Source organism: Meriones unguiculatus, assembly GCF_030254825.1.
Source record: "Meriones unguiculatus strain TT.TT164.6M chromosome Y unlocalized genomic scaffold, Bangor_MerUng_6.1 ChrY_unordered_Scaffold_23, whole genome shotgun sequence".
Classification (NCBI taxonomy): Eukaryota; Metazoa; Chordata; class Mammalia; order Rodentia; family Muridae; genus Meriones; species Meriones unguiculatus.
Genome location: NW_026843709.1, coordinates 19,467,931 through 19,540,019, shown reverse-complemented (window position 1 = coordinate 19,540,019; position 72,089 = coordinate 19,467,931).

Here is a 72,089-nt window from a genome sequence, read left to right as displayed (position 1 = left end):
AGAGCAACAGAACCATAAATTTTGAATACAGGTGTCTTTCCAGAGACTCATACTCCAACCGAGTACCACACTTGGAGATAACCTAGCGCCACTTCACAGAGGTAGCCCATGGCAGTTCAGTGTCCAAGTGGGTTACATGATAATATACTTTACACTGTTTTTCCCATTGCTACCAGGTTCAAATTCCTAACCATGTGTCACACTATTTTTTTTTCTTTTGAATACATAACTTCTAGTATGAGTTGTTCATATACTCATTGGAACATGATCAGAATCTCAGTGCCAAGTCCCTTAAAGAAAACTGAGTTCATCCTTGCTGCACCCTGACACCACCCCCGAGAAGAAGTTATCTGTCCTTAAGAACTTTATACTTCATTGCCTTGATCACAGTTTTCCTTATGTATTTATTTATTATGATTTTTTTCAGTTTTTATCCTCTCTGTTACCCCCTCCCTCTTTTCTTGGCAGTCCTACCCAAGCTCCTTCTTCTAGCCCTATGCCTTCCCTACTTCCCTTTTAAGTGCAGTTATCCTTCCCCTTCTATCTGACCACTATTAGGAGACCTCCTAATAAATGAATACATACCACATTTCTTTCTGCATTTTATTTACTTCACCCAGAAGGATTTTTCTTGATTCTGTCCATTTGCCTGAAAAATACCATGATATCATATTCTTATCTGCATAATAGTTTGTAATGGAAATATCCCACATTTTCCCCAAAGGAAGTTGTCAAGCCTGTTCTTTGGAACTTTGAAGTAATTGGGTCTTTAAACATTGTATCGAATGACAAACTATCAGGGTAACTATGTTATTTTAGTCTAGAATTCTCTCCATTTTCTTCTACTTCCTGGTGATTTGAATTGCAATGTCCCCTTGAAGCTCATCTATTTACATGTTTAGTCCCCAGTGAAGAAATGTCTGCGAAGGTTAGGAGGTATGGCCTTGTTAGATAATATAATTGCTTTAGAAGTGATAATACTGGAAGGTGTGCTTCGAGGTTGATATGCCAACGAGGGTGACTAAACACATGGAGTCTCTGTTTCTTGGTCTCTGTCTTTATATCGTTGTTTCTGTAGGTCTTGTTCTCTCTATTTCTCAATCTTTCTCACAGCACTAGAGATACCAAGACAGACAAAAACAAAGATACAAAGTGACAGAGTCCAAGAGAAAGAGACTCCATCTCTTTGGTCACTTTCATTGGCATATAAACCTCAAAGTATGCCCTCCAATAATATAACACCAAAAGGAATTATACTTTTTAATATTTTCATTTTAATTTTTATCATTTATGCTTTATTCACTTTGTATACCCCCATTTCCCCTCTCCCTTCCCAATGTAATCTTCCTCCTCCTTATCAATACATGCTCCTCCCCAAGTCCACTAATAGGGAAGGACTTCCCCTCTTTACTTCTCATCCTAGTTTTTCAGATCTCATTAGAAGTGACTGCACTGTCTTCCTCTGTAACCTGCTAAGGCTGGTCCCCATCACCGTGTGGTTTTCAAACAGCAGGCCAATCAGCTCATGTCAGAGGTAGTCCCTGTTCCCATTACTATGGAATCCATGTGGACACTGAATTGCCTTGTTCTACATCTGTGTATGGGGTGCTATCTCCATGAAAGATCCCTGTGCTGAGATTTCTTGGTTCTGTTGTTCTCCTTGTGGAGCTCCTGTTCTCCCCAAGTGTTACTATTTCCCACATCTTTCATTAGATTACATGCACTCTGCCCAATAGTTGGCCATAATTCTAAGCATCTGCTTTGATAGTCTGCAGACCTTTTACAGGCCCTCTGTGGGAGGCTCCTAACTTGTTCCCTGTTTTCTCCATTTTCTGGCATCTGTCCTCTTTGTCTTTTGTGATGTGGATTGAGCATTTTAGCCAGAGTCCTCCCTCTTGATTAGTTTCTTTAGGTGTACAGATTTTAGTAAGTTTATCTTATATCTTATGTCAGTTAGTGAATATATACAGTTCTAAAATTATAAATGTAAGAGATGTGCAGGATGAAACTAAGCTGTAAGCCAATTTAATCTATATCAATTATAAGTTAGCATAATACATTTTGAGGATATTATAGCCAAGGATTTATTGGCCAGGTATTGTTGAAGTTTTGGCTGGAGACACATTTTTATGTCTCAGTCAGTTTTAGAGTTGTTCCCATGTAAAGGGATTAGCAACATAAGTTACCATTGTTATTGAACATACAATCATTATTATCAAAACAAGGCTGCATAGATTAAAATATCTTTTCATACTCTTCCATGCCTGTGGTATTAGGCTAAGTTGCTACCTATTTCCCTAGAGAAACTTCCCATTAGAGAGACAAGATGGTTGAGTTAAGGAATAGAAAATGCATGTTTTAAGTAAACTTTATATAAACTCCTTTTTAATTTAGAATTAAGTATACCATAGGTATCTATGAATCTATGTATCTATCTATGTATCTATGCATCTATCTATGAATCTATCTATGTATCTATCTATGTATCTATGTATCTATGTATGTATGTATGTATGTATGTATCTATCTATCTATCTGTCTGTCTGTCTGTCTGTCTACCTATATGTGGAGAGAAAGAATGGGAAGTTATGCCTTTATAGCTAAACTTCTTTATATAAACTTCTTCCTTTAGCATTTAAGCATATCCTAGCCATCCTTTACCTGTGCTTTATATTGGTAGTGACTTTTTTTGGCTTGCCATTTTTTTTTTATACAGGATGGGCATTTATGCATTTATAGTCAAATTTTATATAAATTCTCTTAGCATTAGTATATAAATTCTTTTACACTTAGCATTTAAGTATATCCTAAGCATCTTACACCTGGATTTTTATAATGTCTTTGGCTATTCTTTGGCTTACCCCCTTTTTGATATGGGAAGGACAGTTTTGTTTTTTAAATATATGATCATATTTTTTTGAATTTTTTGGACTAAACTAGGTTGGCATGTACTTTGCCATCTTTAAGACTTTTATCTAGGCATGACAAACATTTTTCCCCTGTGAAAATGTCTTATGTTTAAAAGGGTAAGGCAGTTTTCAGAGCAGTGTGACATTATCTCTCTTTACATAAACCTAAAATATATGTGAATCCAACCTTTATATCAAAAGTACATAACATCTATTATTTAGAAAACAGAATTTACATGGTAACACTAAAGAAATTTTGTCATTTTGAATCTTATAGTATCTCTGCAAATGACTAAACACAAGAAGTTGCCATTCTGGGTTTTATTATGTAAATAAGCTTGATCCTGAACTTGGTGTGGGGAAGGAAGGCATGCGCCTTCACCAACTCGTTCAGATAAAGAGACAAGAATATTTTAAATTTGTGGTCAGTTGTGCCAATTTAAGCTCTAACAACCAAAGCTCAATTGGTTATTTTTTGGAAATTAGTTGATGTTTCAATAAATTGGCAGGCCCTTTCCAGAAAGAACTGACAAGTATTTTACAGCCAGAAAGCTTTGAATTTTAGCCATTATCAATCTAATTGTTAGGAAGAATGTGCCCTTTTTATTATCTGTAACTTAGAACTCCAATGCTTGGCTTTTTCCTATTATCTCCTTAAAATTTCTTGGAGAAGGAATGGAGAAGAACCAACACCATTGAGCATATTCCAACCTGATCCATGCTTATGACAGACAAAATGAAGCCAAAAGGGATTAAAACATCCTTCATGATGCTATTATGATATCTCAATGTTATTAAGATATTACAATGATATGAAACCACAATGCTATTACAATATCACAAAGGTATTATGATATCATAATACAATTATGACATCACAATGTTATGACATTGCAATGTTTTTTTAACTTTATAAACATTTATTTCAGCTTTATACATTTATTTCAACTTTATAAACATTTATGTCATAGTTTGCTTTCTAAGGAGATATGTACTGGGGTCATTTAAGTGTTCCCAGCCATGGCGCATTTATCTAGAATTTGGGGCAAAGGTCTCCAGAAGAACTGGTTTCTACTCTGTTGTTTTTATTTCCCCACACTCTTCATCTCAGAATGAAGATGGGTGCTGCTTGAAGTCATGATCTTTATCCCCTCTCTCTACTCCTAAGCTGCAACATACTTGAAGAGTTTTCTTTATCTCTTGCTTAAGAGGGACTTGTATATAGCAGGTGCTCATTAAATAATTGACTGACTGTTGGGTTAAAATTTATCCTCAAACAACTTATAGTATGTTTAGAGAGCTAGGCCTGACATTTAAGAAGATAAATAAAGAAAGTTGGACACGGAAAAACCAGATAAAAGGATTCTGATCATCAGTGCAGGATGGAAGTGTCCATGAACAGGAAGTTACTCAGATTGGGCACAGGGTGACAGGAGTGGGTGAAAACTGAAGGACTGGGGGAGGTGTCAGTGAGCAGAGGTTCAGTTCAACCGCAGACACAGACCCATTGCAATGGTTTTAGGATTTCATAATTTTGTTATCACATCACAATGCTTGATCATATCACAATGGTCTTACAACATGATTGTGTTATGATAACAAAATAGAATGATGACATTAAAATGCTATTATGACTTCACAACAGTATGACTTTACAATGATATTAAGACATAGCATGCTGGGGTTGGCTACCCAGAGGCTGTGGGCTGGCTTTCCCCAGGGTCAGAAGATTGTTCAAGGTTCCTGAATAAACTGCATTGAGAAGAACAAAACAAACAAACAAAAAAAAAGATCAGAAAGGAGAGGAGGACCTCCCCTATCAGTGGACTTGGGGAGAGACATGCATGCAGAAAGGGGGGGAGGTTGGGACCAGGAGTGTAGGAGCGAGGGGCTTATGGGGGGATACAAAAGGAATAAAGTGTAATTAATAAAAGTTAAATAAAAAATTAAAAAAGACATATCAATGCTATTATGACATTACAATGCTCTTCAAACATCACAATGTTATTATGGTGTCGCAATACTATTAGGATATTACAATGATAGGAAATCACAATGCTATTATGATATCACAAAGGTATTTTGAAATCACAATGATATTATGACATTAAAATATTATGACGTCCCAATGGGACTACGATTTTACAATGTTATTTAGACATCATAATGCTGTTAATACTTCACAAAGGTATTTCAACATGGGTGTGTTTTGACATCACAATGGAATTTTGAAATCAAAAAGCTATTATGACTTCACAACAGTAAGACTTCATAATGATATTAGGAAATCCAATGCTATCAGGACATCACAATGCTACATCACAATGTTATTTTGACATCACAATGGCATCATGACATCAAAATTCATCATGAAATCCCAATGCAATTATGATATCAATACAGTTCATTGCTGATTGGCTGAGAAGGGGAATGAAGTCATGAAATAGGTGAAATCCAGTAAGAGTTTCCAGAGCCAGTTATTAAAAGGGCCAAGTAGACAGCCTGCTTGAGAGAAAGGTTGAGCAGCCCTACATGCATCAATCTGGGCAGGTGAAAGCATAAAATTCAAAGATGACAGTTTTTGTGTCCGAGACTCTTAGTTCAGGAGAGGTGTCACATATTTTTTTCAAGTTGTCATTAATAAAGTCCCATGTCCTTGACATATAATTTTATATTATCACAGATTCCAATGTTATTTATTAAATGCACAGATATGTCCTCAGTCAGTGATTTCCTGGGAAATCGCTCCCTGACTAAGGCAACTTTTTGAGCAAAAAGCATTTAATTGGGACCTTGCTTATGTTTTTTTCCAGAGACATTCCATGATGTCACATCAGCAAGCATACAATTTGTTGTAGTCCTTCAGCAGAACTGAGGGCTTTTCATACTGAATCACAAGAAGCAGGCTCAGAGAAGGAGACTGAGAGACAGAGGTAGAAAGAGCTAGAGAGACAGATTCAAAAATAGAGAGATGAAGACCTACAGAAATAAAGATATAAATTGACCTAGATCAAAAGTCAGAGACTCCATTCTGTCTGGACACTTTCATTGGCATAGCAACCTCAAAGCACACCCTCCTAAAATATAACTCCAATAGGAATTATATTATCTAATAAGGCCATACCTTCTAACCCTCAGCAGACATTTCCTGACTGGGGACTCATCATATAAATAGATGAGCTTCAAGAAGACATTGCAATTCAAATCACTAGGATGTGGAAGAAGATGGAGCAACTACTATGCTAAAACAATACAGTTATCCTGATAGTTTGTCATTCAATGCAATGATTACAGTCCCAGCAACTTCCAAATTCCAAGCAGCAGCACTGACAATCTCCTTTTGGGAAAATGTAGAATATTTCCAGCAAGAGTATTATTCAGCAGTATTATTCAGATAAGAAAATGACATCATGATATTTTTAGGCAAATAGATGGAACCAGGAAAATCATCCTGGGTAAAGCAACTAAAATGTAGAAAGACAAATATGGTATGTATTCACTTATTAGGTGGTCTCCTAATAGTAGGGATAAAGATATAATGGGCCAACTAGTTGTGACAAAACCAGTCTTCTACAAGTGGGATTGGGTGGCAGCAACTTGAGCTCTTGGTCCAGGGCTTTCTACAGAAATTTTCAAGGAGCCAAAGCTGTTGCTATTAAAATATGCTGTTATCTGTCCTCAATTAACTGATCATGTTCTTGAATCCACAGAGATGCTTCCTTCTGCATCAAATCGGATTGCATACAAAGACCCACAGTCAGATATTATGCAGAGAGAGAGACCTCAAAACACCCAGCATTCAATGGGATTTCCCAATGAAATTCTACATTCCCTTAATTCTCTGCTAAGTTTGAAGAAGAGGAGGCAGAAAGAGTGTCATAAGTAGAGGAAATTGAGTACAAAAAGGGAACAATACCCTGAGAATCAGACTGGAGATGAAGATGATGCAGCCAGCCTTGATGAGACCTGATAAGCTTGGTTCAGATAGAAGGAAGAGAAAGACTTCACCAAAGAGGGAACTGGAGAAAGGTCATTAGGGTAGAAAAAGGAGGGTTGGTGGGACTGCAAGAAGAAGGGGAGGGGGCAGCAGAGGGGATACAAATTGAAAAATATGTAATAAATAAATATATAAGAAAACTGTGATCAAGGTGATGAACTATAGAGCTCTTCATGACTGATGGCTTTTTCTTGGGGGTTGAACCAGCGTGTAAGAAAGATGAACTCAGTTTTCTTTAATGGACTTGGCATTGAGACTCTGATCATGTTTCAATGAGTATATGAATAACGCATCAACTGATGTATTTTAAAGACAAAAAAATTTAGTCTGACACATAGGTAGGAATTTGAACCTGGGAGCAATGGAACAGGGGTGTAATGTATAGTGTATGAATTTCCCACATAATCAATAAAATGATATGTTGACAACTTTTACAATGAATTTTAACCTGGAGAAAAGATTCCACTAAAGGAGGGCAGATTTTGACTATGTAAGGCATGCTTTCCAGGAAATCATTATGTAGCAGAGAATCATAGCTTTGAACTGGTGGTTACACAGCTACAACAGACCTCATGAGCTCAGGAGACACCTCTGAACAAGCACTACTGGCATTAACACTATGTTTGGAGGGGTTTCCTGGAGACCACTGCAGGAAACAGTGCTGTTCTTGTGTCCTAGGCATATAACAGGACCCATTTCTTTGTCCTGAAGGATGAGATTAAACTGTAAACCAAGTCCATGAGAATTGCTAACTGACCACTGACTAGGACAAAGCTGCCAATCCAGCCAGGTGAGACAAGGCAATTCTGCTCATAGAGGTTTGACAACCATACTCTGAAACAGATCAGCTGCGTAGTCCTTCCATGCCCCTCAGATCTCCTTTTATACTCACAGAACTTTCTCTGTTTCAGCCAAACCGGTCCCAGGAATTACCTAGTTTCCTTCTCTTTTCCCTGCTCTAAAGACTCAATACCTCAGGGAACACTAGGCCTGGCATGCCTATTATATCAATAAGAATGTGAATGTACATTAGATGAGTATGCCAATAAATGCTCATTTCAAAGTCACAACCTAGAAAATTTCAGATCCAAGACCACAGTAGGAGAACACCTTGTCATTTGGTACATTAACCTTAATCCCACATCATTGTGAAGCTTCCCTACATAGGAAGTTTTCCAATTCAATAAACAGTAAACTTTCATTTCTTTCCTGACATTGTCACAGAGGTAAACAAAAGTAAGTGTGTGGGATCTGGATAAAAGGATGAGATAAAGTCTTGTTGGCTTTCACAAGAAAAAGTCACCTGTGTACAGGATAAGAGATACTGGACACTGAGGAAAGTTTGTTTATGCATCTCCATGGAAACCTCGAGATTCTCTCAGGTGCTAATTGGCTGAGAGAAACAATGATGCCATACAAAAGGTGAAAGCCAGTAAGGAGCCAGTTATTAAAAGAACCAAGTGGACAGCCTGCTCCACAAAAGGCTGTGCAGGCCTACATCCCTCAATCTGGGCAAACAAAAGCACACAACCCAGAGATGTCAGTTTCTGTGTCCAAGACTTTTAGTTCAGTAAAAGTGTCACATATTTCTTTCAAGTCTTTATTACTATGTTCATGTGTCCTTGACATGTGAATTTCCCATTATCATAGATTCCATTATTTTTTTTTAAATTCAGGGATATTTCCTTAGTCAGTGAATTACTTACTATGAAAATGTTCCTTGACCAAGGCAACTCTTTGTACAAAAAACATTTAATTGGGACCTTGCATATATTTTTACAGATCTAATCCAGGAAGTTACATCATCAAGCAGTCATCTTGTAGTCCTTCAGCAGAACTGAGAGCTTTTCATAGTGAACCACAAGCAGCAGCTCAGAGAAGGAGACAATGAGACTCAGAAAGAGAATGTGTTCAAGTAACAGTTTGAGAAATAGAGAGATCAGAACTACAGAAAACAAGTTATAAAGTGAGAGATAGAGACTCCATTCTATCTGGTCACTTTCATTGGCACATCAACCTCAGAGCACACCCTCCTATCATATAACTCCAATATGAAATATATTGGCCTTGAACAAGGCCATAACTCTTAACCCCTTCCTAGATATTTCCTCACTGGTGACTAAACATGTTAATAAATGAGCTTTAAAGAGGACATTTGCAATTCAAATCACAAACAAGTAGAAGAAGATGGAGAGAGTTCTAGGCTAAAAGAACATACTTATCCTGATAGTTTGTCATTCAATACAACGATTGAAGTCCCGGCAACTTCCAAGAACTGAAGAACAGAACTGACACTCTCCTTTGAGGAAAATGTAGAATATTTCCATAACAGAGCTTTATTCATCTAAGAAAAATGACATAAGGATATTTTCAGGCAAATGGATGGAACAAGGAAAAATCATCCTGGGAGAACTTAATAAAATGCAGAAAGACAAATATGGTACATATTCACTTATTAGGAATTCTATTAATAGTAGGGAATGAAGTTCCAACAGACCATCTGTTGTGACCAAACCAGTCTTCCACTAGGAGACTTGGTTGGCAGTTAATTGAGTTGTTGGACCAGGGCATCCTACAGAAATTTTCAAGAAAACCAGGCTGTTGTTACTAAAATAAGTTGTTCTCTGACCTCAATTGATAGATCAGTGCCATGTTCTTGGATCCACAGAGATGCTTCCTTTTGTATCAAATAATATTGTATGTAGTGACTAGCAGTCTGATATTATTCAGAGAGAGGCCTTAAACACCCAGATTTGAATGGGTATTCCATATGAAATTTTCTCTCCACTCAGTGCTCTGGTAAGCCTGAAAGGGTGGAGGCAAAAAGAGTGTCATATGTAGAGGGAATTAAGGTCACAAGGAGAACAATGACCTGAGAATCAGGCTGCAGAGGATGATGATGCTGATAGCCTAGATGATATCTAATAACCTAGGATCAGTTAGAGGTGGGAGGAGGACCTCCACTATCAGGAGAATTTTATAAATTTCAAAGGGGTATAAGGAGGCTTGGTTGGACTACAATGAGATGAGTGAGGGGGAAGCAGAGGTGAAAAGAAGGAAACAAATCATAATAAATAAATACATAAGGAAAACTGTGATAAAGGTGATGAAGTATAGAGTCTTCAGAACTGATGGCTTCTTCTTGGGGTTTTGACCAAGTTGCATAAGGATGAATTCTGTTTTCTTTAAGGGACTTGGCATTGAGACTCTGATCATGTTCCAGTGCATATATGAATACCACATACTTGAATTGGTGTATTTTGAAGAAAAAAAAAATTAGTGTGACACATGGGTAGGAGTTTGAACCTGGGAGTAATGGATATGTAGTGTAATGTATATTATATCATATTCCCACATAAGCAATAAAAATAATATGCTGACAACTTTTACAATGACTTTTAATATGGAAATATGATTCCTCTAAGGAAGGCAGATTTTGACTTTCCAAGACATGCTTTCTAGGAACTCAATTTGTAGGAGAGAATCCTAGCAAGGGACTATTGTTTAGCTAGCTACCTCAGACCACATGAGCTCAGGTCTATGAAAAACCAGTCCTGGCACTAACACTAAGTTTTGAGAGTTTGTCTGGAGGACCATAGCAAAAACCCAGCTGCTCTTTTATCCTAGGCATATAACAATGACCCATTTCTCTGTTTTGAAGGATCAGTTTTAATTGTAAACTACAGGACCAGAAGAGTTTTTCACTGATAAATGAATAGGACATAGCTGCTGATCTAGGAAGGTCAACCAAGGCAACTCTGGTCATAGAGGGTTTGCAAGCCTGTTGTGGAATAGCACCACCTGTAAAATTGTATCTTGCCCCTCAGTTTACCATTTACACTCACAGATCTTTCTCTGTTTCAGTCAAATCAGTCCCAGGAATTGTCTGGTTTCCTTCTCTTTTACCTTCTCTTAAAGACACAATGCACTAAGGAACCACAGACCCTGCCAGCCTACTATATCAATAAGAATGTGAAGGTGCATTTAATGAGTACACAAGCAATAGTTCAAAGTCACAGCCTAGGATATTTCAGATCCAAGAGCACAGTAGAAGACCACATTGTCATTCGGTACATTACCCCTTATTTATACATCACTTTGAAGCTTCCCTACTTAGGAAGCTGTCCAATTAAAAACACATTAAAGTTTCATTTTCTACCTATTATTGTCACAGAGGTAAACATGAGTCATGGTATGGGATCTGGAAAAAGTGATGAGATAAAGGCTTGTTGGGATTCAAAAGAAAAACTCATGTGTCCATAGGATGATTGATACTGGACTGTGAGGAATGTTTGTTTACTCGCCGCCATGGAAAACTCAAGGTTCTTTCAGGTGGTGATTGAGAGAGAGAAATAAGATCATGAAAGAAGTGAAAGGGCCAGTTAATAAAAGGGCCAAGTTAACAGCCTGCTTGAGATAGGTTGAGAAGCCCTACATGCCTCATTTGGGGCAGCTAAAAGCACACAACACAGAGATGTAAATTACTGTCCAAGACTCTTAGTTCAGGAAAACTGCCACATATTTCTTTCAAGTCTTCATTGATAATGTCACATGTTCTTGACAAGTGAGTTTCACATTATCACAGATTCCATTATTATTTGTTAAATGCACAGATATGTTCTCAGTCAATGACTTACTTACTGCAAGAATGGTCCCTGACCAAGGCAAATATTTGAATAAAAAGAGTTTTATTGGGACCTTGCTTATATTTTTATGGATACCCTCCAGGATGTCATGTCAGCAGACAGTCATCTTGTTGTGCTTCAGCAGAACTGAGAGCTTTTCATACTGAACCACAAGCAGCAGGCTGAGAGATGGAGACTGAGACAGACAGAGAGAGAAAGAGCTACAGAGAAGTAGATTCAGAAATAGAGAGAACAAGACCAACAGAAGCAAAGATATAAAGTTACCTAGACTTAGAGACAGAGACTCCATTCTGTCTGGTCACTTTCATTGGCATATCAACCTACAAGCAAAACCTCCTATATTATAACTCCAAAAAGAATTATTTTTAATATTTTTTCACTTTAATTTTATTATTTACACTTTATTCACTTTGTCTCTCCTCATTAACCCCTCATTTCTTCCCTCCCAATCCCACCTTCCTTCTCCCTTTTCCATGCATGCTCTTCCCCAAACCACTAATAGGGGAGGACTTCTCCTTACTTCTAATCCTACTCTATGAGAGCTCATCTGAAGTGGCTTCATTGTCTTCATCTGTGGCCTGGTAAGGCTGCTCCACCATCATGGTGAGGAGATCAAAGGGCAGGCCAATCACTTCATGTCAGAGGCTGTCCCTGTTCCCATTAATATGGAATCCACTTGGGCACTGAACTGCCATGGGCCACACCTGTGCAGGGTTTCTAAGTTATCTGCATGCATGGTACTTGGTTGGAGTATGAGTCTCAGGAAAGACCTCTGACCTCAGATTTTTTGGTTCTGTTGCTCTCCTTGTGGAACTCATGTCCTCTCCAGATCTTACTATTTCCCATTTCTTTCATTAGATTCCATGCACTTTGCTGAATAGTTGGCCATGAGTCTCAGCACCTACTTTGATAGTCGTCAGGACAGAGTCTTTCAGATGCCCTCTGTGGCAGGCTCTTAACTTGATCCCTGTTTTCTCCTTCTTCTGATGTCCATCTCTTTGACTTTCAGGGTGGGGATTGAACATTTTAGCCAGAATCATACCTCTTGGTTAGTTTCTTGAAGTGTACAGATTTTAGTAGGTTTATCCTGTATTATATGTCTATATGTCTATATACCATGTGTCTTTCTGCTTCTGGGAGAGCCTACTCATGGTGAGCATTTTTATTTCCAACCATTTACCTGCAAATTTCATGATTTTCTTTCTTTTTTTTTATTGCTGAGTAATATTCCGTTGTGTAGATGTGTCACAATTTCTGTATCCATTTTTCAGTTGGTGGTCATCTGTGTTGATTCCAGGTTTTGGCTATTACAAATAAAGCTGCTACAAACATGGTTATGCATATGTCCTTATTGTGTATTTGAGCCTCTTTTGGATGTATGCCTAGGAGTGGTATAGCTGAATCTCTAGGAAGTGCTATTCCTAGTTGTCCTAGAAAGCATCAGATTTATTAATAGAGTGGTTCTACAAGTTTATATTCTCACCAGCAATGGAGGAGGGTTCCTCTTTAATCATATCCTCTCCAGCATGTGTTGTCACTTGAGTTTTTTATTTTGCCCATTCTGATGGGTGTAAGGTAAAATCAGGCTTCTTTTGATTTGCATTTTTCTGATGGCTAAATGGCATTGAGATTTGAAGTGTAAGAATTCTCTGTTTAGTTCTGTTCACCATTTTTGAATTGGATTACTTGATTTCTTGATTTTTCAACTTCTTTAGTTCTTTATATATACTGGATATTAGCCCTCTGTGCCTTAGAGACTTGATGAAGATTCTTTCCCAATCTATATGCATTTGTTTTGTTTTGATGATAGTGTCCTATGCTTTACAAAAGCATTTCAGTTTCACGAGGACCCATTCATTGATTGTTGCTCTTAGAGCCTAAGCTGTTAATGTCCTGTTCAGGAAGTTTTCTCCTGTGCCAATGAGTTCAAGACTCTTCACCACTTTTTCTTCTAACTGATTTTATGAGTCTGGTTTTATGTTGATATCTTTGATCTACTTTCACTTTAGTTTTGTGCAGGGTGATTAAGTATGGATCTATTTGAATTTTTCTACATGTAGACATCCAGTTAGACCAGCACCATTTGTTGAAGGTGCTATCTTTTTTTTTTTCCCATTGTATCCTTTTGGCATCTTTGTCAAAACTCAGTTTTTCAGAAGTGGTTGGGTTTAATTCTGGGTCTTCTCTTTGGTTCCATAGATCCACCATTCTGACTAAATGCCAGGACACTACATATTTTTATTCCTGTTGGTCTAAAGCATAGCTTGAGATCAGGTATGGAGATATTTCCAGAAGATCTTTTATTGTGGAGGATTGTTTTAGCAATTCTGAGTTTCTTTTTTTTTTTACATATGAAGATTAAAATTTTTCTTTCTAATATCTGTAAAGAATTGTGTTGGTAATTTGATGGGAATTCCCTTGAATCTGTAGATTCTTTTGATAGGATGGCCATTTTTACAATGTTAAGCCTGCCAGGCTATGAGCATGGGAGAGCTTTCCATCTTCTGTTATCTTTTTCTTATTCTTATTTCAGAGACTTGAAATTTTAGTTAGCTTGCATATGGTCACAACAAGTTACTTAATGTTTTTGACCAAATACAAGAACACAACACAGATATTATCCACTATGACCAAGTAAGATTTATCCACGGTATGCAGGGTTGTTTGTTATACAGAAATCCATCAATGTATTGCACCATATTAACCAAGTGAAAGAAAGAAAAAAAATACATGATAATATCCTTAGATGCTTAAAAAGAATTTGATGAACTCCAACCTCCATTCATTTTTAAAGTATTGGAGAGATTATGGATACAAGGCATATATCTAAACATAGTATAGAGCAAGCCTATTACCAACCTCAAACTAAAAGGAGAGAAACTTAAAGCAATCCCACTGAAATCAGGAACAAAGCTAGTTTGCAAACTTTCTCCATATCTCTTCAACAGAATTCTTGAAGTCCTTGCTAGAGCTATAAGAACATTGATGGAGAAGAGGGGACTAGAAATCAGAAAAAAGGAAATCAAACTATTGATATTTGCAGATGATAGGATAATATAACTAAGTGACATAAAAAATTCTACCAGGGATATCCTATAGCTGATAAACAACTTCAGCTAAGTGGCTATATACAAAATTAATTAAAAAATATCAGTAGCCCTCTTGTATACAAAAGATAAAAGGGCTGAAAAAGAAATTAGGAAAACAAAAGGAATTATATTATCTAAAAATGCCTTGATTTCTAACCTTTCCCAGACATTTCCTCACTGTATTCCACATGTAAAGAGATGGGTTTAAAGGTGACATTGCAATTCAAATCACCAGGAAGTGGAAGAAGATGGAGAGACTTTTAGGCTAAAATACATAGTTATACAGATAGTTTGTCATTCAATAAAATGATTAAAAGCACAACAACTTCTAAAGACTAAAGAACAGGCCTCACAGTCTCCTTTGGAAAAAATGTGGAATATTTCCATAATGGAGTATTATTCAGCTATGGAAATGACATCATTATACTTTCAGGCAAATGGATGGAACCAGGAAAAAATCATCCTGGTTGAAGAAACTAAATTGCATATGGAAAATATTGTATGTATTCACTTATTAAGAGTACCATCTGTCAAATAGTTTATTCCCCATCAGCTCTCATTTTATACTCAACATTCTTTTTTTCTTTCAGACAAACCAGTCTCAGGAATTGTCTTGTCTCCTTCTCTTTTCCATGCTCCTAAAGACTCAATACTCCAGGAACCCTAGACTCTGCCAGCCTATTATATCAATAAGAATGTGAAGTTACATTTAGTGCATTCATGAGTAACTGCTCAGTTCAAAGTCACAACCTAGGAAATTTTAGATCCAAGACTACAGTAGGAGAACACATTGTCATTCAGTATTTCCCTTTATTTCCACATCACTTTGAAGGTTCCATACGTAGGAAGCTGTCTAATTAAACATTAAATTGTCATTTCCTACCTAACATTTTCATAGAGGTAAACAGGAGTAAAGGTACTGGATCTGGATAAAAGGATGAGATAAGGCTTGTTGGTTTGCACAAGAAAAAGTCACATGTGCACAGGATCAAAAATACTGAGGAATGTTTGTATATTCATCTCCATGGAAACCTCTAGATTCTCTCAAGTGCAGATTGGCTGAGAGGGAGAATGATGTCATGAAATAGGTGAAAGCCAGTAAGAGTTTCAGGAGCCAGTTATTAAAAAGGGCCAAGAGGACAGCCTTCTGCAGAGAAGTTGGTTGGTCAGCCCTACATTCCTTAATCTGGGCAGCTAAAGCACACAAGTCAGAGATGAAAGTTCCTTGTCCAAGACTCTTAGTTCAGGAAAAGTGTCACATATTTTTTTTTCAAGTTTTCATTAATAACTCACCTGTCCTTGACTTGTGAGTTTCACATTATCACAAATTCCATTATTATTTGTTAAATGCACAGATAGGTCCTTAGTGAAACACATACTGGGAAAACACTCCCTTTACACGGCAACACTTTGTACAAAAGCATTTAATTGGGACCTTGCTTATATTTTTACAGGGACCATTCATCTTGTTGTAATCCTACAAAAGAACTGAAAGCTTTTCATACTGAGAAAAAATGCTAGAGAGACAGAATCAGAAATAGAGAGATTGAGACCTACAGGAACAAAGATATAAATGACCTAGACCAAAAGACACAGAGTCCATTTTGTCTAGTCACTTTCATTAGTATTGACCAAATACAAGAACACAACAAAGATATTATCCACTATGACCAAGTAAGATTTATCCAAGGTATGCCGGGTTTGTTTGTTATACAGAAATCCATCAATGTATTGCACCATATTAACCAAGTGAAAGAAAGAAAAAAAAACATGATAATATCAAACTCTAAAGCACACCCTCCTACAATATAACTCCAAGAGGAATTATATTATCTAACAAGGTTATACATCTTAACCCTTCCCAGACATTTTTACACTGGTGACTGAATGTGTAAATAGATGAGCTTAAAGGGGACATTGCAATGCAAATCACCAAGAAGTGTAAAAAGATGGAGGACTTTCTAGGCTAAAATAGCATAGTTATCCTGAAAGTTAATTCAATACAATGATTAAACTCATAGCAACTTCCAAGAAATAAAGAACAGGACTCACAGTCTCCTTAAAGGAAAATGTGGAATATTCCTTAAATGGAGCATCATTCTGCTAAAAACAATCACAACATGATATTTTCAGGGAAATTAATGGAACCAAGAGAAATCATTCTGTGAGAAGTAACTGAAATACAGAAAGACAAATTTATTATTTATTCACTTATTAGAAGAAGGTCTTCTAACAGTGGGGGATTAAGTTCCAATGGGCCATTAATTGTTATGAAACCAGTGTTCCACTAGGATGGGGGTGTCAGTTAATTGACTTGTTGTGCCAGGGCCCACTAAGAAAATTTTTAATCAACCCAGGCTGCTGATAATAAAATATGTTGCTTCCTTCCCTCAACTGAAAGATCAGTGTCATATTATTGTATCTACAAAGGTGCCTCCATCTGCATCAAATGGGATTGCATAAAGATACCTACAGTCTGATATTATGCAGAGAGTGACCATAAAACACCCAGGTCTAAATGGTATTTCATTATGAAATTCTACTTTCCCTCAGAGCCTAGGTAAGCCTGTAGGAGAGGAGGCAGGAGGAGTCTCCTGATTGGAAGGAATTGAGGACACAAGTAGAAAAAGGCCCTGAGAATCAGGCTGGAGGAAAATGATGCAGCTAAACTTGATGTGACCTAATAAGCTAGGATAAGATAGAAGGTGGAAGAGGACCTCCCCTATCAGGGAACTAGAGAAAGGGCATAGGGGTAGAACTGAATGGGACTTGAAGGAGTAGAGGGAGGGGGAGGGGGCAACAGTGAGGATACAGGTGAACAAATGTTCATAAATACATAAGAAAGATATTGATCAAGGTAATGATGTATACAGCTCTTCAAGACTGATGGCTTCTTCTTGGTTGTGGTATCACAATGCTGCATTGATGACTTCAGTTTCTTTAAGGGACTTGGCACTGAGAATCTGATCATGTTACAATGAATATATGAACAACACATACTTGATCTGATGTATTAAAAAAATAACACATGGGTAAGAATTTGAACCTGGGAGAATTGACAAAAGAGGGTAATGTATATAATATGAAATTTACACATAAACAATAGAAATAATGGGTTGACAACTTTTACAGTGATTTTAACATGGAGAAAAGATTTCTTCTAAAGGAGGACCGAGTTTGACACTAAACAAGCAGTCCTGCACTAACACCACATTTAGAGTGTTTGTCTGGAAGAACATAGCAGGTAACACAGCTGTTCCTGTCCTAGTCATATAACACAGACCCGTTTCTTTGTTCTGAACATCTAGTTTTAAAAGGGTAAATCTCAGGACCAGTAGGGTTCCTTACTGACAATGGTGTAGGAGACACCTGCCAATCCAGCCATGTCAGCCAAGGAAAACCTGATCATGCAGAGTTGCCAAAACTAGTGTGGAAGAGCACCAGCTGTCAAATACTTTACTACCCTTCAGTTCTCCTTTTACGTACATCATTCTTTCTCTGTTTCAACCAAAACAGTGCCAGGAATTATCTAGTTTCCTTCTCTTTTCCCTGTTCTTAAAGACTCCATACTCCAGGGAATGCTAGGCCCTGCCCTGCTATTATATCAGTAAGAATATAATATATTTAGTGAGTACAAAAGTAACAGCTCAGATCAAAGTCACAAACTAGGAAATTTCATATCCAAGACCACAGTAGGAGAACGTCTTGTCATTCAGTACATTCCCCTTAATCCCACATCACTTTGAAGTTCCAGTTCAATAAACAGTTAAGTTTCATATCCTACCTGGTATTGTCACAGAGATAAATAGGATCAAAGCTGTGCGATCTGGATAAAGGGATGAGAGAAAGGCTTGTTGTGTTTCACAAGAAAATGTCACATGTGCACAGGATCAGAGATACTGGACACTGAGAAAAGTTTGTTTACTCATCTCTATGGAAGCCTCAAATTATCTCAGGTGCTAATTGGCTGGGAGGGAGAATGATTTCATGAAATAGGTAAAAGCCAATAAGAGTTTCAGGAGCCAGTTATTAAAAAGGGCCAAGAGGACAGCCTTCTGCAGAGAAAGGTTGGTCAGCCCTACATTCCTTAATCTGGGCAGCTAAAGCACACAAGTCAGAGATGAAAGATCCTTGTCCAAGACTCTTAGTTCAGGAAAAGTATATGTGAGTGACCCGAAAAACTCTACCAGGGAACTCCTACAGCTGATGAACACCTTCAGCAATGCGCCGGATACAAAATTAACTAAAAAAAATTAGTAGCCCTCCTGTATACAAAAGACAAAAGGGCTGAGAAAGAAATTAGGGAAACAACACCCTTCACAATAGCCACAAATGACATAAGGTACCTCGGAGTAACCCTAACCAAGGAATTCAAATACTTGTAGGAAAAAAAAATTCAAATCTCTAAAGAAAGAACTAGAAGAAGATATGAGAAGATGGAGAGATCTCCCATGCGCATGGCTTGGCAGGATTGACATAGTAAAAATGGCCATCTTACCAAAAGCAATCTACAGATTCAATGCAATGCCCATCAAATTACCAACACAATTCTTTACAGACCTGGAAAGAAAAATTCTCAACTTCATATGGAATAACAAGAAATTCAGAATTGCTGAAACAATCCTCTACAAGAAAAGATCTTCTGGAGGTATCTCCATCCCTGATCTTAAGTTGTACTGTAGAGCAAGAGTTGTAAAATCTGCATGGTACTGGCATAGAAACAGAATGGTGGATCAATGGAACGGAACAGAGGACCCAGAAATAAACCCACACACTTATGGACACCTGATCTTTGACAAAGACACCAAAACCATTCAATCGAAAAAAGATAGCATCTTCAACAAATGGTGCTGTTCCAACTGGATGTCTACATGTAGAAAAATGAAAATAGATTCATACTAATCACCATGCACAAAACTGAAGTCCAAGTGGATCAAAGACCTCAACATAAAACCAGACACATTAAATCGGCTTGGAAAAAAATTGGGGAATACCCTAGAACTCATTGGTACAGGGGAAAACTTCCTGAATAGAACACCAACAGCACAGGCTCTAAGAGCAACAATCAATAAATGGGACCTCATGAAACTGAAAAGCTTCTACAAAGCAAAGGACACCATCATCAAAACAAAGCGACCACCTACAGATTGGGAAAGAATCTTTACCAACCCTTTATCTGACAGAGGACTCATATAAAGTATATATAAAGAACTAAAGAAACTGAAAAGCAGCAAACCAAGTAACGCACTTAAAAAATGGGGAACAGAGCTAAAGAGAGATTCTCTGTAGAGGAATATCGAATGGCAGAGAAGCACTTAAAGAAATGCTCAACCTCACTACCCATTAGAGAAATGCAAATCAAAACAAACGTGAGATTTCACCTTAAACCCATGAGAATGGCCAAGATCAAAAACTCAAGTGACAACACATGCTGGAGAGGTTGTGGAGAAAGAGGAACACTTCTCCACTGCTGGTGGGAATGTAAACTTTTACAACCACTCTGGAAATCAATATGGTGTTTTCTCAGACAACTAGGAATAGTGCTTCCCCAAGATCCACCCATACCATTCCTAGGCATATATCCAAAAGAGGCTCAAGTACACAAAAAAGACATTTGCTCAACCATGTTTGTAGCAGCTTTATTTATAATAGCCAGAAGCTGGAAACAACCCAGATGCCCCTCAACTGAAGAATGGATGCAGAAAATGTGGTACATCCACACAATGGAATATTACTCAGCAATGAAAAATAAGGAAATCATGAAATTTGCAGGTAAATGGTGGGATCTGGAAAGGATCATTCTGAGTGAGTTGTCCCAGAAGCAAAAAGACACACATGGTATATACTCACTCATATAAACATACAACATAGGACAAACTCACTAAAACCTGTGCATCTAAAGAAACTAAGCAAGAGAGAGGACCCTAACTAAAATGTCCAATCCCCATCCGGAAAGGCAAAGAGGATGGACATCAGAAGAAGAAGAAAACAGGAAACAACCTAGGAACCTACCAGAGAGGGCCTCTGATGGTACAGACTATCAGGGTAGCCTCTTCCCTACAGACTATCAAAGCAGATGCTGAGCCTGATGGGCAACTGTTGGGCAGAGTGAATGGAATTTTATGTAAGAACTGGGAAATAGTAAGAGCTGGAGAGGACAGGGTTTCCACAAGAAGAGCAACAGAACAAGAAAATTTGAACACAGGGAGCTTCCCAGAGACTCATACTCCAACCAAGGACTATTCATGGAGATAACCCAGAACCCCTGCACAGATGTAGCCCAGGGCAGTTCAGAGTTCAATTGGGTTACATAGTAATGTGAAGAGGGACTGCCTCTGACATGAACTGCTCTTTAGTCACCTCCTCCTGAGGGGGAGCAGCCTTACCAGGCCATAGTAGAGGACAATGCAGCTGCAGCCACATTTGATGTGAACTGATGGACTAAGATCAGAAAGGAGAGGAGAACCTCCCCTATCTGTGGACTTGGGGAGTGGCATACATGCAGAGGCAGGAGGGAGGGTGGGATTGGGAGGGGAGGAGGGAGGAGCTTATGGGGGGATGCAGAATGAATAAAGTTATGAAAAATTTAAAAATTGGAAAAAATAATTGAGAACCTTAAAGGACTTTCAAAAGTGGAGGAAAACATGGAGTTAGTCAATTTACATGGAGCACGTCTCGCCCCTGGGGGCAATGGTCTCCTGAACCTACTCAGACCTCGGACACTACCACTGCTAATTCTAGAACTGATGCAGGATGTTCCAACGAGGGGGTTAAGGCTTCTCATAAGATTTCCTACAAGCCCACATCTGTTTGTTTATATCCCCAATTTTTATTCATTATCAGCCAGATAGAGCCAAGTAATTGTGGTAATGATACTTGCTTTTTTGCCTAATGCTTTAATGCTAGTAAATTTACTAGCTGGTTACTCACATGTCTCGCTGGGTGCCTGTGCCCGTTGATGCCCCTCACGCTATGACTCTCTTCAGACAGAAAAGGAGTCTTGGAATTACAGCCGCCATTGTTACTGCTATTTCATTGGCGGCTGTTGGAGCTACCACCATGGCATTAGCCAGGAGTCATCCTGTGCAGACTGCTCAGACCCTGAATAATCATTTAGCCAATGTAGCTCATGCCTTAGATGAACAAAAAGGAATTAATGATCAACTAAAAGGAGGCTTGATGGTGTTCAATCAGAGGATTGACCTCGTGCAGGAGCAAATTGATACCCTATGGCAAATCGCTCTACTTGGCTGTCAATGAAAGTATGCTGGACTTTGAGTCACTAGCATACAACATGAGAATTTTCCCTGTGCTGCAAATCTGTCTAAACAATTGTCTAGCTATATTTTAGGTAATTGGACTGGAGAATTCGATACTACAATGGAGCAGCTGAGAGTGGCCATTGTCATGGTAAATTCTACCAGAGCGGACACAGGACTAGCCACAGGATTATCATCATGGATTGCTGCAACCATGAATCATCTGAAGGAATGGGCGGGCATGGGAGCGTTAGCAGGCCTTCTGGTGTTGGTCTCCTTGGTTTTCCTGTGGTATATATGCAAGATTAGAGTCTCACAACAGCGTAATGCAGCCATGACCATTCAGGCCTTTACAGCCATTGAAGCAGGACAGTCTCCCCAAGCATGGTTCGCTACCATAAAAAGCTAAAATGGTATGCTCAGGATGCGAGGCTAAGCACTGCACTCAGGGTCAGCCGCTTTCGACCCAGAGAAGAGCATGTCTGATTGCAAGCAGGTTGATGCCCCAGGTCCCGCCTCTGAGAAAAAGGTATCGGACGGGTCTGATGCTCTTTGGGTGGATGACACCTAAATGAACATCAATACAAAGTCCCAATTTATTTCTGATATCAGAGATCAGACCTCTACTCTTGCCTGATGCATCTAAAACAAAAAGGGGGAACTGTAGAGAGCTGCGTAATGCTGTGCCTTAAAGATGGAGCTGGTTTCCGCCTTCCACCTTCCAGATGGTGAGTGCTCTCTGTCACGAACAACTCCACATTTGGCTAAGGCTGAGGTTCTGGCTTGCTTCCATGTATGTGGACCTATCTGCATTGCCCACGTGGCAATCTGTGGTTGGCTATCTAGAGGTTATTTAAGCTGTGGGGCTTTCCCCAGGGTCAGACGATTGTTCAAGGTTCCTGAATAAACTGCATTGAAAAAAAAATTAGGCAGGGAGACAAACATGCAAACTACACACCTGCCATGTCAAAAAACTTTTAAATGTTGACTATATTAACATGTCACACTGCCCTGGAAGCTGACTTATCCTTTCAACATGAGATATCTTCAATGGGGATAAATATTGGTCATGCCTAATTCAAGACCGACACAGGAGACTTACAGCTGGCAAAGTACAAACCAGACTAATTAAGTACTAAAAACTCAAAAGTTATATTTCATATGTTTAAAAGGTAAAACTGTCCATCCCATGTCAAAAAAGGCTCAAGCAAAAGATAGCCAAAACAAGTGTCAAAACGAATGTAAAAGATGCTTAACCCTAACCCTAACCCTAATCCTAATCCTAAACTAACACTAACTCTATACTATGCTGATATCACAATGGTATACTGGCTTAAAAATTCTATTATGACATCACAAAGGAAGTTTGACATCAAAAAGCAATTATGAAATCACAATGGAATTTTGACATCACAATGGCCTCATACCCTCAAAATGCTATTATGATATCACTATGACTTTTAACATCACAATGATAGTATGAGTTCATAATGGTATTAGAACATCACAATGCTATGAAGACATCACAAGGCTATTCAAACAAAATTGTGGTATGACATCACAATAGAATTTTGACATCACAATGACATTATGACCTATAAATACTATTATATCATCACAATGCTGTTATAACTTCACAAGGATATTATATCACAATGACATTAAGATCTAAAAAGGCTATTATGACATCACAATGATCTCACATATCAATGTTATTATGACATTACACTGCTATCGTGATATCACCATGGCATCATGACATCCCAATGGTATTATGATACCACAGTGCTATTACAACATGATTATGGTATGATATCACAATGCTATTATGACATCAAAGTGCTATTATGACATTTTAATAGGACATAACAATGCTATTATGACATGACATTGCTATTTGAAATCACAAGGTTATGATGATACCACAATTCTATGATGACATCACAATGTCATTATGATATCAAAATGGCATTATGTTATCAGAATTCATTTTGACATCCATTGCTATGATGACAGAACAATGCTATTAAGAACTGATTGTGGTAGGACATCAGAATGAAATTTTTACATAACAATTGTATTACATCAGAATCATGTTATGACTTCAAAATGGTATTATAACATCACCATGCTATTATGAAAACACAACGGTATTACAACGTGATGTCACAGTGGAATTTTGAAATCAAAATTCTATTATGACTTCAAAAGGGCATGACTTCACAATGATATTAGGACATTCCAATGCTATGATGACATCCCAATGCTATGATGACATCCCAATGATATTATGGCATCATTATGTCCTCATAACAACTAAATTCATCATGACATCACAATGCTCTTCTGATTTCACAATGCTATTATGACATTATTGTGGTATGACATCACAATGGAATTTTCACATCACAATGATATCAAGCCATCACAATGCAAGTATGACATCATAATGGTATGACATCACAATGTGATTAAGAAATCAGAATGTTGTGATGACACCACAGTGCTATGATGACTTCAAAATGCCATTATAATATCACAATGTGCTTATGACATCAAAATTCATCATAACACTATTGCTCTTAGGACAGCACAACAATATTAAGACATGATTGTATTATGACATCGTAATTGAATTTTGACATCACAAAGCTATGTAGATATCAAAATGGTATTATGACTTCATAATTGTATTATGACATCACCATGCTATTAATATAGTGGTATTAAAACAATATTGTGCTATGACATCATAATGGAATTTAGACATCAAATACTATGATAACTTCAAAGCAGTGTGACTTCACAATGCTATGATAACCTCACAATGGTATGATATCTCAATGTTCTGAGTACATCACAATACGATTATGCTATCACAATGGCATTAAGATATCCATATTCATCATGACATCACAATGCTATTCTGATGTCAAAATGCTATTACAACATGATTGTTTATGACATCACAAAGGAAATTTGAGAATCTCAGTGATATTATGGCATCACAATGTTATGATATCACAGAGCTATTATTACATCACAATGCTCTAATAACAATACAATGCTATTATGACACCAAAATGTTACTATGATATCAAAATGACATGACATCACAATGCTATTATGACATCACAATGCTATTATGATATTTCAATACTATTAGGACATAACAATGTTATTATAACATCACAATGACATTAAACATCACAAGGCTTGATGTCATAACAATCCTCTACAATAAGATTGTGTTATGACTGATTCTATTTTCTTGGGAAATATAGGAATATTTAATTGATTTAGCTGGTCTTGATTCAGTTTTGGTAAGAGGAATTGATTTTCAAATTTTGTGGCATATAGATTTTGAGGTAACTCCTAATGATTGTATGGATTTCCTCAGTGTCTGTAGTTATGTCCCCCTTTTCATTTCAGATTTTGTTGATTTTGATGCTGTCTCCCTGTCTTTTAGTTAGCTTGGCTAAAGGTTTGTCTATCTTTTTGATTTTCTCAAAGAACCAGCTCTTGGTTTCATTAATTCTTTGATTTTTTTTATTTTTTCTAATTTACTGATTTCAGCCCTGAGTTTGATTATTTCTAGCCGTCTACTCCTTTTTGGTGGTGTGTATGCTTCTTCTTATTCTAGGGTGCTTAGTTGAGCCATTAAGTTGATTGAATGAGTTGACTTGAATTTTTTCTTGAAGGCACTTAGTGCTATGAACTTTCTTATCACTGCTTCCATTGTGCCCCATGAGTTTGGGTATAATGTGCCTTCATTTTCATTGAATTTTAGGAAGTCGTTAATTTCTTTCTTTCTTTCTTTCTTTCTTTCTTTCTTTCTTTCTTTCTTTCTTCTTTCTTTCTTTCTTTCTTTCTTTCTTTCTTTCTTTCTTTCTTTCTTTCTTTCTTCTCTAACCCAGCTGACATTTAGTAGCAAACAATAATTAGGACTTACTTAAAAAGGCTACATGCCACAAAATTTGAAAATCTAATTGAAATGGAAAATTTTCTTGACCGATTCAAAATGCCAAAGCTGAATCAAGACCAGGTAAATAAATTAAATAGTCCTATGACCCCTAAGGAAATAGAAGCTCACATCAAAAGTCTACCGTGAAAAAAAAAAAAAAAAAAAAGCCCAGGGCCAGATGCTTTCAGCACAGAATTCTACAAGACTTTTAAAGAAGAGCTAACATCAATATCAAAAAACATTTGAGAAAATCTAACATCCATTCATGCTTAAAGTCTTGGAGAGATCAGGGATACAAGGCACATATCTAAATATAGTAAAGGCAATATACGGCAAGCCTGCAGCCAACATCATACTAAACAGAGAGAAACTTAAAGAAATCCCACTGAAATCTGGGACAGGACAAGGCTAACCACTTTCTCCATACGTCTTCAACATAGTTCTGGAAGTCCTTGCTAGAGCTATAAAACAGTTGAAAAATATTAAGGGGAAACAAATTGGAAAGGAAGAAGTCAAATTATCACTATTTCCAGATGATATAATAATATACCTGAGTGACCTCAAAAATTCTACCAGGGAACTTGTCCAGCTGATAAACACCTTCAGCAAAGTGGCCAGGTACAAAATTAACTCAAAAAAATTAGTAGCCCTCCTGTGTACAAAAGACAAAAGGGCTGAGAAAGAAATTAGGGAAACAACACCATTCACATTAGCCACAAAGGACATAAAGTACTGCATGGTGTGAACCTACCCAAGCCAGTCAAAACTTGTATGAAAAAAAATTTAAATCTCTGAAGAAAGAATTAGAAGAAGATATCAGAAGATGAAAAGATCTCCCATGCTCATACCTTGGCAGGATTAATATAGTAAAAATGGCCATCTTGCCAAAAGCAACCTACAGATTCAATATAATTCCCATCAAAATACCAACACAATTCTTTATAGACATGGAAAGAAAAATGCTCAACTTCCCATGGAACAACAGGAAGCCCAGAATTGCTAAAACAATCCTCTACAATAAAAGATCTTCTGGAGGTATCTTCATTCCTTATCTTAAGCTATACAATAGAGCAACAGTAATAAAAAAAATGTATGGTTTGGGCATAGAAACTGAACAGTTGATCACTGGGACTGAACAGAAGATCCAGAAATGAATCCACAAATTTATGGACAACTTATCTTTGACAAAGACACCAAAACCATATAATGGAAAAAAGATAGCATCTTCAACACATGGTGCTGGTCTAACTGGATATATGTATAAAAATTCAAATTGATCCATAATTATCAGCCTGCACAAAACTTAAGTCTAAGTGGATCAAAGACCTCAACATAAAACCAGACACATTAAATTGGTTAGAAGAAAAAGTGGGGAAGACCCTAGAACTAATTGGTACAGGAGACAAATTCCTGAACAGAACACCAACAGCACAGGCTCTAAGAGCAAAATTCAATAAATGGGATCTCATGAAACTGACTTCTGTAAAACAAAGGACACCATCATCAAAACTAAACAACTGCCTAAGTATTGGGAAAGAATCTTCACCAATCCTTTATCTGACAGAGGACTCATATCCAGTATATATAAAGAACTAAAGAAGCTGAAAAGCAGCTATCCAAGGAATCCAATTAAAAAATGGGGAACATAGCTAAACAGAGAATTTACTCTAGAAGAATACAAAATGGCAGAGAAACAATTAAAAATAGATGTTCAATGTCATTAGCCAATCAGGAAAATGCAAATCAAAACGACCCTGAGATTTCACCTTACAACCATCAGAATGGCCAAGATGAAAATCTTAAGTGACAACACATGCTGGAGAGGCTGTGGAGAAAGGGGAACCCTCCTCCAATGCTGGTTGGAATGTAAACTTGTACAACCACTCTGGAAATAAATCTGTTGCTTTCTCAGAAAACTAGAAATACTACTTCCTCAAGATCCAGCCATACCACTCTTAGGCATTTTCCAAAAGAGGCTCAAGTGCACAATAAGGTCATTTTGCCAACCATGTTTGTAGCAACTTTATTTGTAATAGCCAGAAGCAGGGAACAGCTGAAATGCTCCTCAACTGAAGAATGGAGACAAAAATTGTGGTACATCTATATGATGGAATATTACTCAGCTATGAAAAATAAGGCAATTATGAAAATTGCAGGTAAATGGTTGGACTTGGAAAGGATCATCCTGAGTGAGCTGTCCCAGAATCAGAAAGACACACATGGTATACTCACTCATATAGACATGTCATATAGGATAAACCTACTAAAATCTGTACATCTAAAAAGAAACTAATCAAGTGAGAGGACCCTGACTAAAATGCTCAATCCCCAGCCCAAAAGGCAAGGAGGAAGTACATCAGAAGAAGAAGAAAATAGGAAACAAGCTAGAAACCAGCCATGAAGGGCCTCTGAAAGGCTCTGTCCTGCAGACTATCAAAGCAGATGCTGAGGCCTATGGCCAACTGTTGGAATGCATGGAATCTCATGAAAGAAGTGGGAAATAGTAAGATCTAGAGAGAACAGGAACTCCACAAGAAGAGCAACCTAACCAGATTTTGAACACAGGGGTCTTCCCAGAGACTGATGCTCCAACCAAATACCATGCATGGAGATAACCTAGAAACCCTGCAAAGATGTAGCCCATGGCAGTTTAGTGTCCAAGTGGGTTACATAGTAATGGGAAAGGGACTGCCTCTGGCAAAATCTGATTGGCCTGCTTTTTAATCACCTAGACCTGAGGGGGGAACAGCCTTACTAGGCCACAGAAAATGACAATGAAGCCACTCCTGATGAGATCTGATAAATTAAGATCAGAAGGAAGGAGAGGAAGACCTTCCCTATCAGTGGACTTGGAGAGGGGCAATCGTGAAGAAGGGGGAGTGAGGGTGGATAGGGATAGGAGGATGGAGGGGCTTATGGGGGGATACAAACTGAATAAAGTTTAATTAATTAAAAAAAGATTGTGTTATGATATCCCAATGGAATTATGACATTACAGTGTTATTATGACTTCACAATAGTATGACTTTCCAATGATATTAGGACATCTCAGTGCTATTATGATATTACAATGCTTTTATGACATCACAATGCAATTATATTTTAATGCTATGACATCACAATGATAGGAAACCACAATGCTATTAAGACATTACAAAAGTATTTTGACATCACTATTTCATTATGACATTACAATATTATGACTTCCCAATGGTATTATGATTTCACAATTTTATTATGACATCATAATTCTATTATGACTAGGCAATGGTATTTCAACACGATTGTGTTATGATATCACAATGGAATTTTGAAATCAAAAAGCTGTTATGACTTCACAACAGTAAAGACTTCAAAATGGTATGGACATCCAATGCTATGATGACATCATACTTTTATGAGATCAAAATGGCATCATGACATCCAAATTCATCATGACATCCTGATGTTATTATGACAGTACAATGCTATTACGACATGATCTGGTATAACATCACAATGGTAATATGGCATCAAAATGGTTAACTGCTGTTTGGCTGAGAGGGAGAATGATGTCATGAAACAGGTGAAAACCAGTAAGAGTTTCTGGGGTGAGTTTTTAAAAGCTCCAAGTGGACAGCCTACTTGAGAGAAAGGCTGTGCAGCCCTACATGCCCCAATATGGGCATCTGAAAGCACACAACTAAGAGGTGACATTTCCTGTGTCCAAGATTCTTAGGTTAGTTAATCTGTCACACATTTCTTTAAGTGGTCAAGTCACATGTCCTTGACATGTCCTTGACATGTGACTTTCATATTATCACAGATTCCAATATTTATTAAATGCACAGATATGTCCTCAGTCAGTGAATTACTTAGTGGGAAAACACTCCTGACCAAGGCAACTTTTTGAACAAAAAGCATTTAATTGGGACCTTCCTTACAATTTTACAATGACTCTCATGATATTGCATCAGCAAGTAGAACTGAGAGCTTTTCATACTTAAACACAAGGGGCAGGAAGAGGGAGGGAGGCTGAGAAAGACAGAGAGAAAAAGAGCTAGAGAGACAGATTAAAAAATAGTGACCAACACCTACAGAAACAAAGATACAAAGTGACTGAGACAGACAGACCTATTCTGTCTGGTCACTTTATTTGGCATATCAACCTCAAAGCACACTTTCCTCTAATGTAACTCCAATATGAATTAAATTATCTAAGAAGGCTGTGCTGTGTAACACTCCCCAGACACTTCCTCTCTGGGGACACCACATGTAAATAGACGAGCTTCAATGGGACATTACAACTCAAATCACCAGAAGTGGAAGAAAATGGAGGAACTTCTAGGTTAAGAGAACATAAGTATCTTGATAGTTTTTTTTATTCAATACAATGATTAAAGTCCCAGCAACTTCCAAGGACTAAAGAACAGGACTGACAATCTCCTTTGGGGAAAATGTACAACATTTCCATAATGGAGTATTATTCAGGTAAGAAAATGACATCATGATATTTTGTGCAAATGGATGGAACCTGGAAAAATCACCTTGTATGAAGTAATGAAAATGCAGAAAGACAAATATTGTATGTGTTCACTTATCAGGCTGTCTACTTAATAGTTTTAATAGGCCATCTATTGTGACCAAACCAGTGTTCAACTAGGGAGATTGTGTTTCAGTTAATTGAGTTGTGGGACCAGGGAATCTTATGGAAAATTTCAAGCAACACAGGCTGTTGTTTATAAAATATGTTGCTCTCTGCCCTCAAATGATAGATCAGTGCAATGTTCTTGAATCCACAGAGATGCTTTCTCAGGCATCAAATGTGATTGCATACAGAGACCCACAGTCTGATATTGTGCAGGGAGAGACCTTAAAACAACCAATCTAAATGGGATTTCCCTATGAAATTTTCCCTCCCCTCAGATCTCTGGGAAGCTTGCAGGAGAGGAAGCAGGAAGCATGTCATAGTAGAGGGAATTAGAAACATAAGGAGACCAAAACCCTGAGAATCAGACCTCAGTGGAAGATGTTGCAGCTAGCTTTGACAATACCTGATGAACTAGGGTCAGATAGAAGGGGAAGGCGGCCCTCCCTACCACAAAACTAGAGAAAGGGCCTAAGGGTAGGAGAAGGATGGTGGGTGGGAATAGGAAGAGAAGAGAGAAGGGGAAGCAGAGAGGAAACAATGTGAAGAAATCAAAATAAATAAATACAGAAGAAAAACTGTGATCAAGATGATGATGTTTAGAACTCATCAGGACTGATGGCTTCTTCTTGGGGGTAGTACCAGGGTGCCTCTTGTGGCAGCTCCTAACATGTTCCCTGTTTTCTCCTTCTTCTGATGTCTGTACTCTTTCCCCTTTTAGACAGGGATTATGCATTTTAGCCAGATTCCTCCCTCTTGATTACTTTCTTTAGTTGTACAGATTTTATTAGGTTTATCCTATTTTATATGTCTATATGTGTGAGTATATAATGTGTGTGTCTTTCTGCTTCTATGATAGCTCACTTAGAGTTTCCACGATTTACCTTCAAATTTCATGATTTCCTTGTTTTTTATTGCTGAGCAATATTTGTTTGTGTAGAGGTACCATAATGTCTTTTAACATGGAGAAAAGTCTCCACAAAAGTGGGGAAGAATTTGACTACATGTGCTAGTCATATAACATGGACCCATTGTTCTGTCCTGAAGGCCCTCAGGATCAGGAGGGTTCCTCACTGACCCCTAAATATGGCACAGCTTCAGATCCAGTGATTTCAGCCAAGGCAACCCTGCTCATAGAGCTTCAAGTGGCTATTGCAATTCAAATCACCTAGAAGTGGAAGAAGATGGAGGGACTTATAGGCTAAAAGGACATACTTATCCTGATAGTTTATCATGCAATACAATGATTATGTCTCAGCAACTTCCGATTTCCAAATAACTGGACTGACAATCTCCTTTGGGGAAAATGTGGAATACTTCCATAAAGTAGTATTATTCAGCTTATTCAGTATTATTAAAAAGACATCATGATATTTTCAGAAAAATGGATGGGACGAGGAAAAATCATCCTGGATCTCCTAATAGTGGGGGATAAATTTCTAATATACCATCTGTGAGCAAACCAGTCTTCCACGAGGGAGATTGAGTAGCAGTTATTTGAATAGTGGGGTCAGGCCATCATATGGAAATTTTCAAGCAACCCAGGCTGTTGTTATTAAAATATGTTGTTCTCTGCCCTCAACAGAGAGATCAATGCAATGTTCTTGCACCCACAGAGATGCTTCCTTCTGCATCAAATGGAATTGCATACAGGAAACCACACTCATATTATGCAGAGATAAGAGACCTTAAGTCATCCAGCTCACAAAGAGATTTCCCTATGAAATTCTTCCTCCTCATAGAGTTCCCCATTCCTTCAGGGAAGCCTGCAAGAGAGGAGGGAGGAAGATTGTTGTCCTGATCCCTCATTCCCTTCCACTCCCTCCCTCCCTCCCTCATCTCCACCTTGCCCATTTCCAAGTCCACTGATAGGAGGGGACCTCCTCCCCATTCATCTGATCCTGTTTTATCAGGCATCTTCAGGAATGGCTGCAAAGCCCTCCTCTGTGGCCTAACAGGACTGCTCCTCCCTTGGGGGTGGGGTGGTCAAAGAGCCAATCATTGAGTTCCTGTTAGAAACATTCCTTGATCCCCTCACTTTGGGAAACCTATTGGTTACTGAGCTACCATAGGCTACATCTGAGCAGAGGATTTAGGTTATATCCATACATGGTCCTTGATTGAATGTCAGTCTCCGAAAAGACCCTGTGCCCAGATATATTTGGTCCTTGTGGAGCTCCTATCCTTTCCCCATCAGACTAACTCCCCTTCGTTCTTATGATTCCCTGTACTCTGCCAAAAGTTTGGTTATGAGTCTTTGCTTTGAAAACACTGCTAGTTAGAGTCTTTCAGTTGCGCTCAGTAGACTCCTGTCATACATTCAATGCACATCCCATCTGTCTTTCTAAATGAGGATTGATCATCTTACCCCATGTCCACTCTCTTGATTATCTTTTTTAGGTGTATAGATTTCATTATGTTTATCATATATTATAGGTCTAAATAAGTGAATATATACCGTGTTTTTATTTTTTTCTTTTGGGATATTTCACTCAGAATTATCTTTTCTAGATCTCACCATTTGCCTGCAAATTTCATGATTTCCTCTTTTTTGTTTGCTGAGTAGTATTCCATTGTGTAAAAATACAACAATTTCTGTACCATTCCTCTGTTGATGGACATCTGGGTTGTTTCCAGGTTCTGGTTAGTACAAATAAAGCTGCTATAAACATGGTTGAGCAAGTATTCCTTTTGTGTACTTAAGCAAACTTTGGGTATATACCTAGAAGTGGTATAGCTGGGTCTTGAGGAAGCACTATTGCTAATTGTCTTAGAAAGAGCCAGATAGATTTCCAGAGTAATTGTACCAGTTTATATTCCCAACAGCAGTGGAGGAGGGTTCCCCTTTCTCCAAAATCTCCAGCAGGTGTTGTCACTTGAGTTTTTCATTTTGGCCCTTTTGATGGGTGTAAGGTGATATGTCAGGGTCGTTTTAATTTACATTTCCCTGATGGCTAATGAGGATGAGCATTTCTTTAAGTACTCTGCCATTCGATATTCCTCTGTTTAGCTCTGTTCCCCATTTTTTAAATTGGATTACTTGGTTTGCTACTTTTCAGCTTCTTTAGTTCTTTGTATATACTGGATATTAGCACTTTGTCAGGTAAAGGGTTGGTGAAGATTCTTTTCCAATCAGTAGGCAGTCGTTTTGTTTTGATGATGGTGTCCTCTGCTTTACAGAAGCTTTTTAGTTTCATGAGGTCCCATTTATTGATTGTTGCTCTTAGAGCATGTGCTGTTCATGTTCTGTTCAGAAAGTTGTTTCCTGTGCCAATGAGTTCTAGGCTGTTCCCCAATTTTTCTTCTAACAGATTTAAAGGATCTGGTTTTATGTTGAGGTTTTTGTTCCACTTAGACTTTAGTTTTGTGCAGGGTGATAAATATGGATCTATTTTCATTTTTTGCATGTAGACATCCAGTTGGACCAGCACCATTTCTATTGAATGGTTTTGGCTTCTTTGTCAAAAATTGAGTATTAATAGGTGTGTGGGCTTATTTCTGGGTCTTCTATTCAGTTCCATTGATCCTCCTTTCAGGTTTTTGTTCCAATGCCACGCAGTTTTTATTACTATTGCTCTGTAGTACAGCTTGAGATCAGGGATGGAGATTCCTCCCGATGATCTGTTGTTGTACAGGATTGTTTTGGAGATGCTGGGTCTTTTGTTTCTCCATATGAAGCTGAGAATCTTTTTTTCAAGGTCTGTAAATTATTGAGTTGGTATTTTGATGGGAATTGCCTTGAATCTGTAGATTGCTTTTGGGAGTATGGCAATTTTCCCAATGTTAATTCTACCAATTCATGAGCATGGGAGATCTTTCCATTTTCTGAAATCTTCTTCAAATTCTTTCTTCAGAGATTTGAAGGTTTTCTCAAACAGGTCTTGCACTTGCTTGGTTAGTGTCACCCCAAGGTACTTTATGTTATGAGTGGCTACTGTGAAAGGTGTTGTTTCCCTAATTTCTTTCTCAGCCTTTTTGTCTTTGGTATGTAGGAGGGCTTCTGATTTTTTTGAGTTGATTTTGTATCCTGCCACTTTGCTGAAAGTGTTTATCAGCTGAAGGAGTTCTCTAGTTGAATTTTTGGGGTCGCTCTTGTATACTATCATACCATCTGAGAATAGTGACACTTTGACCTCTTCCTTTCTGATTTGTATCCCCTTGATCTCCTTTAGTTGTCTTCTTGCTCTGGCTAGGACTTCAAGTACTATGTTGAAGAGATTTGGAGAGAGTGTGCATCCTTGTCTTCTCCCTGATTACAATGGGATTGGTTTAAGTTTCTCTCCATTGAGGTTGATGTTGGCTATAGGCTTGCTGTATATTGCCTTTACTATCTTTAGGTATGTGCCTTGTATCCCTGTTCTCTCCAAGACTTTAAACATGAATGGGTGTTGGACTTTGTCAAATGCTTTTTTGGCATCTAAGGAGATGATCTTGTGGTTTTTCTCCTTCAGTTTGTTTAGGTGGTGGATTACATTGATGGATTTCCATATGTTGAACCACCCTTGCATGTCTAGAATGAAGCCTACTTGGTCATAATGGATGATATCTTTTATGTGTTCTTGTATTCTGTTTGCAAGTATTTTATTGAGTACTTTTTGTGTTAATGTTCATAAGAGAGATAGGTCTGAAGTTCTCTTTTTTTATTGGGTCTTTCTGTGGTTTAGGTATCAAGGTGACTGTTGCTTCACAGAATGAGTTTGGTAATGTTCCTTCTGTTTCTATTTTGTGGAATAGTTTGAGGAGAATTGGTGTTAGCACTTTTTTTAATGTCTGGTAGAATTCTGCACTGAAATCATCTATCTCAGGCTTTTTTTGGAGGAGAGACTGTTAATGACTGCTTCAATTAATTCAGTCTTTCTACCTGATCTTGACTTAATGTTGGTAGATGGAATCTATCAAGAAAATTTTCCATTTCATTTAGATTTTCAAATTTTGTGGCATATAGGTATTTGTAGTATGACCTAATGATTGTTTGAATTTCCTCAGTGTCTGCAGTTATGTCACCCTATTCATTTCTGATTTTGCTTTTGCTGATTTGGATAGATTCTCTCTGATTTTTAGTTACTTTGTCTAAGGATTTGTCTATCTTGTTGATTTTCTCAAAGAACTAGCTTTTTATTTCATTGATTCTTTGAATAGTTTTATTTGTTTATAATTGATTGATTTCAGCCCTGAGTTTGATTATTTCCAGCCATGCACTCCTCTGAGTGTATCTGCTTTTTTTTTCTAGGATTTTCAGTTTGGCCATTAAAGTGCTTGTATGTGATATTACGATTTTCTTCTTGAAGGCACTTAGTGCTATAAATTTTCCTCTGAACATTGCTTTTAATGTGTTCCATAAATTTGGGTATGTTGTGCCTTCATTTTCATTGAAATCTAGGATGTCTTTAATTTCTTTCTTCATTTCTTCCTTAACCCAGCTGTCATTGAGTAGCAAGTTGTTCAGTTTCCATGTGCATGTAGGCTTTTGTTTATTTCTCTTGTTTTTGACGTCCAGTTTTAGGCCATGGTGGTCAGATAGCATACAAGAGATTATTTCAATCTTTTTGTTTATGTTGAGACTTGCCTTATGATCAACTATATGGTCTATTTTGGAGAAGGTTCTATGCAGTGCTGAAAAGAAGGTATACTCTTTTGAGTTTGGATGAAAAGATCTGTAGACATCTGTTAGGTGCATTTGATTTAGGGACTCTGTAAGTGATTTTATTTCCCTTTTTGTTTTCTGTCTAGTTGATCTGGCCTTGGTGAGAGTGGAGTGTTGCAATATCCCACTATTAAGGTATTGGGATCAAAGTGTGATTTAAGCTTTACTATTGTTTCATTTACGAATGTAGGTGCTCTTGTATTTGGGGCATAGATATTCAAAATTGTTATGTCCTCTTGGTGGAATTTTCCTTTGATCAGAATATAGTGGCCCTCCTTATCTTTTCTTTTTTTTTTTTAACTTGTGTTGAAAGTCTATTTTATTAGACATTAGGATGGCTACTTCAGCTTTTTTCTGGAACCATTTGCTTGAAAAACATTTTTCCAGCCCTTTACTCTGAGGTAGTGTTTGTCTTTGTTGCATAGGTGTGTTTCTTGGATGCGACAGAATGTTGGATCCTGTTTCTGCAACCATTCTGTTAAAAAGATAGTCTGTATCTTTTTATTGGGGACTTGAGTCCATTGATGTTGGTAGATACTAGTGCCAACAATTGTTACATACTTTTGATATGGTGCTGGTGGTGTCACTGAGTTTCATTGCTTGTGTTCTTTTGTCTTTGTTTTTTTTTTTTGTGTGTGTGTGTATAGTTATCTATTTCTTCTTTTTCCTTAGATGTAGTTGTTTTCTTTGGTTTGGAATTTCCTTTCTAGTAACTTTTGAAGAGCTGGGTTACTATGTAGATATTGTTTAAATTTGGTTTTGTCATGGAATATTTTGAATTCTCCGTGTATGTTGATTGAAAGTTTTGCTGGGTATAGTAGTCTGGGTTGGAATCTATGTTCCCTTAATTTTCTGTCCAGGTTCTTCGAACTTTCATAAGTTTTGATGAGAAATCTGGTGTGATTCTGATAGGTCTACCATCATATGTTACTTGGTCTTTTTCCCTTCCTGCTTTTAGATTTTTTTTTTCTTTATTTTGTAGGTTCAGTGTTTTGACTATGATGTGATGTGAAGAATTTCTTTTCTGGTCTAGTCTACTTGTTGTTCTGTAAGCCTCTTGTATGTTTATGGACATCTCTGTATGTTTTATGTTTCGGACATTTGTTCAATGATGTTTGTAGCAGCCTTATTTGTAATAGCCAGAACCTGGAAACAACCCAGAAGCCCTGAAACTGAAAAATGGATACAGAAATTGTGGTACATCTACAGAATGGAATATTAATCAGAAAAAAAAGGAAATCATGAAATATGCAAGTCAATTGTGGGATCTGGAAAGGAACATCTTGAGTGAGCTATCCCAGAAGCAGAAGGACACACACAGTATATACTCCCTCATATAGCATATAATATAATAATACTAAAATCTTTTTACCTAAAGAAATTAGTCATGAGAGAGGACTGTGGCTAAATGCTCAATCCCCATCAAGAAAGCCAAACGGGATGGACATCAGTAGGAGAAAACAGGTAACCAGTGGTCAGTGAGGAACCATCCTTGTCCTGCAGTTTTCAACTGGTCCTTCAGTACAGAGAAATGGGTACATGTTATATTCCTAGAAATTAAGAGCAGCTGTGTTTCTTATTGTGTCCTCCTGACAATCACTCTAAATATAGTGTTATTGCGAGAACTGCTTATTCAGAAGTGACACCTGGGCTCATGCTGTCTAAGGTAGCTTGGTAAGCTTTGTTCTTGGCTAGGATTCTCTGCTACATGATTTCCTGGAAAGCAAGCCTTACAAAAGCAACCTCTGTCATCCTTTAGCAGAATCTTTTCTCCATGTTAAAAGTCATTGTAAAAGTTGTCAACATATTATTTTTATTGCGTATGTGGGGATTTCATATAATATACATTACATTCCTTTTCCATTGCTCCCAGGAATTGCTCCCAGGTTCATATTCCTACTCATGTTTCACATTATTTTTTTTCCTTTAAAATACAACAATTCTAGTATGTGTTATTCATCTATTAATTGGAACATGAGCAGAGTCTCAGTGCCATATCTCTTAAAGAAACCTGAGTTCATCCTTTCTGCACCCTGGTATCACTCCCATGAAGAAGCCATAAGTTCTGACGATCTCTATACTTCATCACCTTGATCACAGTTTTTCTTATATATTTTTATTTCTATTTGTTCATTTTGTATCCCCTCTTCTGCCCACGCCCCTTCTCCTTCCAGTCCAACCCAGCCTCCTTCATCTACCCCATGCCCTGTCTAAAATTCCCCTGATCATAGAGGTCCTCCTCCCCATTCTAACTGACCATAGCTTATCAGGTGTCATCAAGGCTGGCTGCATCAACTACCTCTGCATTATGATTTTCAGGGTAATGTTTTCCTTGTGTCCTCAATTCCCTCTATTTTTGACACTCTTCCTTCCTCCTCTCCTTCAGGCTTAGCAGAGATTTGAGGGGAGGCAGAATTTCATAGGGAACTCACATTTAGATATGAGGGTTTTAAGATCTTTCTGTGCATAATATCAGACTTTGAGTTTCTGTATTCATTCACGTTTGATGTGGAAGGTAGCATCTCTTTGATTAAAAAAACATTGCTCTGATCATACATTTGTGGTCAGGGAGCCACATATTTTAATAACAAGAGCATCTGTTTCCTGAAAATCTCCGTAGTATGCTCTGGTCCAAGAACTCAATTCACTGCCACCCAATTTATCTAGTGAGTGACTGGTTTAGTCACAATAGATGTCTTAATGGAACTTTATCCCCCACTACTAGTAGATCTCCTAATAAGTGAATACATACCATATTTGTCTTTCTGAATTTTAGTAACTTCACCAATAATTACTTTTCCTGGTTCCATCCATTTGCTTAAAAATACCATGATGTCATTTTCTTAGCTGAAGAATACTGTGTTGTGGAAATATTCCACACTTTCCCCAAAGGAGAGTGTCAGTCCTGTTCTTTAGACCTTGGAATTTGCTGGGACTTTAATCACTGTATTGAATGACAAACTATCAGGTTATTTTCTTTTAATCTAGAAGTCCCTCCATGTTTTTCCACTTCCTTGTGATATGAATTGTAATGTCCCTTTGAAGCTCATCTAGTTACATATTGAATTCCCAATGAGGAAATGCCTGGGAAAGGTTAGGGTGTATGACCTGGTGAGATATCATAATTCCTATTGGCATCATTATAGAAGGGTGTGCTGTGTCGTTGATATGCCAATGAAAGTGACCAGAAAGAATGGAGTCTCTGTCTCTCAGTATCTGTGACTTCATATCTTTGTTTCTGTCATTCTCGATCTATTTCTAAATCTGTGACTCGAGTTTTTTTCTCTCTTTGTCTCCATCTCTCTGCCTTGATGCTTGTGGATCACTATGAAAAGCTCTCAGTTCTGCTGAAGGGCTACAAGAAGATGTCTGCTTGCTGACATGATATCCTGGTGTTCTCTGTAAAAATATACACAAGGACTCAATAAAACGCTTTTTGTCCAAAAAGTTGCCTTCTTCAGCGAGCTTTTTCCCAGGAAGTAATTCACTTATTGAGAACATATTTGTGCATTTAACAAATTATAATGGTGTCAGTGATAATGTGAATGTCACATGTCAAGGACATATGGCTTTATTAATGACCCCTTGAAAGAAAAATATAACACTTTTCCTGAACTAAGAGTTTGGACACAGGAACTGTCATTACTGGGTTGTGTGATTTCAGCTTCTCAGATTGAGGCATGTAGGGCTGCTCAGCCTTTCTCTCAAGCAGGCTGTCCTCTTGGCCCTTTTAATAACTGGCCCCTGAAACTCTTTCTGGCTTTCACCTGTATTATGACATCATTCTCCCTCAGCCACGCAGTACCTGAGAAAATCTAGAGGTTTCGGTTGAGATGAGTGAACAAACTTTCCTCAGTGTCCAGTATCATTGATCCTGTGCACACATGTTTTTTCTAGAGAAACCCAACAAACCTTTATTTTATCCCTTTATCCAGATCACTTTTACTTTGTTTACTTCTGTGAAAAATACAGGTAGGAAATGAAACTTTAATGTTTATTTAAGTGGACAGTTTCCTAAGTAGGGAAGTTTCAAAGTGATGTGGGATTAAGGGGAATGTGCCAAATGACAAGGTGGTATCCTACTATGGTCTTGGATCTGAAATTTCCTAGGTTGTGACTCAGAACTGAGCAGTTACTTGCTTCCTCACTAAATGTACCTTCACATTCTTATTGATAAGAATGTTTACCTTCATGTATTGATTCTTTAAGAGCAGGGAAATGAGAAGGAAACTAGACAATTTCTGTGACTTCTTTCCCTGAAACAGAGAATATTGCTGTATATAAAAAGAGAACTGTGTGGCAATAAACTATTTCACAGCTGGTGCTGTTACACATGAGTGATGGCAACCCTATATGAGCAACACTGACCTGACTGGTCCATCAGCTGTGTCTTACACAGTGGTCACTGAGCAATACTTCTGGTCTTGATGTTTACTGTTAAAACTCGGCCTTCAGGACAAAGAAATGGGTCCTTGTTATAGGCCTAGGATACCAGAGCTACCGTGTTTCCTCCTGTGGTCCTCCAGACAAAACCTCTAAACATACTTTTAATGCCAGGACTGTTTGTTCAGAGATTCCATGGGGTCTGAGTTAGTTGTATAACCACTACTTCATGGGTAGGATTCTCTGCAAAATAATAAATTCCTGGAAAGCATGTCTTACAATGTCAAACTCTCCCCTCTTTAGTGAAATCTTTTTTCCATCTTAAAAGTCATTGTAAAAGTTTTCACCATATTATTTTTATTGCTTATGGGGGAATTTCATGTAAAATATGTTGTATTCTTTTTCCATTGCTCCTAGCTTGAAAATCCTACCCATGTGTCATACTAATTTTTTTCTTTAAAATACATCAATTTTATCATGGGTGGCTCGATATGCATTGGAACATGATCAGATTCTCAGTGCCAAGGCCTTTAAAAAAATTGAGTTCTTCCTTATCATACCCTGCCTCCAAACCCAAGAAGAAGCCATCAGACCTGAATAGCTGTATAAACTTCATCACCTTTATCACAGTTTTTATGTATTTATTTATTACATTTTATTCAATCTGAATCCCCTTTGTTTCCCCATCCCTCTTCAGCTTCCTTTCTCACCCACTCTTCTTCACCTACCCCTATGCCCTTTTTCTACTTTCCTGAGAGGGGAGTCCTACTTCCCCTTCTAACTAGCTTATCAGGCCTCATCAAGGCTGGCTGCATTATTTTCATCTGTGCCTGATCCTCAGGGCCTTTTTCTTCTTGTGTTCTGAATTATCTGTACTGATGACACTCTACCTGCCTCCTCTCCTGCAGGCTGAGGAGAGCAAGATCTGAAGGGAGCAAGATTTTCAGTACAAATCCCATTTAGAGCTGGGTGTTTTAAGGTCTCTCTGTATAATATTGGACCCTGGGTCTCTATACAATTTCATTTAATGCAGAAGGAATTATTACTTTGGGTGCAAGAACATGGAACTGATCTATCAGTTGAGGACAGAGAGCAACACATTTTAATAACAATAATCTCAGTTGATTGAAATTTTCCATAGGATTCCCTGGCCCAACAACTCATTAACTGACACCAAATCTCCACAGTGGTAGACTGGGTTGGTCACAACAGATGGCCAATTGGAACTTTATGCCCCTCTATTCGGAGACCTGAACTGATTGGTCTGCTCTTTGACCTCTTCACCCTGATGCTGGAACAGCTTTACCAGGCCAAGAGGAAGACTATGCAGCCACTCCAGATTAAAGCTGATAGATTAGGATCAGAAGGAAGGAGAGGAAGGTAGACCCTGTCAGTGTCCTTGGGGAAGGGCATGCATGGAATGGGGAAAGAAGGTGGGATTGGGAAGAGAGAAGGGAAGGGTTTATGGGGAGATAAAAGTGAATAAAGAATAACTACTAAAAATTAAACTAAAATACTAAAAAAAATAATTTCTTTTGATTATTATAGAAGGGTGTGTTTGGAGGTTCATATGCCAATAAAAGTGACCAGACTGAATGGAGTCTCTGTCTGTCTCTTTGTGGTAATTTATATTTTTGTTTCTGTCGATCACGGTCTCAATATTTCTGAATCTATTTCTCTAGCTCTTTCTCTCTCTGTCTCCCTCTCTCTGCCTGCTGCTTATGGTTCAGTATGAAAAACTCTCAGTTCTGGTGAAGGATTATAACAACATGTCTGCTTGCTGACATGAAAACATGAATGGTCTGTGTAAAAATACAAGCACAGTCCCAAAGTGCTCTTTGTTCAAAGAGTTGCCATGCTTAAAGAGTGATTTCCCATTAAGTAATTCATTGGCTGAGGACATATCTATGCATTAAACAAAAAATAATGGAATCTGTGATATGTGAAACTCACATGTCAAGGACACGTGACTTTATTAATGACCCTTTAAAAGAAATATTTGACACTTTCCTAAACTAAGAGTCCTAGACAAAGAAACTGTCATGTCTGGTTTGGGTGCTTTCAGATGTCCAGATTAAGGCATCTAGGGAAGCTAAGCCTTTCTCTCAAGCACATTGTCCACTTTTCCCTTTTAATAACTGGCTCCTAATACTCTTACTGGCTTTCACCTGTTTTACCTGATATCATTCTACCCCTACTGCCAATCATCACATGAGAGTATCTTGAGGTTTCCATGGAGATGAGTAAACAAACTTACCTCAATGTCCAGTATCTTTGATCTGTGGACATGTGAATTTTTCTTGTGAAACCCAACAAGTCTTTATTTATTCCCTTCATCCAGATTGCACGCCTTTACCTCTGTGACAATTTCAGGAAGGAAATGAAACTGTAATGTTTATTGAATTGGACACCTTCCTCTGATATTAGGATTAAAGTTGTTTAGAGATAGTCTAAGATTCAAAATGACAATCTTTTTTTTTTAATGCAGTTTATTCAAAAACCTTGAACAATCATCTGACCCTGGGGAAAGCCAGCCCACAGCTTAAAGAGCCTCTGGGTAGCCAACCCCAGCGTGCCACATGGTCAATGCAGATAGGTCCACATACATGGAAGCAAGCCAGATCCTCCGCATTAGCCAAATGAGGAATTGTTCGTGACAGAGAGCACTCGCCATCTGGAAGGTGGAAGGCAGAAACCAGCTCCATCTTTAAGGCATAGTATTCCGCAGCTCTCTACAGTTCCCCCTTTTTGTTTTAGATGCATCAGGCAAGAGTACAGGTCTGATCTCTGATATTAGAAATAAATTGGGACTTTGTACTGATGTTCATTTAGGTGTCAAAATGACAATATTTTTAAGAAAACATGTAAGTTCTTTTTTTTTCTTTTATTTAATTTTATTTTTTTTCTTATCAGTTACATTTTATTAACTCTGTATCCCAGCCGTGTCCCAATGCCTCATTCCTTCCCAGTCCATCCTTCCTCCCTCATCTCCACCCGGCCCCTTTCCAAGTCAATGATGGGGGGAACTCCTCCCCATTCATCTGATCCTGTTTTAGCAGGTATCTTCAGGAATGGCTGCAAAACCCTCCTCTGTGGCCTAACAGGACTGCTCCTCCCTGGGGGGTGGGGAGGCCAAAGAGACACTCATTGAGTTCCTGTAGAAATATTCCTTGCTCCCCTCATTTTGGGAAACCAATTGGTTACTGAGCTACCACAGCCTACATCTGAGTGGAGGTTCTAGGTTATATCCATACATGGTCCTTGGTTGAATGTCAGTCTCAGAAAAGACTCTGTGCCCAGATATATTTGGTCCTTGTGGAGCTCCTATCCTTTCCCCATCAGACTAACTCCCCTTCGTTCTTATGATTCCCTGTACTCTGCCAAAGGTTTGGTCATGAGTCTTTGCTTTGAAAACACTGCTAGTTAGTCTTTCAGATGCGCTCAGTAGACTCCTGTCATACATTCAATGCACATCCCATCTGTCTTTCTAAATGAGGATTGATCATCTTACCCCATGTCCACTCTCTTGATTATCTTTTTTAGGTGTATAGATTTCATTATGTTTATCATATCTTATAGGTCTATATAAGTGAGTATATCCCATGTTTGTCTTTCTCCTTCTGGGATATTTCACGCAGAAATATCTTTTCTAGATCTCACCATTTGCCTGCAAATTTCATGATTTCCTCCTTTTTGATTGCTGAGTAGTATTCCATTGTGTAAAAATACAAAAATTTCTGTACCCATTCCTCTGTTGATGGACATCTGGGTTGTTTCCAGGTTCTGGCTATTACAAATAAAGCTGCTAAAAACATGGTTGAGCAAAGTATCCCTTTTGTGTACTTGAGAGAACTTTGGGTATACACCCTAGCAGTGGTATAGCTGGGTCTTGAGGAAGCACTATTCCTAATTGTCTTAGAAAGTGCCAGATAGCTTTCCAGAGAGGTTGTACCAGTTTACATTCCCACCGCCAGTGGAGAAGTGTTCCCTTTTCTCCACAACCTCTCCACAACCTCTCCAGCATGTGTTGTCGTTTGAGTTTTTCATTTTGGCCATTCTTACAGGTGTAAGGTGATATCTCAAGGTCGTTTTGATTTGCATTTCCCTGATGGATAATGAGGATGAACATTTCTTTAAGTGTTTCTCTGCCATTCGATATTCCTCTGTTGAAAATTCTCTGTTTAGTTCTGTTCCCCATTTTTTAATTGGATTACTTGGTTTGCTGCTTTTCAGCTTCTTTAGTTCTTTGTATATACTGGATATTAGTCCTCTGTCAGATAAAGGGTTAGTGAAGATTCTTTCCCAATCTGTAGGCAGTCGTTTTGTTTTGATGACGGTATCCTTTGCTTTACAGAAACTTTTCAGTTTCATGAGGTCCCATTTTCTGATTGTTGCTCTTAGAGCCTGTGCTGTTGGTGTTCTGTTCGGGAAGTTGTCTCCTGTGCCAATGAGTTCTAGGCTGTTCTCCAATTATATTTCCAATTGATTTAGAGTATCTGGTTTTATGTTGAGGTCCTTGATCCACTTTGACTTTAGTTTTGTGCAGGGTGATAAATATGGATCTATTTTCATTTTTTGCATGTAGACATCCAGTTGGTCCAGCACCATTTGTTGAAGATGCTGTCTTTTTTCCATTGAATGGATTTGGCTTCTTTGTCAAATATCGAGTATTCATAGGTGTGTGGGTTTATTTCTGGGTCTTCTATTCAGTTCCATTGATCCTCCTTTCTGTTTCCATGCCAATACCATACAGTTTTTATTACTGTTGCCCTGTAGTACAGCTTGAGATCAGGGATGGAAATACCTCCAGATGATCTGTTGTTGTACAGGATTGTTTTGGAGATTCTGGGTTTTTCCTTTCTCCATATGAAGCTGAGAATCTTTTTTTTTCAAGGTCTGTAAAGAATTGAGTTGGTATTTTGATGGGAATTGAATTGAATCTGTAGATTGCTTTTGGCAGGATGGACATTTTCACAATGTTAATCCTAACAATTCATGAGCACAGGAGATCTTTCCATCTTCTGAAATCTTCTTCAATTTCTGTCTTCAGAGATTTGAAGTTTTTCTCAAACAGGTCTTTCACTTGCTTGGTTAGAGTCACACCAAGGTACTTTATGTTATTAGTGGCTATTGTGAAGGGTGTTGTTTCCCTAATTTCTTTCTCAGCCTTTTTGTCTTTGGTATCAGAAGGAGGGCTTCTGATTTTTTTGAGTTGATTTTTTATCCTACCACTTTGCTGAAGGTGTTTATCAGCTGAAGGAGTTCTCTGGTTGAATTTTTGGGGTCACTCATGTATACTATCATATTATCTGCAAATAGTGACACTTTGACCTCTTCCCTTCTGATTTGTATCCACTTGATCTTCTTTAGTTGTTTAGTTATCTTCTTGCTCTGGCTAGGACTTCAAGTACTATGTTGAAGAGATATGGAGACAATGGGCAGCCTTGTCTTGTCCCTGATTTTAGTGGGATTGATTTAAGTTTCTCTCCATTGAGTTTGATGTTAGCTATAGGCTTGCTGTATATTGCCTTTACTATCTTTAGATATGTGCCTTGTATCCCTGATCTCTCCAAGACTTTAAACATGAATGGGTGTTGGACTTTTTCAAATGCTTTTTTGGCATCTAAGGAGATGATCATGTGGTTTTTCTCCTTCAGTTTGTTTAGGTGGTGGATTACATTGACGGATTTCCATATGTTGAAGCACCTTTGCAGGCCTGGGATAAAGCCTACTTGGTCATGGTGGATGATATCTTTGATATGTTCTTGGATTCCATTTGCAAGTATTTTATTGAGTATTTTTTGTATTAATGTTCATAGGAGAGATAGGTCTGAAGTTCTCTTTTTTTGTTTGATCTTTGTGTGGTTTAGGTATCAAGGTGACTGGGGCTTCATAGAATGAGTTTGGTAGTGTTCCTTCTGTTTCTGTTTTGTGGAATAGTTTGAGGAGAATTGGAGCTAGCACTTCTTTGAAGGTCTTGTAGAATTCTGCGCTGAAGCCACCTGGCCCAGGGCTTTTTTTGGAGGGGAGACTGTTAATGACTGCTTCAATTTCCTTAGGAAATATAGGGCTATTCAGTCTTTCTACCTGATCTTGACTTAGTTTTGGTAGATGGAATCTTTCAAGAAAATTATCCATTTCATTTAGATTTTCAAATTTTGTGGCATATAGGCTTTTGTAGTATGACCTAATAATTGTTTGGATTTCCTCAGTGTCTGTGGTTATGTCCCCATTTTCATTTCTGATTTTGTTGATTTGGATAGTTTCTCTCTGCTTTTTAGTGAGTGTGGCTGAGGGTTTGTCTATCTTGTTGATTTTCTCAAAGAACCAGCTTTTTGTTTCATTGATTCTTTGGATAGTTTTATTTGTTTCTAATTGATTGATTTCAGACCTGAGTTTGATTATTTCCACCAGTCTGCTCCTCTGGGTGTATCTGCTTCTTTTTTTTCTAGGTTTTTCAGTTGGGCCATTAAGTTGTTTCTATGTGATGTTATTAATTTCTTCTTGCAGGCTCTTAGTGCTATATATTTTCCTCTGAGCACTGCTTTCAATGTGTCCCATAAATTTGGGTATGTTGTGCCTTCCTTTTCATTGAATTCTAGGAAGTCTTTAGTTTCTTTATTTCTTCCTCAACCCAGCTGTCATTGAGTAGTAAGTTGTTCAGTTTCCATGTGCATGTCGGCTTTTTGTTGTTTCTGTTTTTGTTGATGTCTAGCTTTAGTCCATAGTAGTGAGATAGTATACAAGGGATTATTTCAATCCTTTTGTATCTGTTGAGGTTTGCTTTGTGACCCATTATATGGTCTATTTTGGAGAAGGTTCCATGTGGTGCTGAAAAGAAGGTGTACTCTTTTGAGTTTGGGTGAAATGATATGTAGACATCTATTAGGTTCATTTGATTTAGGGTCTCTGTGAGTGCTTTTATTTCCCTATTTGGTTTCTGTCTAGTTGATCTGTCCCTTGGTGAGAGTGGAGTGTTGACATCTCCCACTATTAAGGTATTAGATTGATGTATGATTTAAGCTTTAATAATGTTTTATTTATGAATGTTGGTGCTCTTGTATTTAGGATATATAGATATTCATGTTTGTTATGTCCTCTTGGTGGATTTTTCCTTTGATGAAAATATAGTGGCCCTCCTTTTCTTTTTTGATTAACTTGAGTTGAAAGTCTACTTTATTATATATTAGGATGGCTACTACAGCTTGTTTTCTGGAACCATTTGTTTCAAAAACAGTTTTCCAGCCCTTTACTCTGAGGTAGTGTTTGTCTTTGTTGCATAGGTGTGTTTCTTGGATGGAACAGAATGTTGGATCCTATTTCTGTAACCAATCTGTTAGCCTGTGTCTTTTTATTAGTGAGTTGAGTATATTGATATTGATAGATAATAGTGACCAATGCATGTTAGTTCCTTTTGTAATGGACTCGGGGATCTAACTTTGTTTCATTGCTTGTTTTCTTTTCATTTTTGTTGGGACATTATCTGTATGCCCTGTTTTCTTGGGTGAATTTGTTTTCATTGGATTAGAGTTTTCCTTCTAGTATCTTCTGTAGGGTTGGTTTGCTGTGTAGATATTGCGTAAATTTAGTTTTGTCATGGAAAATTTTGTTTTCTCCATCTATGTTGATTCAAAGCTTTGCAGGGTATACTAGTCTGGGTTAACATTTGTGATCTCTTAGAGTCTCTATGATACTTGCCCAGGCCCTTCTGGCTTTCTTAGTATCTGATGAGAAGTCCGGTGTGATTCTGATAGGTCTACCTTCATATGTTACTTGGCCTTTTTCCCTTGCTGCTTTTAAAATATTTTTTTGTTCTGTAGATTTAGTGTTTTGACTATGATGTGACGTGATGTGTTTCTTTTGTGGTCTAGTCTATTTGGAGTTCTGTAGGCCTCTTGTATATTTATGGACATCTCTTTCTTTAGGTTGGGACAATTTTCTTCTATGATTTTCTTGAAAATATTTTCTGGACCTTGGAGCATAGAGTCTTCTTTTTCATGAATTTCTATTATTCTTAGATTTTGTCTTTTCATAGCATCCTTGATTTCTTGGATATTTTGTGATTGGAACTTTTCTAATTTTACTTTTTCTTTGAGAGAAGTATCCATTTCTGCAAGTGTGTCTTCAGCTCCAGAGATTCTCTCTTCCATCTCTTGTATTCTGTTGGTGATGCTTACTTTTGTGGTTCCTGATCTTTTCTCCAAGTTCTCCAGCTCAAGGGTTTTCTCATTTTGTGTTTTCTTTATTGATTCTAATTCTGTTTTCATGCCTTGCATCATTTCTTTCATGTGTTTGAATTTGGATTCCTGTCTCTCTACGATGGCCTCTATTTTTTTTTCATTTCCTTTTTATATGCCACTACTTTTTCCTCTACTTATGTATCTATTTGTTTGTCTATTTTGCCTGTGTTTCTTTAAGGATATTGTCTATTTCTTCTTTCTTTGCCTCCAATTGACTGGTCAGCTCTTTGAAAGATTTGTTCATTTCCTCCTTATGAGCCTCAACTAATTGGGCAAGCATGGCTTTAAAATCATTTTCCTGTGCTTCTGCTAAATTGGAGTATCCATCGATTTTGTGGTTTGCTTTAGAAGTCATGATGTCCTGATTTATGTTGGAAGTGTTCTTTCTCCTATCCCTGGCAATTGGCTTATCTGTAACCTTCCCTGTTCATTTTTGGATTCTGCAGATCAGACGGATGCTGTCTCTCTCTGGCATCTGGAGAGATCTTCAGGAAGCTGAGAACTCTCAGCGTGTGCTGAGGAGTACCTTGTTCCTGGGGGAGGAAAATATGCAGGCACAAACAGGGCAAATGCAAGCATGTGTGCGCGTGTGTGTGTGTGTCTGTGTGTGTGTGTGTGTGTGTGTGTGTGTGTGTAACTGTGCGTGGACGTGTGTTTTGAGGGACAGAGTGATGGATAATGTTGAACCCTTGAGTGTGTGGGAGGGGCTCTGCACTGTATATGTCACAGACGCTAGTGATGATTGCAGAGCAATATCAGGCATTAACTGCCTTAACTCCTCAATTAGACCCACAGAGCAGGAACTTCAATGTCCCTAGTGCCCCTTTGTTTCCCAAAGTGGGTATGTGGGTGGTAGGGGGTTTGATGCCTGGCTTCTGTTTTAGAAGGACCCAGGATCTGGAAATTTCAGACTCTCAAGGGTGCACTCACTCACAGGCAGGTCACTTGGCAGAGATTGTGGTATCCAGGGCTCTCTGCTCTCTGGTTTGGCCCTGCTTCTTTGATGTGCTCCACCCATTCTGTTCTGCTGTCACTTCCAGGTTCTGCGGTCTTGCTGCAGCTGGTGATTTCAGGGTGGTCACATCAGCAGGGATGGGGTAACCAGGCTCTCTGTTCTCTAGTTTGGCCCTGGTTAGTCTTAAACTGGAGGGCTGTTGTGCCCCGCCAGCTCAGTGCTGCTCTGCCACCATGTCCTGCTGTAACTGGAGATTGGGTTGCTAGTCCCAAGGCTTTCTGGGAAGTCCTGGGGTCTTTTCACTGTGCTCTCCAAGCTTAGGAGGCCCAGCGCCTGGTGTGTCCAGATTGTTTGACGTTTCTGCCTGGTTTCTTACTGATAGATGTCATGTCCTTTCTGTTTTAAAGATTGAATTTACATCAATTTTGGTTTATATGTGGAGAGATCATGTCACAATGCTTTAAAAAGGTCAGCCAATCTCAGAGAGTGGGACTTTCACAGAAGAACTGGCTTAAAAGATATGTTCTGTTGGTCAGTGTAAGACCTGAAATTAGGCTGGGAGCAAAATTATGCAAAGTGCATGCCTGCCATGTCAAAAAACCTTTTACATGCTGATTAAGTTAACATATCACACTTCCCTGGAAGCTGATTTATCCTTCCAACATGAGATAGTTTCACGAGGGATAAACATTGCTCATGCCTAATGCAAGATAGACACAGGAAGTTCACAGCTGGCAAAGTACAGAGCAGCCTAGTTAAGTACTAAAAACTCAAAAATTATATTTCATATTTTAAAAGGCAAACATGACCATCCCATATCATAAAGGTCACAAAAAAAAGATAGCCAACATGTCAAAAACCAGGTACACGATGCTTAACCCTAACTATAAACCTAATCCCTAACCCTAACAGTAACCTTAACCCTAACACTAACCCTAACCATATGCTATGCTGACATCACAATGGTATAATGGCTTCAATATGGTATTGTGACATCACAATGGAATTTTGACATCATAATGGTATTATAACCTCAAAATGCTATTATGATATCACTTTGCCATTTAGAAATCCCAATGATGGTATGACATCACAATGGAATTATGACATCACAATGCTTTGATGGCATCACAATAGTGTCATGATATCAGAATGTTATTATAACATTGCAATGTTATTATGACACCAAAATGCTATTACAACATGATTTTCATATGACATCACAATGGAATTTTGACATCAGAAAGCTATTATAACACCATAGTGCTATTAAGAGATCACAATTTTATTATGAAATGATTGTCATATGACATCACATTGAAATTTTGACATCACAATGCTATTTTGACAGCACAGTGCTATTATGACATCTCAATTCTATTATGACATGATTGTTGTTTGACTTAACAATGGAATATGTTATCACAATTTATTATGACCTCAAAATGCTATTATTATATCACAATGGTATTTTGACATCATAATTATATTATGACATCACAATGTATTATGACATCATATGGTACTATATTACAAAGAAATTAGAACATCAAAATAATACTATAAAATAACAATGTAATTATGGGATCACAATGCTGTTATGACAGCACAATTGTATGATATGCAATGGTATTATGATTTCACAATAGTTTTATGACATCACAATGGTATTATGACTTCACAATGTTAATAGAACATCACAATGCTAGTATGACAGCACAAAGTTGTCATGATATCACAATGCTTTTGTGACATCTCAATTCTATTATGACACTATAATGCTCTTCTGACTTAATTGTGATGTGTCATCACAATGGAATTTTGACATCACCATTCCATTATGATCTAAAAATACTATTACATCATCACAATGCTCTTATAGCATCATAATTGTATTATGATTTCACAATGGTATTATGACTATCATAATACTATAACCTCATCACAACTGTATCATGATATCAAAATGGTATTATGACATCACAATAGTATGACAAGCAAATACTATTATAACATCACAATGGTATCATGATATCACAATGGTTTTATGATATAACATTTGTGTCATGATACCCCAATGTCATTATGATATCCCAATCCTATTGTGGCATCACAATACTATTATGACTTCACAATAAAAAGACATCAAATTTGTATTATGACATCACAGTTGCCTAATCGATTCACAAGGGTATTACAACATCACAGTGCTATGATAACACAATGGCATTATGACATCTAAATGTATTATGACATAATAATTATAAAATGACATCACAACTTTATTATTACATCTCAATGGTTTATGTCATCACAATTGTGTTATGATATCTCAGTGCTGTTATAACATCACCATGGTATTATGATATCTCAATTATATTATGATATCAAAGTTATATCATAATTTTATTATGACATCTCAATGTTATGATGTCATCACAATGGTATCATTATATCTCAGTGCTATTATGATAAAACAATTGTATTGTGACATCAAAACGGTGTCATAATATCCCAATGGTATTATGACACACCCAATGTTATTATAATATCACCATGCTATTATGATCTCTCAATGCTATTACATCATCACAAAAGTATTTTGACATCAGAAGGCAATTACGACATTACAATGTTATAACATACTAATGGTATTATGATTTCAAAATATTAATAATAATATATTATTATTATATCACAATGCTATTATGATATCACCCTGCTACTATGAATTCACAATGCTATTATAAAATCACAATGGTATTATGACAAAAAAAGCTATGTTGACAACACAATGGTATTATGACTTTAAAATGGTATTATGACATCACCATGCTAATAGGACATTACAGTGGTATGACTGTTTTATGATATCACAATGGAATTTGGACATCAAAATGGTATTATGACTTCACGATGATATGATTTCCCAGTGCTATGATGACATCACAATGGTATTATGATATCAAAATTCTATTATGACTGCAAAAAGTTATTATGATATCACAATATTATTTTGCCTTCACAATGCTATTACAACATCACAATGGTAGGAAATCACAATACTATGATGACATAACAAATGAATTTTGATACCACAATCCTATTATGACATCTCAATGCTAGCAAAACATCACAATGCTATGATGACATTATAATGCTATTATGACATCACAATGGTATTAGGACTTTACAAGGGTATTATGACATCACCATTCTATTATGACTTCACAAAGTTATTATGACATAATTTTTATGACATCATTATTTAATTTTGACATCAAAAACTATTATGACTTCACAACAGTAAGACTTCACAATGATATTAGGATTTCCAATGCTATGATGACATCCCAATAGTATTGTGATATTACAATTGTTATGTGCTGATTTTGTGAGAGGGAAAATTGTTTTCATGAAACAGGTGAAAGCAAGTAAGTGTTTCTGGAGCCAGTTATTAAAAGGACCAAGTGGACAGCCTGCTTGAGAGAAAGGCTGAGCAGCCCTACATGCTTCAATAAGGGCAGCTGAAAACACACAACCTAGAGATGACAGTCTCTGTGTCCAAGAATCTTAATTCAGGAAAAGTATCATATATTTCTTTAAGAGTCTATTAATAAAGTCATGTTTCCTTGACATGCAATTTTCACATAATTATAGATTCCATTGTTTGTTAAATGCACAGATATGTCCTCAGTCAGTGAATTTCTTACTGGGAAAATGCTCCCTGATTAAGGCAATTCTTTGAACAAAACCTTTTGATTGGGACCTTGCTTATATTTTTACAGAGACCATCCAGGATGTCACATCACCAAGAGGTCATCTTGTTGTAGTCCTGCAACAAAACTGTCAGCTTCTCGTACTGAACCACATGCAGCAAGCAGAGAGAGGAAGACAGAGACAAAGAGAGAAAGACCTATAGAGACAGAATAAGAAATAGAGCGACCTATACCAACAGAAAAAAGATATAACGTGAAATTAACCAAAAGACAGAGATTCCATTCTGTCTGGTCACAATCATTGTATATCAACCTCAAAGCACACCCTTCTATAACTTCAATAGGTATTATATTATCTAACACGCCATACCTCATAACACTTCCTAGACATCACCTCACTTGGGACTACATATGTTAACAGATGATCTTCAAGCGAACATTTCAATTCAAACCACTAGGAAGTGGAAGAAGATAGAGGGAATTTTAGGCTAAAAGAACAGAGTTATCCTGAGAGTTTGCCATCCAATACAATGATTAAAGTCCCAGCAACTTCCAAGGACTAAAGAACAGGACTAACAATCTCCTTTGGGGAAAATGTGGAATATTTCCATAATGGAGTATTCTTCAGCTAAGAAAATGATGTCATGATATTTTCAGGCAAATGGATGGAACTAGGAAAAATCATCCTGAGTGAAGTAAATAAATGTAGAAAGACAAATATGATATTTATTCACTTATTAGGAGGTCTCTTTATATGGGGGGGGGATAAAATTACATAAAGGCCATTTATTCTGAACAACCATTGTTCCACTTGGTGTGTTTAGGTGGAAGTTAACTGAGTAATTGGGCCAGGGCATCCTACAGAAATTTTCAAACAACCCAAGCTGTTGTTATTAAAATATGTTGCTCTCTTCCCTCAACTGATAGATCAGTGCCATGTTCTTGTATCCATAGAGATGCTTTCTTCTGCATCAAATGGATTGAATACAGAGTCCCACAGACAGAACTTAAAACACCCTGTTCTAAATCAGATTTTTCTATGAAACTCTCCCTCCCCTAAGAGATATGGATAGCCTGTAGTGTAGTAGAGGAGGCAGAAAGAGTGTCATAAATAGAGGGATTTACGGAGACAAGGAGAACAATGCCCCAAGAATCAGGCTGCAGAGGAAGATGATGCAGCCAGGCTTTATCAGACCTGATAACCTAGGGTCAGAGAGAAAAGGGAGGAGGACTTACCCTATCAGGGAACTAAAGCAAGGGCATAGGGGTAGAACAAGGAGGGTCTGTGGGCCTGGCAGGAGAAGAGGGAGTGGGCAGCAGTGGTAATTCAAAGTGAACAAATTGTAATAAATAAATACATAAGAAAAACTGTGATCAAGGTGATGAAGTATAAAGCTCTTCAGGACTGATGGCTTTTTCTCCGGGGTGGAGCCAGTGTGCAGCAAGGATGAACTCAAGTTTTCTTTAAGGGACTTGGCACTGAGACTCTGATTATGTTCCAATGAGTATATGAACAACACTTATTTCAATTTATGTATTTTAAAGAAAAACAAATTTTTAGTGTGACACATCAGTAGGAATTTGAACCTGGGAACAATGATAAAGGAGTGTAACATATATTATATGAAATTACCACATAATCAATAAAAATAATATGCTGACAACATTAACAATGACTTTTAGCATGCAAAAAAACATTCCACTAAAGAACGAAGAGTTTGAGTTTGTAATGCATGCTTTCAAGGATCTCATTATGTAGCAAAGAATCCTAGCCATGATCAAGTGGTTACTCAGCTACCTCAGATCCCATGAGCTCAGGTGGCACCTCTGAACAAGCAGCCATGACATTAACACTACATTCAGATGGATTGTCTAGAAGACCACAGTAGGAAACAGAGCTGCTCTTATGTCCTAGGCATATAACAAGGACCCATTTCTCTGTCCTGAATGTCCAGTTTTAGTTGTAAACCCCAGGACCATGAGGATTGGTCACTGAACACTGAGTAGGACAGAGCTATCAATCCAGCCAGGTAAGGGAAGGCAACCCTTTTTTTAGAGGTGGAACATCATTAGTGGTCAAATAGTTTATTGCCCCTCAGTTTTACTTTTACATTCAGAGATCTTTCTCTGTTTCAGCCAAATGAGTCCCAGAAATTTTCAGGTTTCCTTCTCTTTCCCCTGCTCTTAAGGACTCAATACCCAAGGGAACCCTAGATCCTGCCATCCTAATGTATCAATAAGAACAGGAAGGTCTGTTTAGTCAGTATGCCAGTAACTGCTCAGTTCAAAGTCACAACCTAGGAAATTTCAGAGCCAAGTCCACAGTAGGAGACCACCTTGTCATTCAATATAATCCACCTTAATCCCACATCACTATGAAGCTTCCAATTTAGGCAGCTAATTAACTAAACATCAAAGTTTCATTTTCTTCCTGAAATTGTCACAGAGGTAAAAAAGATTAAATGTGCGGGATCTTGATAAATGAATGAGATAAAGGCTTTTTGGTTTCACAAGAAAACAGTCAGGTGTGCACAGGATCAGAGATACTGGAAAGTGAGGAAAGTTTGTTTACTCATATCCATGGAAACCTCATATTCTCTCAAGTGCTGATTGGCTGAGAGGGGAAAAATATCACAAAACAGTTTTAAGCCACTAAGAGTTTCAAGAGCCATTTATTATAAGTGCCAAGTGGACAGCCTGCATGAGAGATAGGCTTAAGAGCCCTACATGCCTCAATCTGAGCAGCTGAAAGCACACAAACCAAAGATGACAGTTCTTATATTATCCATGAATCTTAGTTCAGGAAAAGTGTCATATATTTCTTTCAAGTGGTCATGAGTAATGTCAGGTGTCCTTTCCATGTGACGTTTACATTATCACAGATTACATTATAATTTGATAAATGCACAGATATGTCCTTTCTCATGGAAATATTTACTGGGAACATCCTCCCAGACCAAGGCAGCTCTTTGAACATAAGGCATATTATTTGGACCTTGCTTATAGTTTTACACAGACCATTCAGAATGTTATGTCAGCAAGTAATCATCTTGTTGTAGGCCATCAGCAGAACTAAGAGCTTTTCATCCTGAAATCGCAGGTGGCAGACAAAGAAAAGGAGACTAAAAGACACAGGGAAAGAAAGAGCTAGAGAGACAGATTCAGAAATAGAGAGAACAAGACCAACAAAAACAAAGATACAAACTGACAGAGACTAAGAGACAGAGACTCCATCTTTTTGGTCACTTTCATTGTCATATCAACCTCAAAGTATGCCCTCCTATAATAGAAATCCAAAAGCAATTATGTATTTTTAATATTTTTAATTTCAATTTTTATCAATTACACTTTATTCACCTTGTATACCCCAATAACCCCTCTTCCATCCAATTCCCACATTCCCTCCCACTTTTCCATACATGCCCCTCCCCAAGTCCACTGGTAGGGAAGGTCTTCCTCTCTTTACTTCTGATTCTAGGCTATCAGATATCATCAGGAGGGGCTGCATTGCCTTCCTTTGTTGCCTGGTAAAGCTGCTCCCCTAACAGGGTGAGGTGATCAAAGAGCAGACCAATCAGTTCATGTCAGAGGCAGTCCCTCTTCCCATTGCTATGTAATCTGCTTAGATATTGAACTGCCATAGGCTACATCTTTGCAGGGGTTCTAGGTTATCATGCATGGTGCATGATTAGAGTGTGACTCTCAGAAAAGAACCCTGTGCACATATATTTTGGTTCTATTGCTTTCCTTGTGAAGCTCCAGGCCTCTCCAGATCTTACTATTTCCCACTTCTTTCATTAGATTCCATTCCCTCTGCCCAATAGTTGGCCATAAGTTCTAGCAACTGCTTTAATCGTCTGCATGGCAGAGCCTTTCCAAGGCCTTCTGTGGCAGGCTGCTAACTTGTTCCCTGATTTCTCCTTCTGATGTCCATCCTCTTTGTCCTTTGGAGTAGGGTTTGAACATTTTAGCCAGAGTCCTTCCTCTTGAGTTGTTTCTTTATGGGTACAGATTTTAGTAGGTTTACCCTATATTATATGACTATATGAGTGAGTATACATCATGTGTATCTTTCTGCTTCTGGTAGCTAACTCAAGATGAACTTTTTCAGGTCATATCACTGACCTGCATATTTAATGATTTCCTTGTTTTTTATTGCTGAGTATATTCGATTTTGTGGATGTACCATAATTTCTGTATCCATTTTTCAGTTGGTGGGTATATGGATTTTTTTCCAGTTTCTGGCTATTACAAATAAAGCTGCTACAAACATGGTTGAGAAAATGTCCTTATTGTGTACTTGAGTCTTGTTTTGGTATATACCTAGGAGTGGTAGAGCTGGATCTTGAGGAAAAGCTTTTCCTAGTTGTCTAAGAGAGGAACAGATTGATTTCCAGAGTGGTTGTACAAGTTTGCATTCCCACCAGCAGTAGAGGAGGATTCCCCTTTCTCCACAACCTCTCCAGAATGTTTTGTCACTTGAGTTTTTGATATTGGCCTTTCTGATGGATGTAAGGTTAAATTTCAGTGTGGTTTTGAAATGCTTTTCCCTGATGGCTAATGATGTTGAGCATTTCTTTAAGTGTTTCTCTCTCATTTGATATTCCTCTATCAAGAATTCTTTGTTTAGTTTTGTTCCCCATTTTTTATTGGATTACTTGATTTGTTGCTTTTCAACTCCTTTAGTTCTTTATATATATTTGATATAAGCCTTCAGTCACATAGACTTCATGAAGATTCTTTTCCAATCTGTAGGCATTCTTTTTGTTTTCATGACAGTGTCCTTTACTTTACAGGATTTTTTCAGTTTCATGAAGTCCCTTTCACTGATTTTTCCCCTTAGAGCTTCTGCTATTCTGCTATTGGTGTTCTGTTCAGGAACTTGTAAATGACTTCAATGCCCTTCACCACTTTTCCTTCTTACTGATTTAATGTGTCTGGTTTTATGTTGAGGTTTTGATGTCCTTGGATTTTATGTTTTTGCAGAGTGATAAGTATGGATCTATTTGCATTTTTCTACATGGAGACTCCTGGGTTACCAGAGGCAACCCTTCTCATAGGTGGTTGGCAACAGTAGTAAGGATCAGCACTAATGCTCAAATAGTTTATTGCTTCTTAGTTCTCCTATTATGCTAATCAATCATTCTCTCTTTAAGCCAAAACAGTTCCAGGAATTGTCTGGTTGCCTTCTCTTCACCATGCTCTTAAAGACTCAATAGCCCAGGGAACCCATGGCCCTGCCAGCCTATTATATCAATAAGAGAGTGGAGGTACATTTAGTGAGTATGATGTAATGGCTCAGTTCAAAGTCCCAACCTAGGAAATTTCAGATCAAAGACCACATTAGGAGACTATCTTGTCATTCATTACATTCCCCTTTACCACACATCACTTTGAAGTTTCCCTCCTTAGAAAGCTGTCCAAATAAATAAACATTAAACTTTCATTTCCCATCTGACATTTTCACTGAGGTAAACATAAGTAAATGTGTGGGATCTGGATATAGGGATGAGATAAAGGCTTGCTGGGTTTCAAAAGAAAAAGTCACATATGCACAGTGTCAGAGATATGGGACACTGAGGAAAGTTTGTTTATTCATCTCATGGAAACATCAAGACTCTTTCAGGTGCTGATTGGCTGATAGGGCGAATGATGTCATGTAACAGGGGAAAGCCAGTAAGAGTTTTAGGAGCCAGTAATTAAAAGGGCCACGTAGACAGAGTGCTTGAAATGCTGAACAGCCATATGTGCTTCAATCTTGGCACTGAAAGCTGCCCAGGGATGACAGTTCTTGTGTCCAAGACACTTAGGTCAAGAAAACTATATTTCTTTCACATAGCCATTAATAAAGGACATTTCACTTGTCCTTTATAGGTGATTTTCACATTATGGCAGATTCCATTTTTATTTCTTAAATTCACAGATATGTCCTCAGTCAGTGATTTCCTTACTGGGAAAATGTCCCTGGCCAAGGCAAATATTTGAACAAAAAGCTTTTAATTGGGAACTTCACTATATTTTTAAAGAGACCATCCATGAGGCAGCCAGAAATTGATCATCTTTGTCTAGTTCTTCAGTAGAAGTGAGTGCTTTTCATACTAAACCAAATGCACATGCCCAGGAAACAGAGAAAGAGCTAGAGAAAAAGGTTCAGAAATAGAGACTCTGAGACTGAAAGAAACAAAGATATAAAGTGACATAGACCAAGAGACCGAGATTCCATTCTGTGTGGTTGCTTTCATTGGCATAAGTAACTCAAAGCCCACCCTCCTATAATATAACTCCATTAGTAAATATGTTATCTAACAAGGCCATACCTCCTAACTCTTCCCAGAAATATCCTTAACGGGAACACAACATGTAAATAGATGAGCTTCAAGTGGACATTAGAATTCAAAACACCAGAAAACAGAAGAAATTGGAGGGAATTCTAGGCTAAAAGAACATTGTTATCCTGATAGTTTTTCATTCAATATATTGAATAAAGTCCCAGCAACTTCTAATGTCTAAAGAACAGGACTGTTGGCATATATATATATATATATATATATATATATATATATATATATATAATGAATACACCTTTCCCTTGTTCATTCAAATACTGATTTTTCCCCCACCCCACCCTCAACTCTCTGGTTTCAATCTGGATATTGCATTGTGATACTCTAAGCATCCTGTCTCAACTCTTGTGTAAACAGGACAAAATAAAGCAACGAGACACAATGTTGAGCAGGGAGGAGCCAGAGGACAGGAAAGAGTTGAGGAGCCAGAATGCAATAGATGAGTGGGAGGAGAAAGGGTGAGAGGAGAACTGGGAGAGCAGAGCTGGAGGAGAGATCTTGAAGGACATGGGGCATGAAACAGACTTAAGACTTCATAAAAAGCAAGTATAATGTGGGAAATATAAATGTTAGGAAACTGAGGACTTGGACATTTAGGAGGGAGTAAATATAGCTCAGCATTGTGTTCTAGGTTAAGTAAAAACCCAGTCTCTGTGTGGTGATTTGGTTATACAGCTGAGTCAGATTAGCAGCAAGCTTTACTAGAAGATAAACCAATAGTATACATTAATAACAACCTACAACAAATGGCACCCAACTAATCTAAGAATCCACACCTTTTAAATCATACTTAAATGTAATTTGGAATGGGGAATAAGCTCCCAGTAATAAAACCCAAACTTAAAACCTAAAAACTCGCAGGTCAACTACTGGCTCTTTAAGAGAGACTCTTAAAACCACCCAGGAGCAAAAGATAGCCTCCTTTGTGCAGACCTGAGACTTCCATAAAAAAGACAGCTCCACAGCCCTGGAAGGAAAGAAAGAAACTGGAGATAGGCAGACCTCTAGACAGAGATTGGCCTAAACAGCATCTGAAATAAAAAAAAAAAAAAATTGCCATGGCAGAGGGTATTTTAATCTCTTTTGGCTTCATTTTGGCTTTCATATTCATGGATATGGTTGCAATATGTTTAATGGTGTTTGTTCTTCTCCATGCCTTCTCCAAGAAAGTTCAAGGAGAAAATGGGGAAAAGGCCAAGGATTGGGGTACTAAGTTACAGACAATAGTACTCATCCAAATAATTAGGTTAATAACGGCTAAAATCCAAAGCTCTCTGGGTGCAAGATACTTGTCAGCTATTTCTGGTAAGGGTCTGCCAATTCACTAAAACATCAACAAAAGATAACCAACTGGGGTTTGTTTGTTACAGTGTAAATCAGCACAACTGATTCCAAACTTAAAAATTTTCTGTCTCTTTGTTTGCTTTTCATTTAAAGGCTTTGAGTTACAAATATACTGATTTGAAACTATATATCTGAAGAAGTTGGTCAAGACACATGCCTTTCTTCCCAAAACAAAGTAATAAAAAAAAAAAACACACACACACACAAAAAAAAAAAAAAAAAAACAGGAAGATCTCTGAGTTCTGGATCAAGCTTATTTACATAATAAAAGCCAGAATGGCAATTCCAGCTGTGTAGCCATTTGCAGAGATAGTCTAAGATTCAAAATGACAAAATTTTCCTTAAGGTTACCTTGTATATTCTTTTTTCTTAATAACAGATGTTATGTCCTTACTGCTCTACAGGTTGGATTCACATCATTTTTTAGGTTTATGTAAAGAGAGATAAGATAACACGGCTCTGAAAACTGCCTTATCCTTTTAAATGTGAGACATTTTCACACGGGAATAATGTTGTTGTTTCTATGTAAAAAAGACACAAGAGGCTTAAAGATGGCAAAATACATGCCAACCTAGTTTAGTCCTAAAAACTCAAAAATTATATTCTTCATATGTTTAAAGAACAAAAATATCCATCCCATATCAAAAAGAGGGCAAGCCAAAGAATGGCCAAAACCAATGTAAAAACCCAGGCACAAGATGTCCAGGATATACTTAAATGCTAAGGGTAAGAGAGTTTATATGCTAATGCTAAGAGAGATTATATAAAGTTTGGCTATAAAGGCATAACTCTCCAGTCTGTATAAAAAAGGGGCAAGCCAAAAAATAGGCACTATCAATGTAAAGCCCAGGTACAAGATTCCTAGGGTATGCTTAAATGCTAAAGGTCAGAAGGAGATTAAAGTCCAGGTACAAGATGCCTAACGTATGCTTAAATGCTAAAGGTAAGAGGGAGTTTAAATAAAGTTTGGCTATAAAGGCGTAACTACCCATTCTATATATAAATGGGGATAGTACAAACAGCTACAACATATATAAAAATCTAGGACTAAACCTCAGAACAGATACAAGATACATATAATATGCTTATAGTCTAAATTGAACAGGAGTTTATATAAAGTTTACTTAAAACATGTGTTTTCTATTGCTCAAGGCAATCAGCTTTTCTCACTATTGGGGAGCTTCTCTAGCGATATAGGTAGCAGTTTGGCCTAATATAATAGGCATGTTAAAGCCCAAAAAGATGTATTAATCTATCCAATCTTGTTTTGATTTCAACATGATAATGATTGTATGTTCAATAATATGGTACCTTATATTGCTGATCCTTTTACATGGGAACAACTCAGAAACTGACTGAGAGATAAAAAAGAAAAATATGTTTTTAGCCACAAACTTCAACAATACTTGGCCAATAAATCCTTGGCTATAATACTCTCAAAAAGTATTATGTTAACCTTTTAATTTGATAGATGAAATTGGCTTACAGTTTAGTTTTATCCTGCACATCTCATACATTTATAATTTTAGAACTCTATAATTCTTGTGGGAAATTATTTTTGTAGGACAAAAATATTAGAGATGCTAGATCAAACCGGAAGGATTGGAATCATTCTTCAGCATGCTGAGTCATTGACACATCTGTTCCAGCATCTTGTATGTTCCAGCATTCTGCATATTCCTGCCTCAACTGCTTCAATTGCTGTTTTCTCATCAAAACCTGCTTCCAACAGAACTTTGAAGAAAGCTACTAATTTTAACTGGTACAGTATTTTAGACTTTTCCAAAGAGGACTTTTATTAAGCCTGAAATTTCTCAACATTCAAATGTTATTTAACCACAAATGTTATTCCTTGCTTAATTAACCATTTTTATTTGGGCCCCCTACAGGATTTCTACATGTCCAAACTGTCAGCTAGAAGAAACTCATGAGAACGGTGTCCAATTTCCTTTAAAGAGGGTAGCATATGTTTTTGGTTGTTTGCTATGGCTACAAAACATTTTTGTCATTGGGAGATGTTTACTATTAACAGTCATATTCAAAGTAAAACAAGGAATGTACAGGGGTATTTTATAGAAATAGAAAAAAGGGTAGATTATTGAATCTACTCAACTTAAGGTTTTATTTGTTATTCCCAAATAAGGTTAATTTTAACTCCTGTATGGGATTTTGCATATGGATGCAAAAATAAATATTTTTAATACATTGGTATAAGCTTTAGTATATTGATAGAAAGTCAAGGTTACTTCCAGAACTTTTAAACTATGATTAAATGTGGTTAGGATATTAGGTATGCAAGTTAATTGTTAGTTACTTAACTCATACACATATCAGACACTAGTCTAATTTATCACAGGAGTATACATCCTAGGTTTAACAAATAGATATGGTTTTGTATACAAATCAATTACATAAAGATAGGTAGTCTTCAAAAACTTCAGAGACTTACAGAATGTGGCATTTAAAATGGTCTTATTGTTTTAAAGATTCTTTGACAATGAGACAAGTCATTTCCTGGAAGCACCCCACCTACCAGAAAGAAGATAATGAGCATCAAAGAACCTCCATAAGGAGATGGCTTCAAATGTGGCAAACAAGCCACTCAGGTAAATAAAATGCCCTCCCTTCACAACAGAGAAATTCAGCCTAAAATGGGCAAGCTTAAATGCAGGATAGGTGGACTGCTGAACTCTGCAAAAACAAGGTAAGCAAGTCCTAAATAGTTCCTCCTTCATGTGTATGTCTGTCAAATATTCTGAGCCAGAAGGCTGATGATGATGCTCCAATTTTATAGAGAGTTATGGGTGACTGTTCAGCAGCAAACTGTCTCTGTCAATTTTTATTTTTTGGAAGCTGCTAACATGCACTTCCTATTTACTCTCATAACTAATTTTATTCCTTCTCAAGTCTCTGATGGGGCTGAAGACCAAATAGTTACAGTACCACATTTAAGCTTAAGTGGTTTAGAAGTTAAGAAATCTTTTCATATAGGTAATACCAATGAGGATAAAAGTTAATTTAAGTATAGAACTTCAAACATGTCAAGATAGGATAATCAGATACTTTCTGCAAAGATACACTCTCCATGTGCTAAATACACATGGACTGGACATTGCACATGTAGATTTTACACAACAGTTTTCATAATTTCATAATTATTATTCTATTGAAAGAAAATGAGCCTTTTATTGGACTTAAAGGGGGAAATGTTGGTATATGTTTTTTGTTTGTTTGTTTGTTTTAATTTATATACCTTACCATTGTTCATTCAAATAATGATTTCTTCCACACTAAACTCAATGGTTTCAATCTGGATATTGCATTGTGATACTCATTCTAAGCATCCTGTCTCAACTCTTGTGTAAACAGGACAAAATAAAGCAACGAGACACAATTTTGAGCAGGGAGGAGCCAGAGGACAAGAAAGAGGGTAGGAGCCAGAAGGCAGTAGATGAATTGGAGGAGGAGGGGTGAGAGGAGAACTGGGAGAGCAGTGCTATAGGAGAGATCTTGGAGGACATGGGGCATGAACAAGACCTAAGATTTCATAAAAAGCAAGTATAATATGGGAAATCTAAACATTAGGAAACTGAGGACTTGGACATTTAGGAGGGAGTAAATATTGCCCAGCATTGTGTTCTAGGTTAAGTAAAAACCCAGTCTCTGTGTGGTGATTTGGTTATAGAGCTGTTTAAGATTAGCAGCAAGCTTTACTAGAAAATAAACCAATAGTAAATATTAATAACTTCCTACAACACAGGACTGACAATCTCCTTAGGGGAAAGTGTGGAATATTTCCAGAACTGAGTATTTTTCAGCTAAGAAAATTACATCATTATATTTTCAGGCAAAAAAAAAAAATCATCCTGAGTGAAATAATTAAATTGAAAACAAACAAACAAAACAAATAAGGTATTGTTGGGAGCCATGCCTCTGGCTGCTGCTTTGATATTTAAATCTCAGCAGAAAGACTGCTTTTACCAGGCCTTCACTAAGTCAGGGAAGAATTTGCAAGTCCATCTCCTTTTCTTTGTGACAGCAACTGGGGTAGCTTGTGAAGATCACACCTCTTATTTCATCTCCTTGTGTGAATTTAACCCATTATTCTGAGATGTTTTTGCTCTGGCTTAAAAACTCTCTACAATAAAAAAAAGTCAGGTGTGTGCTTGGGGCTGCTTGCTGCTTGCAGCTGCTGCTGCTAAGGCCATTGCTTGTAGCTTGCTGATGTGGCTGTTGAGTCTGGAACCTCTTAAAAAGAGTCTCCTGTGTGCTGTGTATTTTTTTATTATTATTATTTTTTTAATTTAATCTTTTTTTTTAATTTTTCATCAATTACACTTTATTCATTCTGCATCCCCCCATGAGCCCCTCCCTCCCCCCTCCCAATCCCACCCTCCCTCCTGCCTCTGCTTGCATGCCACTCCCCAAGTCCACTGATAGGGGAGGTTCTCCTCTCCTTTCTGATCTTAGTCCATCAGTTCACATCAAAAGTGGCTGCATTGTCCTCTACTATGACCTGGTAAGGTTGCTCCCCCCCAGGGGGAGGTGATCAAAGAGCAGGCCAATCAGATTATGTCAGAGGCAGTCCCTCTTCCCATTACTATGTAACCTAATTGAACTCTGAACTGCCCTGGGCTACATCTGTGCAGGGGTTCTGGGTTATCTCCATGAATAGTCCTTGGTTGGAGTATGAGTCTCTGGGAAGTTCCCTGTGTTCAAATTTTCTTGTTCTGTTGCTCTCCTTGTGGAGACCCTGTCCTCTCCATCTCTTACTATTTCCCAGTTCTTACCTAAAATTCCATTCACTCTGCCCAACAATTGCCCATCAGGCTCAGCATCTGCTTTGATAGTCTGTAGGGTAGAGGCTTTCAGAGGCCCTCTGTGGTAGGTTCCTAGGTTGTTTCTTGTTTTCTTCTTCTTCTGATGTCCATCCTCTTTGCCTTTCTGGATGGGGATTGGACATTTTAGTTAGGGTCCTCTCTCTTGCTTAGTTTCTTTAGATGCACAGGTTTTAGTGGGTTTGTCCTATGTTGTATGTCTATATGAGTGAGTATATACCATGTGTGTCTTTTTGCTTCTGGGACAACTCACTCAGGATGATCCTTTATTATTATTAATTTTAATCCTCACTCCAAACTCAAGAACTGTTCCACTCTGCTGGTGGGCTCAGGCAGATTGGCGCACAACATGGGGCTTGAGATACAGGGAATCAGTGAAGGACACCACGGTTATTAGTGAGCCCGAATTAAGTAGGAAGGGTATGGAAGTAAATACAAAAATAATAATGTGACAAGGAATTAGACTAGTGTTTTCTGTATGGAACTTAATTAAAGTTAGTCTGTATAAGCAGCAGGAAACTGAGAAAGTTAAACTTTTAGGCTCAGAGAGAAGGAGGTTAGAAAGAGGGAAGGATTCAAGAGAAAATTATATTATACCATAAGCTTCTCCAGAGGAGTTATATTTTCCTTCTGATGATAGTAATATATTGCCAGAAGGAGACTTTGAGGAAGACTTATATCCAAATGAGGTTACAGAGTTGGAGGAAGAACCAGATCAGAATTATTCTGAGAGATACCCTCCAATTCAGGCTATGCATGTTAAAAAGTGTAAGCCTTGGCAAAAAGAAATTAAAAGACTGGAGCGTGGCTTGGAGGAAATAAACAAAAATGTCGAGACTTAACTACTAGGAAAAATGAAGCTCAATCTCCCACTCCAATCCCATCATTGGTTGCAGTTTTGGACCCTCCTCCTGGGAGTGCTACAGTTGCAGTGGCCCAAAACACAGGGGATCTTTTACTTTGTCCACTGGATGGACAACTCTATCCCCTTTGCAAGCTTCTTTACAAGAAGTTAGGCAAAATGAAGAAGATGTAACTGAGTTTTATGGTTTTCCAGTTCTAGAGCAACCTGATGAATGGGGAAATATGGCAAGTGTCCCTGCTCCTATACCTTTTAAACCAATAAGAGAATTAAAATCTGCATGCTCCCAGTATGCTCCTACAACAACTTTCACTCAGGCTATGTTGGAGTTCTTGTCTACTGAGGTCCTCTGCCAAGGGGACTAGAAACAGTTAGCATGAGCATGATTATGAGGAGGAGATAATTTATTACAGAAGTCAAAATTTGGAGAGTATTGTCAAGCTACAGCTGAACTTAAACAAGTTCAGGAAATTCCTAAAACTTATGACATACTTGTTGGAGAAAGAATCTATAAGAAAATAGAACATCAATTGGATACTATTCCTCTTGCTCCTCAAAATTGTAAAATATTTGCTTTTAGCATGCCATCAGTAAATTTTAAAGAACCCATGAAGAGGTATCATTGGCTTGTATTAACTCAAGGTATGGCAAACAGTTCAACTTTATGTAAAAAATTTGTGGCTCAAGCTGTTTTTAAAACTAGAGAGGCATATTCTTCTGTGTTTATTATTCATTATATGGATGACATTTTACTAGCTCATAAAAATGAAGGGATTTTATTAAGTGATTTTACACACTTACAACAAGCTCTAAAGGATCTAGGTTTAGTGGTTGTATCAGAAAAGGTGCAGATTAAACCACCCTATTTGTATTTAGGACATAAATTATATCCTCAGACCATTATGCCTCAAAAAATTTAATTAAGAAAAGACAACCTAAAAACTTTAAATGATTTTCAAAAATTGTTAGGTGATATTAATTGGCTAAGACACCATTTAAAATTAAGTTCAGGAGAGCTAAAACCACCTTTTGACATTTTTAAAGGAGAGGTCAATCCTTTGTCAAAAAGAGAACTTACAAAAGGAGCTCATGATGCTTTACAAAAAATAGAATTAGCTATTGAAAAGCAACATGTTCAATACATTGATTATTCAAAAGAATGGGGTGCATATATTTTGGCTACTGTTCATAGTCCAACTGCTCTATTGTGGCAAGAAGGACCATTATTATGGTTGCACTTGCCTGCTCGAGTTCTGACACCATAGTATGAAGCAGTGGCTGGTTTAGTTCAAATGGCACACACAGAATCTCGCAAGTATTTTGGTAGAGAGCCTGCCTTAATTGGAGTCCCTTTTACCAAACAGCAAGTAGATTGGTTATTTCAAAATGCAGTTTGTTGAGCCATAGCTTTTGCTCATTATTTAGGACGTATTGATAATCATCATCCAAAAGATAAATTACTTCAATTTGCCAATGAGCATTCTTTTGTATTTCGTAAATAATTAAACAAAAGCCATTACCTCAAATTCCAACAGTATTCACAGATGGATCTTCAAATGGAAAAGCTGTGTATGTACTATAGGGACAAGCTTTTGTTTTGCAAACATTGCCAGCCTCAGCTCAAGTTGTAGAATTATGAGCTTTTGCTGCAGTCTTCAAAAATTTGGCTTCTACCTCTTTCTACTTGTACACTAATGGCCATTTTAGAGCTTAAGCTTTACAAGTCCTAGAGACTGTAACATATGTTAATACAGATAATAAACAAATACAAGATCTGTTTAGAGAGATTAAACAAAATATTTGGAGCCATGTGCAGCCTTGCTATGTAGGACATATTAGAGCTCATTCAGGGCTTCCTGGACCTTTAACTTTAGGAATTAATTTGGCAGATCAATCCACACGTTTGGTTGTATTAACCCAAGAAAAATTGGCTCAAAATTCTCATTCATTACATATCATCAAAATTGCAAGAGCTTAATAAAACAATTTAATATTACCAGAGAAGCCAAATTTTAAGATCATGTTCCTCTTGTCCTAAACATTTTAATGTACCTCATTATGGTTTCAACCCTAGTGGCTTGACTCCCAATCATTTATAACAAATGGATGTAACTTCAAAATTTGGGAAACTAAAATATGTTCATGTAACATTTGACACTCCTTCAGGATTTATCATGGCACCTCCCTTAACAGGAGAAGCCACCAAACATGCTATAAGTCATTGCTTAAAGTGTTTTTCTGCAATTGGTATTCCTTCCATTATAAAAATTGATAATGGCTCAGGCTATGTGAGTCTAGTTTTTCAGTGTTTTTGTGCAGAAGTGATTATAAATCATGAAACAGGCATTCCAAATAATCCTAATGGCAGATCGATTGTGTCATCCTAATGCCAAAGATAATTATTAGGATATAAGTCAGCAAGCAGTCATCCTGTTGAAGTACTTCAGCAGAACTTGAGAGATTTTCATCCTGAACCACAAGAGGCAGCAGAGAGAGGGTGACTGAGAGAAACAGAGAAAATGCTAGAAAGACAGATTCAAAACTCGAGACCAAGACCGACAGAAACAAAGATATAAAATGACAGAGACCTAGAGACAGAGACTCCATTCTGTCTGCTCACTTTCATTGGCATATCAACCTCAAAGCACACACCTCTGTAATATAACTCCAAGAGGAATTATATTATCTAGAAAGACCATTCTTCCTATCCCTTCCCAGACATTTCCTCACTGGGGTCTAAACAAGAAAATAATGAGCTTCAAGCGGACATTGAATTCAAATCCCCATTAAGCAGAAGATGCAGGGACTTCTAGGCTAAAATAATTTTGTTATCCTGATGCTTTCTCATTCAATTCAAAGACTAAAATCCCAGCATCTTGCAATTTCTAAAGAACAGGATAGACAGTCTCCTTTGGAAAAGATGTGGAAAATTTCTTTAAACAAGTATTATTCAGCTAAAAATATGACATCATGATATTTTCAAGCAAATGGATGGAACCAGGAAAAATCATCCTGGGTAAAGTAACTGAAATGCAGAAAGACAAATATGCTATGTATTCGATTATTAGGATCTCTCCTAATTGTGGGGGATAAAGTTCCAATAGCCCATATATTGTGAACAAACCAATCTTCTGCAAGAGAAATTTGATAGCACTTAATTGAGTTGTTGGGCCAGGGAATCCTATAGAAATTTCCAAACAACCCAGGGTGATGTTAAAAAAATATGCTGCTCTCTGCCTTTAAATGATATATCAGAGCCACGTTCTTGTATCCACAGAGATGGTTCCTTCTGCTTCAAATGAGATTCTTTGTGACTATTATTATTTACTATTGATTTATCTTCTGGTAAAGCTGCTGTTAATCCTAAACAGCTGTATACCTAAATCACCACACAGAGATGGGGTTTATATAGTTAACCTAGAACACAATGCTGGGCAATAATTACTCCATCCTAAACCTCAAACCCTCATAGTTTCCTAACATTTAGATTTCACCATATTATACTTTCTTTTAGTGATATATTAGGTCCAGTCCATATCTCCATGTTGTTGATCCAAGATCTGTCCTCCAGCTCTCTCTCCTAGCTCTCCTTTTGTCACTTCTCTTCCCACTCATTTCCTGCCCTATGAATTCTGCCCTCTTTCCTGTCCTCTGGCTCCTCCCTTCACACAACATCGTGGCTAGTTGTTTTATTTTGTCCTGTTTACACACAGTTAAGACAGGATGCTTAGAATAAGTATCACAATGCAAAGATATAAAATGACAGAGACCTAGAGACAGAGACTCCATTCTGTCTGCTCACTTTTATTGGCATATCAACCTCAAAGCTTAGAATAAGCTTGAAACCAGAGAGTGGGGTTGAGAAATCAGCATTTGAATAAACAAGGGTAAGGTGTATATATTTCAAAAAAACATTATACCAACATTTTCCCCTTTAAGTCCAATAAAAGGCTCATTTTCTTTCAATACAATAACAATTATGAAAACTATTAGTTAAAACCTACATGTGCAATGTTCAGTACACGTGTATTTAGCAACTTAGGAAAAAGTATCTGATCATCTTATCTATTTTGACAAGTTAAAAGTTCTGCACCTAAATTAACTTTTATCCTTATTGGTATTAATTATAATAAATAGTTTCTTAACTTCTAAACAACTTAAGCTTAATTGTGGCACTGTAATTATTTGGTCTTCAACCCCATCAGAGACTTGAGAAGGAATAAAATTTGGTATTAGAGTAAATAGGAAGCACCTGTTAGTAGCCTCCAAAAATAAAATTAAATGACAGAAACCATTTGTTGCCTGAACAGTCACCCATAATTCTCTGTCACATTGGGGCATCATCTTCAACTTTCTGGTTCAGAATATTGTAACAGACATATATATGTGAAACAAGAACTACTTAGGACTTGTTTACCTTGTCTTGGCAGAGTTCAGCAGTCAACTACTCCTGCAATTAAGCTTGCCCATTTTTTGCAGAATTTGTCTGTCATGAAGGAAGGATATTTCCTTACCCAACTGGCTTGTTTGCCACATTTGTAGCCATCTCCTTATAGAGGTACTTTGATGCTCATTATCTTCTTTCGGGTAGGCAGGGTGCTGTCAGAAGATGATTTGTCTCATTATCAAAGAATCTTTAAAATAATAAAAATATTTTAAATGCCATATTCTGTAGATTTCTGAAGTTTTCAATGACTACCTATCTTTATATTATCAGTCTGTCTACAAAACCATATCTATCTGTTAAACCTAGGATGTATACACCTGTGATAAATTATATTAGTGTCTGACATCATTCCGAGTTGAATTACTAGCATACCTAACTTGCATACCTAATATCCTAACCAATTTTTAATAGCAGTTTAAAAGTATTGGGAGTAACCTTGACTTCTGTCAATATACTAATGCTTATACCAATGTATCAAAAATACTTATTTTGCATCAGTATACAAATCCTATACCAGAGTTTAAATTAACCTTATTTGAGAATAACAAATAAACCCAAAGTTGAGTAGATTCAATATTCTACCTTTTTTTCCCTATTCCTATGAGATATCCTTGTATATTCCTTGTTTTTCTTTTAATAAGTTCATTAATAATAAACATCTCCCAATGACAATAAAATTTCATAGCCATAGCAAATAACCAAGAAATTACACAACTCCCTTTAAGGAAAAGTGGAAATTGTTCTTTGGATTTCTTCTAGCTGACATTTTAAACATGTAGAAATCCTGAATGGGGCCCAAATAAAACTGGGAAAAATTGGTTC